This window comes from Dromiciops gliroides, chromosome 2 (assembly GCF_019393635.1).
Source record: "Dromiciops gliroides isolate mDroGli1 chromosome 2, mDroGli1.pri, whole genome shotgun sequence".
Lineage (NCBI taxonomy): Eukaryota > Metazoa > Chordata > Mammalia > Microbiotheria > Microbiotheriidae > Dromiciops > Dromiciops gliroides.
In genome coordinates, this window is record NC_057862.1 from 375,790,421 (window position 1) to 375,862,509 (window position 72,089).

At 40.6% G+C, this 72,089-nt stretch overlaps 1 protein-coding gene across 1 annotated transcript; it reads right to left on the reverse strand.

Annotated features, from left to right (window-relative positions):
• Positions 1 to 13,201: 13,201 nt before the first annotated feature.
• On the reverse strand, positions 13,202 to 43,889 carry TNFSF15 (TNF superfamily member 15). The gene is made up of 4 exons (XM_043980167.1): positions 43,665 to 43,889; positions 23,907 to 23,949; positions 21,722 to 21,769; positions 13,202 to 13,656 (listed from the first exon to the last, which is right to left on the reverse strand). Exons 1-4 carry the CDS (start codon positions 43,887 to 43,889, stop codon positions 13,202 to 13,204), a joined length of 771 nt encoding a protein of 256 aa, XP_043836102.1.
• Between the last annotated feature and the right edge of the window lie 28,200 nt (positions 43,890 to 72,089).

A 72,089-nucleotide genomic window follows, 5' to 3' on the forward strand; every position in this document is an offset into this window, starting at 1 on the left:
GTCTTGATTGGGAAATCCAAGAAAAAAATCACAGTGAGTCATATTTCCAGTCCAGGTCAGCACAGAGAGGCAGATGGAGAAATCTGTGGATGGTGGAGATGAAGTCTAGCTAGCAGTGTGCAACATGGAGCATTTCCACCATGGAGGAATTGAAAGATGACTGAGGCTGTATCCAGGAGAAAAAGAGGTCCCAGGTCCAAATAGGGTGCCCTGATCTTGTGCCCTAGGAACTGGGGTAGGAACTGGCAGTTCTGTTGTTCCCCACCCAGTTCCAAGTCACAGATCCAGGGCAGACTGAAGAGGCTACCAGCGCCTAAGGGTGGCATTCAAGGATGAAGAGTGATTGAGGTTCCTAGGCTGTGTATAAAAGAACATGTTCAGAAGCCACACTAACTGTGTGGCTCTGATTCCAGGAGTAGAGGAAGATCTTAGGTGAAGAATCTAGGTCATTCTGAAGCCTGTAGTTAAATAACCAGAGCAGAAGTCTGAAAACAAAGGAGAGCCTACAGCTCTAAATTCTGAGCTTACACAGTTTTACAACTGGCTGATCAGTGGTCAAATTGAGTAGAATTCTATTGGTGTGTTTCTTATATCCAAACCCAGATTAGGAATTTGCAGAGCTCACCCTAGGAGGGCAGTGAGAAGACTTTGCCCCAGATCAGATCCCTTTGGGAGAACTAAAAGTTTTCATGTTCCTAGCCTGAACTGTCCCTGAGAGTCTGGAATAACATAACACCCAGTATTTCAAGAAATCAGCAGAAGGACCCAAAAGGACCCAAATTCAGCATCGATATTCCATCCAGAAGTATACAAAGCTGGGCCTTAGTGTAAATTCCAAAGTTAGAAAGTAGATTGGAAGAAGAGTAAACAAACAAAAAGAAATAAAGAGAATCTCATCATAAAGAGCTATTGAAATGACAGGGATGCTCCAGACACAAACCTAGAAGATAATGTCTACAAAATATCTAAAAGCAAAGCTTCAAAGAAAAATATAGCTAGAAATATTAGAGGAAGTGAAGCAAGAGTTTTTAAAAAGAGCTAAAAATGATTTTTTTTTTTTTTGCGGGGCAATGGGGGTAAAGTGACTTGCCCAGGGTCACACAGCTAGTAAGTGTCAAGTATCTGAGACCGGATTTGAACTCAGGTACTCCTGAATTCAGGGCCAGTGCTTTATCCACTGCGCCACCTAGCCACCCCCTAAAAAATGATTTGAAAAATCAAATGAGAAGAATAGAAGAAAAAATAGAAAAGAAGTGAGAGCTATGGAAGAAAGAATTGGAAAGAAAGTTAATAGCTTAGAGCAAGAGGTACTTAATCTTACCCCAGAAACAAACTCCATGTAAATTAGAGTGGACTAAATTAAAGCTAATACTTATACAAGATAACAAGAAATATTAATATATTAACTATTAACTAAAATATTAAAAGCCTGGAAAATAGAAGAAAGTGTAAGATATCTCATAGTAAAAATAACTGACATGGAAAATGGAGTGAGGGTTAAAAAATTAAGAAACATTACACTACTTAAAAGCCATGACCAAAAAAGAGTTTAGACAGTTCAAGAAATCATTAACAAAAACTGTCCAGATATCTTAAAACCAGAGTGCAAAATGAAAATATAAAAAATCCACTGGCCATGTCCTGAAAAACAAAAACAAAAACAAAAAGAATGCTCCTGGAGAACATTATAACCAAAATCCAGCGCTGCCAGATTAAGGAAAAAATTTACTCCAAGCAGCTAGAAAGAAATAATTCAAATATCAAGGTGTCATAGACCTGCTCATATGTGATTTAGATACCATTATAAAGTAGTGGAAAGATTGACATATGATCTTCCAAAGGGTAAAGGATATAGGCTTACAACAAAAAATAACTTTTCTAGGAAAAACTGAATATAATAATATAGGGGAAAAATGGAGTTTAAATAAAATAGAGGATTTCTAAGCATTCCTGATGAAAAGACCAGAGCTTTATAGAAACTGTAAAGTATAAACATAGGAATTAAGAGAAAGATAAAAACAGTAAACATTCTTTTCCTAAAATAAAGACAGATCAAAATAATTGAAGAAATATGAATTGCTCATAGATAGGCTGAGCCGATATAATAAAAGTGATAACTCTACTGAATAACTCTAATGAACTTCATCATTCACTTATTCAGTTCCATATCAATCAAATTACCAAATGATTATTTTATAGAACTAGAACAATAATAACAGAATTCTTCTGGAAGAAAAAAAGGTCAAGAATATCACGACATTAATGGGGAAAAAAAAGTGTTAAGGAAGGTGACTTAATAGTTCTAGGTCTCAAACTATACTCCAAATTAGTAATCATTAAAACAATTTGGTACTGGATAAGAAATTGAGAGTTTAATTAGTTGATTAGATTAGGCATATAACACACAGAAGCAAAAACCCCCACAGTAACTGAGTGTTCGATAAGGACAATAATCACAACTATTAAAGCAAAACCCCACTATTGATAAAGACTGAAAAGTTTGCTGGCAGAAATTTGATGTACACAAACATCTCCCACCTAATACCAAGACAAGCTCCAAATGAGTATGTGATTTAGACATAAAGGATAATATCATAAATAAATTAGAGAAGTAAGGAAGAAATTACCTATCAGATCTATAGAGGAAGAATTTATGGTCAATTGTGGGAATTTATTGTGATTTGGGGATCCTGCCTTTGGCCAGAGATTAAAAAGCCTTAGGCCCTCAGGGTATTTCTCTGTGTGAGATGGCGCCCCTCCCCCTCCACTTCAGTGGCAGAGCTGAGAAGCCCTGTGGGTCTTGGAGCCTTAGGGGGCGTCCTCCCTTCTCCCTAAGGGGATCTGCCCAGGAGATCCCAGGCTTGCCCCTGGTTCAGCCCTGAGGAGGCCCCGGGTGCACAGAGGGGGGTAGGGGGGGAGGGGGGAGCGGCGTCATAGCCTCTCAAGACCAAGACCCCTGGCTTCAGCCCTAGGGCGGCTAAGCAATTAGCTTGATGTGTATGGGGGCTTGGCCCTGGGGTTCCCAAGGAGAGGCCTTTTATATACAGGGGCAGTTACATGGTCAGGGGGCCGCTAGAAGGTTGGTCTGTACAGAGGAGGCTAAGGAGGTGCAGAGAGGACTAAGGAAATGGTACAGAGAGGAGGGACGCCAGAGAAACGGTATGGAAAGAGAGGGGGCTTGCAGTTAGACAGTGAGGAGGACGCCAAAGAGACGCTGAGAGGTTGTATTTTACTTTTGTAGCTTTTATCCCTAAGTTTATTCACCTAAATAAAATCTTTGCTGTTAAAGAAGCTGTTTGCTTATCAATTTGGGAGAAGCAGCTGTGGGAATTTTTAAATGGCCCTAACAGATTGGTTTAGGCAATTAATAGCAGTCAGATAGCCAGCCAGTCAAAAATCCACAGATTAGGCCCAGTTAGTTAAAATATTTTTACATTTGAATGGTGGGGCAGCTAGGTGGTGCAGTGGATAAAGCACTGGCCCTGGATTCAGGAGTACCTGAGTTCAAATCCAGCCTCAGACACTTGACATTTACTATCTGTGTGACCCTGGGCAAGTCACTTAGCCCCCATTGCTCCACAAACAAACAAAAAAACCCAAACATTTGAATGGTGACCCAGATGGGACTTATGACCTAGATATAATTTTTCATATAGCCCACAGTTATAAAATTTACAGATTAGGTTAAATTAGGTTTTTTTTTACTCACAACCAAGAGAGGATCATAGAATATAAAGAGGATAATTTTGATTATATAAAATTAAATTTTTGGTACAAATAAAACCAATGCAGCCAAAGTAAGAAGTAAGTAAATGAAAAAAAAATCTTAGTAGCAAATTGCTCTGATAAAGCAAAATCCCCATTTCCATAGTATATAGGGAACTGACTCAAATTTATAAGAATAAGAGCCATTCCTCAAATGATGAATGGTCAAAGGATGTGAACAGAAAGTTTTCAGAGGAAGAAATCCAAGTTATTACTATCCATATGAAAATTTCACTAAATCATTAAATTAGAGAAATGCACATCAAAACAATGGGATTCTCTTTATTTCTTTTTGTTTGTTTATTCTTCTTCCAATCTACTCTTATGTTCTACCTCCTACTTAGCATATTGGGAAAGTTGTACAAAAACATCTCTTGCATGTGACTTCTTCTCTCCTCTTACACTGGTGTCACCTTGGTGCAGGCCTTTATCACCTCAGGCCTGGACTATTGCAATAGTCTTCTGGTTGGTCTATCTGTCACAAGACTTTCCCCAGCCCAGTCCATCAAATTGATCTTCCTAAAATGCTGGTCTGACCATATTACTCTCCTCCACCCCCACTCAATAAACTCCAGTGCCTTCCTATTAATGCCAAGATCAAATATAAAATTCTCTGTCATTCAAAATCCTGGGGCAGCTAGGTGGCACAGTGGATAAAGCACCAGCCCTGGATTCAGGAGGACTTGAGTTCAAATCCAGCCTCAAACACTTGACACTTAACTAGCTATGTGACCCTGGGCAAGTCACTTAACCCTCATTGCTCTGCAAAAACAAAAACAACCCCCCCCCACCCCCCACCCCCAAATCCTTCCTAACTTCCACTTCCCTACCCTGACCTTTCCAGTACTTTTACACTTTACATTTCCCCACATATTCTTTGATCCAGTGACACTGGCCTCTTTGTTGTTCCTCTCCCATGATACTCCATCTCCCAACCCTGGACATTTTCATGGACAGTCTCCCATTCATGAAACGCTTTCCCTCCTCATCCTTGACTTCTGGCTTCCTCGTCTTCCTTGAAGTTCCAGCCAAAATTTCACCTTCTGTAGGAAGTCTTTGCCAATCCCTTTTAATTCTAGTGCCACCCCTCTGTTGATTATTTCCAATTTATCTCATGTATAGTTTGTACAAAGCTATTTGCATGCTGCTCCTCCATTAGAATGTGAGCTCCTCAAGGACAGAGACTCTCTTTTGCCTTTCTTTGTATGCTCAACACTTAGTATAGCGTCTGGCACATAGTAGGGATGTAATAAATGTTTACTTACTGACAAAAAAAGAAAATGACAAATGGTAAAGGGGCTGTGGGAAAACAGGCACATAAATTATCTTGAAAACATTGTAAAATTTATTTTATTCTGAACTTGAGAAATAAAACAAGCATTTTCATAACAGTAGAATAGATGAAAAGGTGATTTATACATGAAACTGCAAAACTATCATGTACAACTTGATATTTCTTTTAAATAGATACTAAAGTTATGTCATTTTTTTTGAAAGTGAAGCTGTGCCAAGCAGCTAGGTGGCACAGTGGATAGAGCATACAAGTGTGAGGGAGAAGAATGAATGAATGAATGAGTGAAAAAAATATTTACTAAGTGTATACCATGTTCTAAAGTGCTGGGAGTAAAGGAAAGGGTTGAAGAAAAGGAAAGAGAAAACAAACACAAAAAAACAAAGAAGACAATCTTGGCTATTAAGAAGCTTCCATTCTAATAAAGAAGATAACATAGGGGGTGGTGGCCAGGAAGGGTGTTTTGGTCTGGGAGGTGAAAGGGATGGTGAACAAAGTTGTAGGACAATTGATTGATTTGTCTTTTTCAGGAATAGTGTTGATTTTTATTAGACAATTATTCTAAGAATAAAGGTTAGAAATGTGGGGGTGAGGGATGTGGAGGTGGCATGGTGAGAAGATGGCTAGAGAACATCTTGGTGAATCTGGGACCTTCTAATTATGGACTCTCACCAAATAGGGGTACATGACCTCAGAACGGGAGATAGAATGGGGTTGGAGAGGTGCCAAAGAGACCTCACCATACAGCAATGATAGAACAGATAGATCCCATCTACTATGGGAATAAGTCCAACAAGATTTCTGTGTGTTGGGAAGTACCAGAGAAAATGCCACAAGGAAAGATGTGAAAATCCCTGATTTGTTAACTCCCGGGCTGTAATAAGAGAATTCTCCTGAGGGGTGGAAAGCCAAGGCAATATGTGGACAAGGGGATGTGCCAATATGGAGATGTACCAAACAAAACACTGAAGAGGGAGCCTGGGCCACTGCATGGAGTAGATACTAGGAAACTGGCTGACTGATGAACTGGCAGATGACTGGTATTTAAACTCTGAAATCACTTCCTTTGATCCAAGGAGTTCATACTAAGAAGCACGAATTTTTAGATAAAATGAATCATGAAGATTTCCCTTGTGCCCTTGGCTCATAATAGATATACTCTGGGATATTACATGTCCCAGCATTAGCTAACTTTTACAAAAATCCTAAACCACATGGAATGATTGTGCTGGAATCCTTTGGTCATTTTAAACAAATCTCATGATTTTCCAAACTTGGGTTTCCTTTTCTTAATTATGGAGAGGAAGATAGATGGGAAATGGGAGAATGAGTAGTTGGGTGGGCCTGGGGATGGTGTTAAAGAAAGGCAGAAATGGGAAATCTACATAGGATTTTTGCATTAATAAGGAAAAACTATTCATTTATGTAGGAAAGACAGTGTGGTGTAGCACAAATGGTCCTGGATTTGGAATTAAAAGTTCCAGATTCAAGTCATTTTGACACTAGCTGTATGACCTTGGCCATAACAGATGATTTAGAGTTTAAAGCATCCTTATAGACCATTTAATGTCGTTGAGCCTCTGTTTTGTATAATCTCAAAATTGGAAGGGACCCTGGAATCCTATAGTCCAACCTCTTGTTAGGTAGGGAAGGTAATTAGTACAGTATTTTTTAGTTTTGGTATCTCCAGCATGTAGTACAATGCCTTTCAGTTGGTTGGAATGGGATTAAGGTTTATTAAATAGAACTGACAAGTGTTTAGTTTTTGCTTGAAGACTTCTAGCAATGGGGAACCCATTATCTCCTAAAACAGCTTATTCTTTTATACAGTTGTAATTGTTTTCAGAAAGTTTTTCCTTACCTCAAACCAAATTCTGACTCTTTTCAACTTCCACTGAGTTCTGTCCTGTCCTCTGGGGCTAAGAACCCTCTCCACCCCCCCCCTGCCCCTCCCAAGTTTAGAGCCTCTTCCACAGCTTTTCAAATACTTGAAGATGACTATCCTATTTCTCCTAAGCTTTCTCTTCACTAGGCTAAACATTCCGAGGTCCATCAAGTGATCTTAGAAAGACATATTCTCCAGCCTTCTCATCATTTTGGTTATTTCACCCTTCCTTACCCCATGCTCACATTGGAGCTTCATAGGATCATTCAGTCTCAGAGTTGGAAGAAATATAAAAGCTCAATGATCTTCATTAAAACCATCCAATAAATTACCAAGACAACCTAACTTTCATTCCTTCTCAGTTTCTCTTTCAATCTTATTTTCAACTGTGAACTTAATGCCAATCTGATAGGTGTGGGGTAGTGTCTTGGAGTTGCTTTAATTTGCATTTCTCAGATTATTAATGATTTGGAGTATTTTTTACCTGGTTGTTGAGAGCTCATGTCTATTCTTTTGAAAACTGACTTTATTTTCTTTGATATACTATTTCCTGGTAGAAGTGAAGAGGAAAGTAGAGATGTTTAGCTGCTGATTCCTAGTTATTTTTTCTTATCAGGGCCATTAGTCTAATTCTCTCCTTTGTTTGTCTGGGTTGATGTAGCTTTTGATGTCATATAATTAATCTTTTGAGATTTAATATCATCATTGCTAACCAGTTCTCATATTGCATAAAGACTCTACAGATCCACAGACAGAAGAAAACATTACTAAAAAGGAAATAGTTTTTGTGTTTCAATGCCATTTACAAAAATTCATATTATCTATTAAACACAATATTACATTTATTTTAATTAGCATTAATACAATAGTGCACAAAGATGTGGAAACAATACCAGTGAGGTACAATTCCATCAATATATAAAATGCATTTTACATTGGGGATGTGACGTTTTAACATAAAACATAAAACCAATGAAAACACATGGAATTTATCATCAAAACTATCAGATCTCATGTATTACCTTAATCTTTATACATTTTGCGACAAAAAAAAAATAGGAATAGCTGTATTTTCGGTGACTTTAATCGATTCCATAGGTAGAATGGGAAAGTCACTAGGTTATGAGTCAGGAGACATCTTCATTTCAGCTCTGCTGTCAATCAGCTATCTGATGTTGGCCAAATCACTTCTGTTCTCATCCTCTTTTTCCTTATCTGTAGGTAGGGTTTTGTGAGACTAAAATGATCCCTGAGACTCCAATTCACTCATTTCATGTTCTAGGGCCCCTCTTTAGCTCTAATATTCTGTATCACAGAATTCTGGGAGTCTACCTGTTAAGGTCCCTCCTAGCTCTGACATTCTAGGAATCTGAATAGGGAGGAGATTTAGATCACTAGATTACACTGTTTTGAATCCTTGTGAGCTGAAAATGGGTAGAATAATGTCTGGGCAACATAGATGAGGATAAGTTTTTTGTTTTGTCTTGGTAACCCCAGAACCAGTAAAGTGAATTCCCCCTACAACCAAGAAGTAAAAAGCAACTTGAACTAAAGTCAAGTCAGGAAGCCTGGACTAGTGGATAGAGGCAGCCTCATGGTTAGGAAGGCCAAAATTCAAGTCCGGCTTCTGACTTACACTGCTTGTGTGACCATCAGTAAGTTATTTAACCTCTTCATTCCCCTGACAATTTTCCAAGATTAGAAAGTATAGATAAGTTAGATAAGTTGCTGTTTTTTTTTTAAAGTAATCAGGGTTAAGCGACTTGCCTTGCCTAGGGTTACATAGCTCTTGAGTGTCCGAGGCAGGTTTTGAACTCAGGTCCTCTTGACTCCAAGGCCAGTGCTCTATCTATTTCACCATCTAGCTGGCCGGGAGTTGCTGATATCTTTTGGTGGAAAGAAGTTCCTTTATCTGATGTTGCCAACACATACAAAATTACAAGTTTGAACCACAACATCTGAAACTTAAGTTTCTAAATATTGTTTGACATATATATATATATATATGGATGTGCATAACCATACTTGTATATATTTTCATGTGTATCTAAATGGCTGTATAGAGAGCTCTGTTCATTAGTAGCAGAGTCAAATTCATTCCCTAAATCTGTGCCCTGAGTATATCCCTTTTATTTAATCTCCTATCCTATGATTTATTCTTTTTTAATTTTTAAAAAATTTTATTTTTGCAGGGCAATGAGGGTTAAGTGACTTGCTCAGGGTCACACAACTAGTAAGTGCCAAGTGTCTGAGGCCAGATTTGAACTCAGGTCCTCCTGAATCCAGGGCCAGTGCTTTATCCACTGTGCGGCAGCACAGTGATTTATTCTTGTAAGTACATTATTTTTTGCAGGTTAATTTCTGACATAAATGTTACATGTCTCCCATAACTGGAACTCTCTCCTTCCTCACCTCTGCCTCTTGGCTTCCCTGGCTTCCTTGGCTTCCTTCAAGTCTCAGATAGTCTCACCTTCTACAAGAAGCCAGTACCAGTCCTCCTTAACCACAGTGTCTTCTCTTTGAGATTATCTCCAGTTTATTCTGTATATATCTTGTTTTTTCAGCGTTATTTTCATGTTGTCTTACCCAGTAAACTGTGAGAACCTGGAGAAGAGACAATTTTTTGCCTTTCTTTTTATTTACAGCACTTAGCACAGTGCTTGGCACATAGTTGATGCTTGATAAATGCTTGTTGACTTGAGTAGAAAAGAAACCAACTTCTGGTTACCTGCAAAATGTCTTCTGTACCAAACTAAAACAACAGAGCACTCATCATTTCTGTTTACATACAACACAAACACATTTATGCACTTACATAGTAGTTATGTTAAATACCTGAGCTAAGCTAGATGCCAAAAAAGCCACATGGGGTTCCATTTTTCTATGAAAAATAGATGAGGAAGGATAACAAATAACTTAAACTTATATCCAGGGCAAACACAAATTAATTGTAAGGGTTTTCAGAGCCTCATTTCCTGATGTGTGGTAGGAAAGTCCTACTATTGTAAACATCCATGTCCAGACAAGATTTTTTTTTTCTTAGCCTGATCCATTCAGTGAAACCTGATGTAGAAGAGCAAATGTATGTAAGGGCCCATGCTTTGTAGTACTCTTTTGTGAAGCTTTTCCCATCAGATTTTGGGAAGATTCTCTCACCTCAAGAAGGTATTCTTAGGCAACCTTCCATATTCAACCAAGAGTGAGAGCAGGAAGCAGTGTAAGAGAATCAGGGTCTCACAGGATTTAAGGTTGGAAGAAACCATTGAAATCATTTAGTCCAGGGGTTCTTAATCAATCAATCTCTCTCTCTCTCTCTCTCTCTCTCTCTCTCTCTCTCTCTCTCTCTCTCTCTCTCTCTGTATCATGGACTCCTTTGTCAGTCTAGTGAAGACTATGGACTTCTCAGAATTATGTTTTTAAACAATCAAAGAAAATGCTCAATTCCAGTTAGAGGTCAGTAAAAATCAAAATGTATTATTTTTCCTATCCAAGTTCATGAAGCCCTTGAAATCTCAGGTCTATGGGTCCAAGTGAAGAACTCCTGATCTAGTCTGTCTGTATTATTTTATAAAAGCAGGTCCATGGAGGGGATAGTGTTTATAATACAGGAAGGACATTTAACTTACTAGCTTCACACAAAGGAGTCCAAATATACATCTTTCCCTTTAACCAGATCTTCTTGGTTGGTGTTAGTCCTGCCAACCCCTCCCACAGCTCAGTTCAGCAAATTCCTTCTATGTTGGCACTTATCCACGAGAGACTGCCAAGGCAGCATGGTATACCAAAAAGAACAGGATGTTATGGTAAGGATGGGGAATTAGAGGGGACACATGTAAAAAGTAAGTATTCCCCATTTGTGGTTCTGTGGTGCAGTGGAAGGTACATTGACTCTGGATGGGAAAATCTGAGTTCAAATGCTGCCCCTGCCACTGCCACTTATTCCCTGGGTTACCTCAAATAAGAAACTTTTACCACTTTTTCTTTAGGTTTTTCTAACTGTAAGATGAAGGCATTTGACTATGTGACCTTTAAGATTCTCTCCAGATCAAATTCTTCAATTCTTTTATCTTTCCTTCAAGAGAAATTCTTTCATTACCAAGGGTTCCTAATCCTAATAAGGAGCCTTGGTGAAGATGATAAACCCTCCCCTTCCCCAACCCACTTTGTCCCCTCTTACAAAGACAATAAACTAAATACAAATTTATGCTCTCCAAATCCAGAAAAAAACAACTATGGAATCTAAACAAAGAAAGAAACCAAGCCAAATCCAGACCCAGCTTCCATTTTGACTTTCTTCAGGTTTGGTGATTGGCCATACATTTTCTGAGTACAAGTCTGTCTTCTATGAACTTCCAGGTAATGAAAGCTAGCTGAAGTGGGAACAAGGTGGGCACTGGTGTTTCTGCAATGAGCTTTTTGAAGATGTTTAATGTTCCCCAAATCTTTGAGTGAAGTAAGAAGTTGCCATCTTGAGTAACAGGCCTTGATGTCATTTCTTTAGTTTCTAGAACTGGTGGAAGTTATGGACTTAGTGAGTTGATATTTTGGGCATCGAAGTCCTGAAGTCCTGATCAGCCATAGCAAGTTCTCTTTCCTGTGCTCAGAAGGGGCTTCTTCATATGGTGCTTGCTCTTTATTGCATGTCCACCTTTTGATTTATTTGTTATTATGTGCATGCATGTCATGATGGAAAAAAAAAAAAACACCTTTGGGTGCATTCCACATCTGGCATGAGAAAAGTTCTTCTTGGTAGTGTTCCTGATGAATGTTATCTTGCTTTTCAAAAGGAGGTGAATGGAGATTAAGGAAATCTCAAAATTCAATTGAGAAAATTTTGTGATTGCTGAAGGTAAGCCAACCCAAACCTTGAGAAAATGCATGGTGATTCACACAATTGAGCTGAAGGAAATAACTTGAATGAACAATGATAAATCTATAGCATAATATCAAGAAAAATCATTTCCTCAAAGATCAGAGGCTCATAGAATTTAGGGCTGAAGGGATCCTAGGAACTTAAACCATAGAGTTAGAACTAAAAGGGACCTTATAGGCCAATCAATTCATTTACAGATAAGGAAACAGGCACAGAGCTGTTAAGTGACTTGCTTGGGGTCACAGTAAGTATCTGAAGTGGGATTTGAACCTGCATCTTCCTGGCTGTAAACCTTTTATGCTTTATGTCAAACCTCTTAGTCCAACCCCTTTACTATACCAATGAGGAATTTGAGGTTGAGAGAGGTGATAGAGAGGGTACACATAAAACCATCCCTCTTTTTTTTTGCAGGGCAATGGGGGTTAAGTGACTTGCCCAGGGACACACAGTTAGTAAGTGTCAAGTGTCTGAAGCCAGATTTGAACTCAGGTCCTCCTGAATCCAGGGCCAGTGCTTTATCCACTGCACCACCTAGCCACCCCCCAAACCATCTCTCTTAATGAACTCTCCTCCTGTTCAGCTAAGTGGCAACATCTAGAGTTAGGAAGACCTGAATTCAAATCTGTCTTCTAACATTAGGTAGGTAATGCTGGGCAAGTCACTTAACCTCTGTTTATCTGTTTTCTCAACTGTAAATTGGGTGTAATAATAGCATCTCCATTCCAGGGTTCTTGTGAGGATCAAATGAGATCCTATTTGTATAGTGCCTGGCACATAGTAGGTGCTATAAAAGTACTTATTTCCTTCCCTCAGGGACTATTCAAGTAGTAATCCTTCTGATTTTCTATTAGTATATTGGGTAACTTTGAGTGGGCCATTTTCCTTCTTTGGACCTGTTTCCCCACCTAAAACATCAAGGGGTTGAATTAGACAATTTATAGAATAGCTCCTTCTAGCTCTGATTTTCTATATTCTAACATTTTGTTATCTAAGGCCCCTTCCAGCCCTGACATTCTGCACATTAAGTTTCCTTCTGTCTTCCAAGGTTTCTTCGATTGCTTACATTCTGTTTTAAGGTTACTTCTAGGTTAGACATTCTATACCCTACAGTCTCTTCAGCTTCTGAGGTTCTGTGCTCTATGATACTTTCTCTTGCTATCTTGCTTAGAATTCTCATCTTCTAGGCACATTACAAAGTATTTTTCCTAGCTCAGAACTTCCCACCTAAACTACAGACATAGTGGAATTTCTCTCCCCTTCTCCCCTCCGACCCTACCTCACTTCATGAAATTTTCTGTGTTTAAGTACATACAAATGATTAAAATTAGGGATTGGAAATAATAAATGAAAACAGAGTATCCTTCCACAGTGACAGGGTCCTTTGCCCTTATAACAGGAAAGCCCCAAAGAATGTTTTGTCTTCCTTGGTATAATCCACAAGAGAGATGTCACTGACATTCACCATCAGTTTATCCCCCTCTTGCATAGGAAAAACAGCCCCCAGGTAAATTGGAGTAAACCAGGTTCTGCCTATTTCACAGATTGACTTGGTTCCTGTTAAAAGCTGTGTTGGCTCTGGGTATCTATCAGTGACTCTGGTGATGACCTGGCTTATGTAGTCGGGCTTGGTGGACCGATTCTTCTGGTTGATTTTACCACACTCCGGTGTGCTGCCCCGGAAAGTGACTTGGGAATAAACAAAGTAGTCTCCTGACTCTGGGATCACCAGGAACTTGTTGGTGTAGTTCATTTGGTTTTTGATGAAAGCAGAGCCAAGTTTATGTTCCCACTGGAGAGCCGGCCAGGAATCTTTCATGGGAGTGATAGACTTCTGTCGAATAGCTAGAGAAAAACACAAAAAAGGTAACTTTGCTCACATGGGATCAACAAACCCCTGTAAAAGAAATGACAGGTCATTAAGGACAAAACCTTCTTTTCAATAAAACTTTACTCTTTTTTTTCATTTTTAGTGATATCTTTTGGTTTTATACCACCTTCATTTTCAAATACATCCCTTCCCATTCCACATCTTGGGACTCATCCCTTGAAACAAAGATGAAAAAAGAAAGATGAAGAAAGCTGTCAAACTCAACCACCGCATCCACCATGTCTCAAAGTATTTGCAATATTCCACACCCCAAGTCCCCCAAAACTACAAAGAAGGGAGGGAAGTAGATGTCACCTCTTCTGTAGTGCCAGTTTTGGTTGTTATAATTCAGCTTTTGGAAAACTGCCCTCATTATTATCACCATCCTCATCAGACATGCTAGGTGGTACAGTGGATAGAGCTTTGAGCCTAAAGGCAGGAAAATCTGAGTTCAAATACAGACTCAAATACTTACTAGCTGTGTGACCTGCCTTGGGCACGTTACTTAACTTTTATTTCCCTCAGATTCCTGAAAGGTAAGATGGGAATAATAAAAGCAACTACCTCCCAGGGTTGTTGTATGGATCAAGTGAGATCATATTTGTAAAGCACTTTGCATAAACAGTTATCACTTCCACATTGCAACCTTCCCCATTGTGGTTTCAATATATTGGAGGTCAATATAAGAAAATAAATGGGAAGTTTTTTTGGAGTTTTGCAGAAGCCACAGACAACATATGAAGGCCAATAGTTGACATAGAAAAAGATTTAGAAAAATACATAAAATATATGTATAGTATTGCATAATATCAACCCAATTTTATAATAAGGTACTGTAAATACCTATAAAAGAAAAAGAAAAAATTCAGACTACTCTGGTATGAAGGGAGGGCCAAAAATTTTATGTGGATTTCCCAGATAATGGTGGTACAATACCCCAACCCCTGTGATAAGAAAGGGATAACTGCAGTAGACACTTAATAACTTCTTATTTTCTTCTTTCATCATCAATAGGAAGAGTATATTGAAAGCAATGAACACTTAGGCAGTGTCATTCTTTTTTTTTCTGGGGCAATGAGGGTTAAGTGACTTGCCCAGGGTCACACAGCTAGTGTCAAGTGTCTGAGGCCAGATTTGAACTTAGGTCCTCCTGAATCCAGGGCTGGTGCTTTATCTACTGCACCACTTAGCTGCCCTCGGCAATGTCATTCTTAATGTATGCCTTTTGAACTATAAAATAGACTACAACTGATTTTTAAAATATCCTAATAAAAGCTCATACAATATTAATAAAACATAGGGCTTATTACTGTAAGGCAGCTCAACTATGAAATAATGAATAATTCTAAAACAAAAGGAAGAAGAATATGGATAGGGATTCTCAGAGCACATGATTAACTGGTCCAAAATCTAGAGAAATACTTTTGGAAATGGACAGACAGAAATATTGCTTATTTCATCAAGCAATAGTAAATGCTGATAACTGATACACAGCATTGGATTTGTTGAATGTAATCAGAAGTACTTACCTATGGAGATGATAAAAAAGTTAAAATCTGGGTGTCATCAAAAACCCTTCCCTAGGTGACATGCCTATGAACTCAGTCAAATATATGTTAACCAAGAAGAGTGAAATAACTGACTGAGATATGAGGATATGTTTTTGAAAACAGTATTGCTTATGATGGTAATTTAGGAACATATTTTCACCAGCAGATAATACAGAAAAATTATCCTCAAGGAGCTTGGAATTGGTGATCAATATAGAATATACAAGGGAACAGAAGAAACTGCAACACTTCCTTGCAGGCTGCAAAAATTTAGCACCAACTAAATAATTAGGTGCTAAATGTAATATAAATAATAAAAGAATGCCATTAAGATGCAACCCAGGGGTTCAAATTATATACCAGAAATTTTCTTTCAAGATCCAGCTTGATGACAGATCCCCATGCTACAAATATGAACGTCAAAATATCATTGAGAATTCAATCAATAAACTTACTGGAATTAGGGCATCATTATTGGTGGAGCTATTGCCCACAATCACCTAGATATATCAGTTCATTAAAAATGATTTCCTTAGATACCATCATATAAATACTTGCAATCTTGAAGCTACATAGAATGAAATCTTTGAAAATATAGGGATCCAATAGAAAGAATCAAAATGATGAGGGAAAAGGATGAGATGCCTATCATCCCTTCCTCCCATCTGCTACTGGAATTGCATTAAGGATGCTTTCAGTGAGCCTACCTTCTCATACTTTGATTTCATTGCAAAAGCAGCCATTTTTCCTACTTCTGCAAAAGCCTATAGAATATTTCATAAATCAGTCCTAGGACTTTTTCCACCTGAGATCCATTTAATAAGATGGGAACAAGATAATAATAATATTGAGGACAACAATAACACATTTATATAGTACTTTTTATCAACTAACCTCCTCTGTTGCTCCCATTGTGTCTACCTAATTAGAAGAACTAGGGCAGGTTTAAACCCTGGGTTGGTGGCACAATGGATGGAGTGCTGGTTCTGAAGTCGGGAGGACCTGAGTTCAAACCCAGTCTCAGACATTTACTAGCTGTGTGACCCTGGGCAAGTCACTTAACCGCTTGTCTCAGCCTCTCATTTATGAAATGATCTGGAGAACGAAATGGTAAACCACTTGAGTATGTTTGCCAAGAAAACTCTAGATGGGGTCACAAAGAGTCAGAAATGGCTCAATAAACAATTAAAAATCCAAAAATGACAAATTTGGTTGTATTCTTGGCTTGCTTACTGGGCATGGTGACTAGGGAATTTTTTTTGGTAATCTCATAGACCTTATCTACTGGTCTGATGGAAAGATATTCTGGTGTGGGACATTTTCTGGTGATGTCCATGAAATCAACTAGTGAAGACCTAATGGAGTGGGCCAGAAATTGGAATGCAGCTGCGGGGAAGTGATAAAGTAGCATCATTTTTACTTGGCAGTAGCTTCCAGATACAACTAGAGAACTTTGTTGGGGAGAGGACATAGATTAGTAGCTTCCTCCAGGGGAGTGACCAGGAGTTAAGCCCAGGTAGCACTGAATGGGCATTCCCAGCCACTGATTCTTCTGAAATCTCTGGTGCTGAACAGTAATCTAATGAAAATAATTTATCATCTTTCAAGCCCACTGTTCTCAATTCACTAAGTATTAATTAGGAGTCTAGGAGCTCGTTGTCTCAAACATATTGGACAATCCAGGAACACCTTATCTACAAAACATTGTGGAGAGAGAAGGGAACTCATGAGCTTGTTTATTTTCCAGGTAATTAAAGTTTATCTACAACTTTTTTAAGTGCCAAAACTTGTTTAAAGGTGACTTTAGACATATGGAGAAGAGTAGCAGGTGGGGAACAAAGAATGAGAGGATGTGCAGTATGATGGATAGAGTGCTAGGCAGTGCTGTCAATAGAGTTCCAGGCTGAAGACCTAAGTTCAAAATCAACCTCAGATACCCTTGGACAAGTCACTTAACTGTATTTGCCTTAGTGTCCTTGACTGAAAAATGTAGATGATAATAGCACCTACCTCAGGGTTGTTGTGAGGATCAAATGAACTAATAATCATAAAGCACTTAGCACAGTGCCTGCCACGTGTTATATATATATTAATTATTAATTATCATGATAATTACTATTCCAGAAGAGTTGGCTTTGAATCACTCCTCAAATACCTACTAGCTGTATGACTACAAGCAAGTTATTTAACTCTTTATGTCTTAGTTTTTTAAGTCTGTAAAATGAGAGAGCTAGACTAGACAGTCTCTGAGGTCCTTTCTAGATCTAAGTCTATGAAAACAGTCAATCAATTAGCATTTATTGAGTGCCTACTATGTGCCAGCCACTATATTAAGCATGGGAGAAGAAAGGCAACCTTCCCACTTACCGACCTCCCCAGCCCCATATGAATCTTCCCCACAATGGTCCTACAAGGAGGTGCTACAAGCAGTACCTCCATTTTATGGATGAGGTAAATACCTGTCTGTATTAAATGGCTTACTTCTGATTACACAGCTAGTAAATGTCAGAGCTGGGATGGAAGCCTGGGTCTCCTCCATCTAAGTGCCATACTCTTCCCATGACATCAGTCTGCCTTTTAGTAAATGGAAATCAGCTGTACATCCATAAGAGAGGGGCCGGACTGATAGAGAGGACTTGGAAAGAGCATTAGAAGAATTGGTTGAAGGAAATGGGAATATTCAGCCTTGAGGGCACATGAAGACTTTCTTTAGAGACTAGTAGGGCCATTGTGTGGAAGAAGAAGAGCAAGGAACAAAGGGTAGTAGTTGTAAAGAGGAAGACTTCAGCTCCATTTTTTCCTAAAAATTAGAGCTGTTGGGGAGCAGCTAGATGGTGCAGTGGATAAAGCACCAGCCCTAGATTGAGGAGGACCTGAGTTCAAATATGGCCTCAGACACTTGACACTTACTGGCTGTGTGACCCTGGGCGAGTCACTTAACCCTCATTGCCCCACCCCCCAAAATAGATAGTTAAATAAATGAATGAATGAATAAGCAAATAAATAGATAAATAGAAAAACAGAAAAATAAACGAATGAATGAATAGATTGAAATTACAGCTGTCCAAAAAGGGGATGGGCTACATCAGGGTTTGTTTTCCCTCATTGTAGCTCTACTAACAGAAGCCACATGACCAGAACCACAGACTCACATAACCTCAGAGATAGAGGGCATCTCTTCTACAGGGAATGTGGAGGAATCCCCTTTATGACATCTGGCCTTTGATGCCCAGGAAAAGCAGAAATGTTTTCACTTCCCATAAGTATGTTTCAGTTTTGTAAAAGGCAACCCAGGCTTAGTTGGCAGCTTCATGTACTGACATCTGGAATGAATCTTCCCTAAAATGACTGACTGATTATCCTTCATACAAGAAATTTGAGAGAGCTCTTATTTCATTTGTTTGCTACCTTTCCTTCTGCAGATGCAACCTATCATTTGGTCTTTAGCCAACACACATGCATGCACACACAGAGAGAAACACACAGGTTCATACACAGTATGAGAGATCTTCCTTTATCTCCCAAATAAGTGATCTGTGGATATCCTGCTTCCAACAAAAAGAAGGAATGCATTCTTTTTAGTTACTGTAGGAACCTCATCTTTCTTTGTCCTTGATATTTTGCATCTGCCTCTTGGTTGCTTAGTAAAGTTAATGTTTATAAAGTAATCAGAAATCATTGAAGGAAGGTCAAAGTGCTGAATAAAAATAACTAGCTTCTCGAGATTGCCTTTGATTTGGTTAATGTTTAATGGTGTCTAAGCTACTCCATTTAAATCATTCCTATAGACAGGTGGCAAAGACCATGTATATTCAAATGTGTCTGATTGTGACTCTGAAGGAGTGTTCCCTTTGATAAGGCATTCAGGCAGGATCATTTTTTAAAAAAAGGCCATGGAGAGGCCTTTGGGATATTTTAGTTACAAAATATTCTATAAAAATTAGTTATTTCAGTCTTGAAAAATAAAATTATCCTCAATGAACAAAATTAATTGAGAGGCAATGTGGTGTAGTGGATAAAGATCCTACCTCAGACTCAGAAAAGTCTGAATTCAACTTTGGCCTTTTATCCATACCAGCTCTGTGATTTTCAGCAAGGTACTTAACCTCCGGCAACTCTATCAGAGGCAGCTAGGTGGGACAATGGATAAAGTGCCAGGAATGGAGTCAGGAAGACCTAAGTTCAAATTCAGCTTCCCATACTTCATAGATGTGTGACTCTGGGCAAGTCACTTAACTCTATTTGCTTCCATTTCCTCATCTATAAAACAAACTGGAGAAGGACATGGCAAACTACTCCAGCATCTTTGCCAAGAAAACCCCAGATGGGATCACAGAATCAGACATAATTGAAACAACTCAAGAACAGTCCTTGAAGACAAAGCAAAAAAAAAAAAAAAAGAAATTAATTGGTGAGGAAGTAGATGTTATTGAATGTGCTTTTGCATGTCTAGCTTGGATACAAAACCTTCTCTCGTGTGTTTCTGAGGCAAGTTATTCCTGTTATTTGTGCTCTGTGTCTCAGGAGCTATGTGGGTAGTATGTGGGAAAATAGCTAATTGGTGTAGAAGTAAAGAATTTCCCACTGGTCAATGATGCCTCATTGTGGTGTGGAAGCTGTTGAAGTCTACACTCCTGGTAGATCCTTCCTTCTAAGCAAATCACTTAATCTCTGTTTGCTTCAATTTTCTCAACTGTAAAGTGAGAATAATAACAACACCTACCTTTTAAGGTTATGGGGAGAATTAGATGAGATAATCATTGCAAAGCACTTAGCACACTAGGGGCAGCTAGGTGGTATAGTGGGTAGAGTGCTGGCCTTAGAGTCAGAAGGACCTGTGTTCAAATCTCCTCAAACACTTACTAGCTATGTGACCCTGGGCAAGTCACTTAACCCCAATTGTCTTAAACATCCAGGGCCATCTCCAGTCATCCTGATGTTGATTTTGCCACTGGACCCAGATGGCTCTGGAGGAGAGTGTGAGGTTGGTTGGTGACCTTGCACAGCCCTCCCTCGCTTCATTCCAATTCAGTGCAAGTCATGACATCATCTCTGGATGTCATGGTCCTCTTCAAGAACAAAAGGCAGACAACAATAACAACAACAACAACTTAGCACAGTGCTTGGTGTGTAGTAAGCCCTATATAAACTCTAGCTATGTGATATGTTAGCACTATATGAATGTTAGTTATTATAATTATTATTATATTGAAATAAATAGCACTAAGTTGGTTGTATCCTCATGTCTTAGAAAGAATGAAGGCTCTTAGGGAGATACCCTTCTAAGCCCAGGACAAAATTTGGAGTCCCAAATTGGATGATGCAGTGATAGACAGGGACTGTGTCTATACCAATAATCCTGATTTTTTGTCTGAGAATCAGCTGGTTTTGTAATGTGTGTGTGTGTGTGTGTGTGTGTGTGTGTGTGTGTGTAGCAAGGTGATTTTTGATTTTCCTCCCAGTTCACTAGATGTCTTTATCTACTGTGCACAGAGCCTCGTGCTAGGTACTGAGGAGGAGAAGTAGTGGTGCTAGCCTTTCTGGAATTGTACTTAGTAAAACCAAGGCTATCATTTTACCTTTTTCCTGTACTTTCTTAGAATTGGACAGAAAAACCATAACCTTCAGTCCCTCAGGAATTCCTTCTGCTCTTCTGCATTTGGTAAAAAAATACTAATTTTCTAAAAAACCATGAGAGTTGAAATGTCAAGGGGTTTTTCATGCAACACTTTGGTCCTGTTCACTCACAAGAAAGAAGAACAGGAAATCCCAGATTTGAAAGAGGTTTTTCTTTCTTTCTTTCTTTTTTTTTTTCCTGAAGAGATGTGATTCCCAGTTTGAAACCAAGTACTTTGTATACTAGAACTTTGGAAAATCCTTAACAATGAAATATTGGGGTCATGTGAGGGCAGACGATTTTTTCACCCTAATTTATACCATGTGTGAGGCAGCTTGGTAAAGTGTCATGAGAAGAGCTTTGAAGGCAGCAAACAAGGCTTCCTGTTCTGCCCCTGCCACATGCAGAGGGTTCCTCTGGGGTTCTTTTGCAAAACTGAAACATTGGTGGGAAGTTACAACCTTTTGGCATGCCTTGGCCATAAAAGACCAGATGTTGTGGAGAAGAATTCCCCTCTGAACCCTGTGGAGGGGATGGGTTAGACTAAATATCCTCTTAGCTCCCTTCCCTCCCATTCGTGCTGGTTTGACCCTGGGCAAATCGTGCAACCTCAATGCCCCAGGTAACTCTATGAGACTGTAAGTTGCAAATTTCCAATTATAGAGGCTAGATCCTCACTGAGCAACCCTTTTCACTGATGAGATATCATAGTCCTAAAACCTGACTTCTGCCCCCAAAGCTTCAAAGGAAATCCTGTCATCCCAATCACAGGGACTGTTCAATGCATAGTACCTCAAACTTTCCTCTCTCTGACCATGTACCTCAGTTGATTATTTCCTAGGGAAGGAATTATTGCCAATGAAGAAACGTTACCTGTCAGGTGTGCTCTTGGCTTATCCATATTAGACCTGGGGGACACATCTGCAACAGAAGAGAAAACATGATTTATCTCTGTCCTGGTTTGCTCTATGCTAACAGTGGTAGTTTTTAGCTCTGCCAGGAAGTGTGATGAGAGAAGTGCATTGCATTTTGGAAGGGAGTATTGGGCAGGATTTAATCAAATTCTTTTTCATTATGACTGGGTACAGCAGCTATGTGGTACTGTGGAAAGAGCATGGGGCCTAGACTCATCTTCCTGAGTTCAAATCTGACCTCAGACACCTACTAGCTGTGTGACCCTGGACAAGTTACTTTAACATCTTGGCCTCAGTTTCCTCCTCTGCCAAATGATCTGCAGAAGGAAATGGCAAACCACTCCAGTATCTTTGCCAAGAAAACCACAAATGGGGTCATGAAGAGTCAGGCACAACTGAAAAAAGACTGAACAACATGGTTGGGTGACCTAGGAGTGGTATGCTTGAGGCAATGCTGAAGAATTTCAGTGGTCTATACTTGGCCGATCCTCAGAGGAGTTAATTGTTTTCCTTTGTTATTATTCCTATGCTCCCTTTAATTCTAGGTATTGTGGCATGGATGGTCTAGTCCAGTCCTTTACCTTTTCTAAAAATAAAAATAATGAAAAATAACAAAAACTATTTTGATAACATAATATCAATCTCATTGGTTTCCTCTGTAATTCTATGTATTTTATTTTATGCATTTAAAAGCCCTATTCTGAAGATGGGTTCCTGGGTTTCACCATAATGCCAAGGAGTCCATGACTTTACAAAGGTGAAGCACCCTTGGCTCAGTAGAAACAAGGCCACCATGTGCTCCTTTTACTTTTGGTGACCTCTTGTCTGATTGCTTTAAGAGGCGACTTAACTCATAAACCTCCACCCCTTTCTTCCCACAGGGCCTTCAGGTAAAGCTTAGACATCATAGGTACCTTGGAGATCATTTAGCCTTTTGGTTCTCAAATTTTACACTCTTAAAAATTATTGAGGAACCACCCTCCCCCAAGAACTTTTTTTTATGTGAGTTCCATCTATTAGTATTTACTATGTTGGAAATTAAAATGTCTTAGTATTCTTATGAAAATAGTTTTGACCTTGTGGAGATCTTGAAAGGGTCTCAGAGACCACACTTTATCTTCTTTTTTGGTGAGGCAGTTGGGGTTAAGTGACTTGCTCGGGGTCACACAGCTAGTAAGTGTTAAGTGTCTGAGGTCGCATTTGAACTCAGGTCCTCCTGAATCCAGGGCTGGTGCTCTATCCACTGCTCCACCTAGCTGCCCCTTTATCTCTTTTTTTTTTTTTTTTTGAGGCAACTGGGGTTAAGTGACTTGCCCAGGGTCACACAGCTAGTAAGTGTTAAGTGTCTGAGCTGAGGTCAGATTTGAACTCAGGTCCTCTGGATTCCAGGGCCCGTTCTCTATCCACTGCACCACCTAGCTGCCCCTGAGACCACACTTTAAAAACCACTTATCTAGTTAATAGAGTCATAGATTTAAATCTGGAAGGGACCTTAGAGACCATCTAGCACAACCCTCTAGTATTATAGATGAAGAGCCTAAGGTCCAGAGAGAGGTTAAGTGATTTGCCTAAGGTCAAATAGGTAGTAAGTAGCAGGGCTTTAACTTGAATCCAGGACCTGTGACTCCTAAAGTCCATGGCTTTTTGTATCACCTTGCTTCCTAGACCAAATTGCCTTATAGATAAACAGAATGAGGTTCAGAAAGCCTTATGGACTTGCCTGTGGTGACAATGAATGGCAGAATTGGGAGTCAGACTTAGGTCTTCTGACACCTACTCCGATGCTCTTTCCACTATATTAGGCTTCCTTTTTTATTTTTTTGCAAAGGCCTACCTCTCACTTCCTTGCCTCAGCCTTCCATATCCAGCAGTGCCCTGGCTATGCCTGCCCTGGGAATAGAGCAGGGCATTTATTTGGTGCAGACCTAGGGTTAACTTGAAACAAAGGCACTTTGAGCAAGAAGTCCACCAGAATCCACTCAACAAGCAAACATTTTCATTGGTCTTAATACCCGAGATAGGAATTTGATAGCTAAGGTTTTTTTTTTCCTCTGTGTATGCCCCATATTTGAGCAAGTGCCTTGGAGCCACTACTCTCATTTTTTTAAGCATAAGAAAAGAAAAAAGAAGATAAACAGACTTACACGCTCGTGGATATAACCGGTCAGATTCCTTTGCCTTCAGAAACTGTTGGAAAATACAGATGTGGTTAAAGCTATTCTCTGCGACAAAGAAATGCTGCCACTGTTGTGCTTGATTACAATGGGGCAAGGGCAATTACATCTAAGTGGTTGTTTCTGGTTAGCCCTGAGTGCTGAAATCTTCCTCATCTGCAAAATTGTAGATAACTCTAAACTTCCTCTTTAAATGATTTACCTGTATTTCTTAGTGCCTTAACTTTCTGACTGAAGTCACATCTGCAGGTGTCCTTAGTTGTAAGCTTGGCTTTCTTCCTCTTATTTAGATCGAGAATTCCTCTGACTCTTTAAAACACTGATCCACTACCCTTTTGGTAATGAAGCTAAATTTATTTTTATTTATAGCTGTAAGTGTATGTTGTTAGACAGTTAGGTGGCACAATAGATAGGGCATGAGGCTTGGCATCAGAAAGACTTGAGTACAAATCCTTCCTTAGACACTTATTAGCTGTGTGACCCAGAGTGAGTTTCTGTCTGCCTCAGTTTTCATCCATAAAATAGAGATAATAATAGCTTTTGCTTTTAATTTAACTTTTGGAATTCATATCTTCCTGACTGTGGGCACAGTGCTCTATCTGATCTACCACCTAGCTACCTTATCCCACCAACTTAAATTGAAGAAGAAATTAAGCAGTGCATCTTTATTTATTTATTTTTTTGGCAGGAAAATGAGGGTTAAGTGACTTGCTCGAGTTACACAGGGGGTAGTAAGTGTCAAGTGTCTGAGGTTGGATTTGAACTCAGGTACCAGGGCCAGTGCTTTATCCACTGTACCACCTAGCTGCCCCCCATCTTTACATTTGTAAAGACATGATATTCTCCATAGCTAACACACTGGTGCTTCCTTATAATAATAAGGGACAGACTCATTTAGCAGTGGCAGCAGCTTAAGTCAAGGTTTCAGAACTGACTATTGGGGCAAATCACTTGACCTCTCTTTATCTCTTTTCCCTGTCTGTTAAACAACTCCCTAAAACACTTTTATATCGTGCTTTAGGGTTGACAAAAGTGCCTTTTTCCCAGTCATTTTGTGAAGTACATAGTGCAAGTATTATTTCCATTTTATTCATGGAGAAAATGAGGCTCAGAAAAGGGAGCTGACTTGCCCTTGGTATAGTAAGAATTGGATCTAGCATTTGAACCTGGATCTCATGATTCCAAATAAGTGATAATGCCAACTGCTCCTAAATGCTATAGATATTTTATGAGAAATATGAGCTCATGTCAACTTCTTATGGGAAAAAATTATCACAAATTTAGCATTACATAATTTATCATCACCATCTGCTTTTATAATGCAACTTTTTTCCTTCTGTCCTTGATGCCAGTCTACTCATAAATTCTCCCTCACTAATGAGCTCTGTGCAGACAGGGCACACCTCTTCTTTTCCTTTCTATCTCTTCTAGTATCTTATACAATGCTCTGCACAAAACAGAATTCATAGAAGCTGGAAGGGACCTCAGAGGCCATATAGTTTAATCCATTCATTTTAATGATGAAGAAAGAGTTAAGTGGCTTCCTCATGGTCTCAGGTAATAAGTAGTAGGCACCTTAATCAATGTGTTTTTAATTTTCATCCATTGGTGAGGAGGCAGGTGCATTGTTAACTAGAACTCTCTCAGTTCCTCACAGCCTGTATACCTAATGGACTCATGTACTGGGTGAACCAGGGTCATGTCTGAGACACCCGCAGATTTCAGTCCTGCTTCTATTTGACTGTTGTTGAAGAACTGAATATGCTGGAAGGTTTCTAAGCTTGTAAACAAAGGGTTTCTTTTTGATTTTATTGATGACTTTTGTTCTTGTATCACAGTTGTTTCCAAATACATCTCATTTCCCCCCAACCCCAACCCAGAATTGAGCCCTCCCTCATCACAAAGTAAAGAGTGAGCTAAACCCATCTTTCTTTTTCCTACTTAGATTTTGCTTTGGATGTGGCACACTTTAGATGACAGGTGTTGCTGTTTTCCTTCAAACACCACTATACATTCCTCAGCTTCATTAGATAAATCAGCAATGGCCACCTAGTCCAACCTGTTTTTGAACAAGCATTCCTTCCACACCATAGCCACCAAATGATCGACAAGCCTTGCTCAAGGCTTTCCACCACTTCTGAAGTCAGCCTATCCCACTTCTGCATAGCACTACTTGCTAGGGAATTTTTCCTTACATCAAATCAAAATATGCTTCTTTGCAACTTTTTCTAATTGCTCCTACTTCTGACCTCCAGGCCTAAGCAGAGCAAGATCAATCTCTCTTCTGCGTGATGGCCCCGAATATACTTTAAGACACATATCATGCCCCTGTGCTCAAGTTTTCCCTGGAATAGACATCTCTGGTTTCTTCAATTAATGCTCATGGTGTATGATCTTGCCATACACATACCTTGCCCCTACCTTCTCCTCTACTTATCATTTCGGGAGAGATAGTCATGCAATAATGATAATGATAACAATAATAACAAACTACAACAACCAATATTTATAAAATCCTTTTAGGCTTGCAAAATGCTTTGCATAAAGAATATACATACATACACACATTATTTTACATATACATGTTTATATAGGATTTACATATATATGTAAAATCATAGAGTCATAAGGCCCCTTGTATGTCATTTTGCTTAACCTCTTGCCCTATGTATTTCCTCTGCTAAGTAGCAATCTAGTTTCTGTTTAAATATCTCCAGTGTTGGAAAATGCACTAAATAATAAGTCTGTCCATCCCATTTTTGGACAGCTCTATTTGTTCAGTGTCTAGCAGTGCTTAGATCTAAACTATAGCTTTATGCTTGGGAGTTAAAAATCTCTGGAGTTACATTTATAATTGGGTTTATCTTTGGAAATTTTTTTTGGTTGTTCCACTTATTTCCTCCAGCCTCGTGTTTGTTAATTGGATGGCTCACTGTAATAAAACTCATTCCTTCACATAGAAGTGACTGACCTGTCAGCACCTCCCACCCGCATGGCTATTTTCGCTCTTAGATCTTTCTGGGTAGAGTTAAGCACTGACAATCCCCAGTAGAAAGTGATGCTCCGGTACTCTGCTTTACCTATAGTAGCCACTATCCCAAATCGATCCTGAGGACAAAACAGATGTAGATTCAAAGATACTCATCCATTCAACATTTATTTAATATACATTAGACACCTACCACATGTGCATGGCATGTCCTATCAAGGTCTGTCTATGTGGTCCAGAAAAAGGACAAGCAAACTTCCTTGTTCCACAGAACCACATTGTGGAGCCCAGTAACTTGCAGATTCCATTCATTCTGTTTTGACCATGAAAACAAGCACTCCACATGGCTGCTCCTTTTTCCTCACCCTCACCTTATCTTCTATGTAAAACAATCCTCTCTTTCTTTGAAGCCTAGCTCAGGTGCCACTTACTCTAGGAAGCCTTTTCTGATCCCTGCCCTCCCCAACCCAAAGGAAGATATTGTCTTCACTTACAAATTTCCCTACTTTGCATCTCTCTGTGGTCCTTATCACAATCTATCCTGTATCATAGTTATGTGCTAACTGGCTACCTTTCTATTACTGTGCATGCTCTTTAAGAGGAGGCACCATGCTGGTTTTCAGCTTTGTATTCCTAACCTAGAACACAATGCCTTACACATATGACAGCCTGTGCTGAGTAAAGATTTGTTCAAATTGAGTTGTACTTCCCAGAATGAATCTGCTTTGGATAAAATAACAATGAGATGACATTCAATTCATATTCAAATTTATTAATAAATACTTCCCATAAGAACCCAAAACAAGTTCTAGAATGAATCTTATCAAGTATCAAAGAATGGGTTTGAGAGCTGCTTGTTTAGACAAGGTCTACCCAGCTCTGTTGTGTAGAGCTTTGATAAGGGCATTTCACAAATAGGAGGTCAGTTCAATCAGTCAGTAATCAGTAAGAATTTATTAAGTATCTACCATGAGCCAGGCACTCTGGTAGGTGGTGGGGCTATAAAGACAAAAAGTAAAGTACCTGCTTTTGAGGAGGTTACATTTTGTTGGGGAGACAACATATATATGTATAAATATTAACAGAGAAAAAAATAAAAAATAAACACAAAGTGGCTAGGGAGGGAGGAAACTAACAATTGGAGGGCTTACTCTACTCCTGTAGAGCATAGAAGTTTAGCTAAGTGCTTGAGCAGGAGTAAGGAAGGAGAGCATTCCAAGAATGGGCAACAGCCAGTGCAAGCATGTGGAGGTGGGAGATGGAGCACTCTGTGCGAAGAACAGTGAGAAAGACCATTTGCCCAAGACTGTAGAGTACAGGCAGAAGAGTAAAAGAGAATGAGTCTGGAAAGGGAAATTGGGATCAGGTTGTAAGGGGCTTTAAAATCCAAACAGAGAAGTTTGTGTTTTATTCTAAAAGTATTAGGAAATACCAGAATGTATTGAATAGGGGAGTGACACAGCCAGACTTACACTTAGGGAATGTGTACTCCAAGGGCAGGAACTGTTTTTCATTTTGTTTTATATATCAAATGTCTGAGACTGGATTTGAACTCAGGTCCTTCTTAATCCAGGGCTGGTGCTTTATCCACTGTGCCACATAGCTGCCACTTAGCATTCTAATTCTGTCAATTCCATTCCTAAATTTTGGTCATTTGATGCTTTCTTCTTCCCTCTTCCCTCAACCCCGCAGTACATTTTACCCTCCTTGAGGAGGAATTGCTTTTCATTCATCCCAGTATCTAACACGGTACTTTCCACATAGTGGGCATTTAATAAATGCTCTATGGTTGCGGATTCTCTCTGTTTTCTAGTCCTCTTCATTCTCATCTTGACCCTCCACTCATTCCCAGTTCCCCTTTCTTTTTTTTCCCCTTTAGCCTCATATTCTTAAATAAAAACAAAACAGAACAACATATTGGAAAAAGATCGAGTTTCTGTAGTGTGTTTTCTTTCCTATTTGCCTTGTTCCCTTTTATTTGGAGAGAGAGACAGAGACAGAGAGACAGAGACAGAGAAAGAGAGACAGAGAGACAGAGACAGAGAGACAGAGAAAGAGAGAGAGAGAGAGAGAGAGAGAGAGAGAGAGAGAGTGTGTGTGTGTGTGTGTGTGTGTGTGTGTGTGTGTGTGTATATGTGAGGGGACTAGACATTTATTCCCAGTATATCTTCCTGTAGATCTCTGTTTGACTCATACAATTCCAATGAAGAAGTGGGGAAAAGTCAATCAATCAGTCTTCTAAAAGTTTTTGTCTACTGGGTACTAGGTAGAAAATCCCAACATTGCATATCTCCACATTCTGGTGTAAATTCCTTGAAGGTTAGAGCCTTAACTTCTACTCTGTTACCTAACTGAGGCAGGTAGAGCGTGCAGTGAATAGGATGCTGGGCCTGGAATCAGGAAGCTTTGAGTTCAAATGTGACCTCAGACACTTACTAGCTGTGTGACCTTGGGCAAGTTACTCAAATCTGTTTACCTCAGTTTCCTCATCTGTAAAATGGAGAGAGTAATAACACCTACCTTGCAGGATTGCTGTGAGGATCAAATGACACAATAATTATAAAGCTCTTAGCATAGTACCTGTCAGATAGTAAGCGCTATGGAAATGCTAATTATTATTATTGAATACCATTGAAGAGTTTATATGTCAGGACATCACAAAGATGAAAACAAACACTGTGCCACCGATGATCCTGAATGGTCTGAAATAAGAGTTAACCATAATAGCTAACATTTAGATAGTGTTTACCATTTAGAATTCTTATCCCATTTGTGCTTCACAACAAGACTGGGAGGTAGGGGATGGTGCCTACCATGTGCAAGGCCCTGAGGGAAATATGAAGATATGAAAGAAAGGAACTGTCTTTGCACTCAGAGCTCATATTCTACTGGGGGACAACATGTAGACAGACATACATGATACAGGTGAAGAAGAAAAGGGACATTTCAGGCTTATAAGTAGAATGAAAAGGCCTTAACATTGTAGTGGAATTAAAGAGGCCGAGGCTGCTAAATTAAACAACTGGCTCTTGATTAAGATAAATTGCCTGGTGCCATTATAGGCATGTTTCAAGGTACCAGGAGATGATGATAATCCTTGGGATGTGACCAGATAGAATTAGCCTTTTCTCATAATAATTTACTATTGTTTGCAATCTTTATGATTTGCAACACCTTTATGACACCCAGGAGTCCTCAAGGGTGTATGTTACTGCATTGTCATGATTTAATGTCAGGGATATAACTTTGACTTATTTTCCCTTTCTGTTAGATAAACAATGTTTTTGAGCTGCAATGTATTATGTAAGCTTTGTGGTTTGAGGTAATTGCCTAGAATTCTCTGAGAGCCCCTTGATAGGAGATATAAATCTAAGACTAACCCCTGTTAAATTGGAAAACTTGACTGTAAAGGGGACTCAATGCCAGCTAGCTAATTACTTGATAAAACTAATATATATATATATATATATATATATATGTGTGTGTGTGTGTATAATAATTATAATTATATATATATTAATAATTATTATTATAATAATATTATATATATTTGGAGAGAGACAGAGGCAGAGAGACAAAGAGAGAATGTGTGCGTGTGTGTGTGTGTGTATATATATATATATATATATAATGCATTGCGAATAGATCTGAATCCTAAATGTTATGCTGAGTGACTTAGTTTATTGACTTTTACACAAGGTATCTTAAGGAGAACACTGACAATTAGAGGGATAAGGAAAGGCTTCAACCTTCTTATTTTATAGATAGGGAAAACTGAGATCCATAGGAAGGAAGTGATTTACTCAAGATCACATTTATAATAAGATAACTGAGCCAAGATTGGAACCCAAATCCTTTCACTCCAGTTTCTACTCCCACAATGAGTTCTCGTTCTTTCTCTCTCTCTCTCTCTCTCTCTCTCTCTCTCTCTCTCTCTCTCTTGTGCACATGCCTTTTTCTGTCTCTTGTACTGCCTGCTATGCCCAACAGTAGAGAGTTCTTGAAGAATGAGTATTTGCTTAACATCCAGTGACCCAGAGGCAGAATATTCATTTGCCATTGGTCAGGTTCTGCTTAGCCAAGACTCAGTGATGGTCCAGCAGGCCGCATGCTAGCCCTCTTGCCCCCATTCACTTCATTTCTACAAAGGACAAAGGCAGGTTGAAATCATCATGAAGCAGATCCACAAGATCAGTTTTATTGTCAGGATCAATTAGTTTAGGGAGACAAAACTCAGGCTTTTCCAACTATCCCGAGAGTCATTGCTCTGATTTTAATCTCCTTTTTCATTCTCACTCTGTTCATGCTGACTGCTGCTTAATAATTCAGAATAACCTTGCCCTTGGATGGGCATTAGCATTTTCATTCCTCCCTTCTATCAAACATTCCAGTGCTTAGTACAATACCTGGCATCTAGCAGATGCTTAATAAATGTTTATTAGTTGATTGATCAATTGATCTTAGCTTCTTTGGGTTGGTTATTATCATTAGATTAGCACTGAGATGCAGTTGGCTTGAATTTTCTCAAAGAACATTTTTTCAACTAATTTTAAGTAAGAATGCACTCTATCTTCAATCCTGTCTTCTGTGTTTACTTATTGCTCATTAAAAAGAAAATAGGTTAATGAATTATTAGACTGAGGAATTAAGGACTTTGTCATATCCCTAGTGCTAATCGAAAAAGCCTTGCATATACTTGCATACACTTAATAAATATTTGGTGAGCTGAATTGACAACATAATCAGTGGAAATCAGAGCTGGAAAGGACCCTAGATCTAGTCCAACCCCCATCATCTTACAGAAAAGTGAAATAACTTGGCCAAGATCATTCAGCAAACAAATGGCAGAGCCAGAATTTAAACCCTGGGTCTCTGACTCCATATAGTGGAGTGAAATGAGTTGTGGCTCAGGGATCAGAGGCCCTGGGTTCAAGTTTCACTTCTGAGTTTTACTAATTGTGTAGGCAAATTACTGAAGCTCTGTGGTCTTCAATTTTCTCACCTATAAAGATTAGGGGGTTGGACTAGATGGCTTCTGAGGTCTCTTTGTGCTCTAAATCCTATGAAATACATTGTTTTCCACTATACTACAGGACAAATTGATAAGGACATGAGTTTTTATTACTTCTAATATTCTTCTCCATGTTCATAGAGTCTGGGTTTTAAAAAAATTCTCATTGTTGTTTCATTTTGTTTTTATGTTTGGCATTCGAACAAAGATAAGGTAGAAGAATTTGGTGCTTTGGCTTGAGCTTTGCAATTTAGTTTCCTAAATTCTGTCTGATCTTTCCTGTTTCTTCTCAAGATATATTTAAATCTATCGAAGTCATTAGTTAACTTCTTTCTACCACAAGACATTTAAGTGGTCATTTCAGTTAAGCAATTGTTCATAGACACTTGTGCTCTCTCCAAACACAACTGGGGGAGTCTAGACATGATTTTATTGTATTGTTTGGTCTCACCCTCCAATCACCTGCCATGCCTTGGTATAGAAGATAAACACTTTATTGTTTAGTAAATATTGTTTGTGATTCTGCCTTCATGTGCAGTCTGTGTTGATAGGGGTCAATGAACTGACTGATGTATGTCAGATGTCAGCTTAATAGATCATCTATTCATTGCCTTAAAATTATGAATGTCATATTCCAAGAGGAAATGTTAAATGAACCTTGGTTAATCCTTTGGTTTAAAGCGCTCTCTCTCTCTCTCTCTCTCTTTCCCCTTATCTCTCTTTCTTCCCTTCTCTCTCTCTCTTCCTCTTCCCTTCTCTCTCTCTCCTCCCTCCACCTCCACTGCCTTCTTCAAAGGGTCCAACTTCAATATCTTGGTTATTCTTGATTAGTGATAATATAACTGATTTAACACGAGAGGTTATTTTTTCTTTAGACTAAATAAAGAGACTTAAACCAGAGCTTTTCCATATTATCCTCAAAACCAATTCTTGAGCCTTCCTCAGTGTTCTAGGCAAGTACACAATTACATTAAAGAGATGTGATCAATTATAATGTTAATTAAATTTGATGTAATTCCTGCCTATTAAGGAATTATGGTATTTTGATAGACAGAAACAAGGTGACAATCACATTACTAGACAAACTCAAAACTATTCTTTTTTTTTTTTTTTTTTTTTTTAGTGAGGCAATTGGGGTTAAGTGACTTGCCCAGGGTCACATAGCTAGTAAGTGTTAAGTGTCTGAGGCCGGATTTGAACTCAGGTACTCCTGACTTCAGGGCCGGTGTTCTATCCATTGTGCCACCTAGCTGCCACATCAAAACTATTCTAAAAAACACACTTTTTGATATTCTTTCCTCTGTAATTCCCCTCTAATCATGTACTTTTATTTTTGTGTTTATCACTACTTAGAAATCAGGTTTTTGATAAAAAAAAAGTTTGGTTGTTCTGGTCATTGGATTCTTGATTTCCCTCTAGTGAGATCTTCAAGAGTATGGGAGGAGAGATAGGATAGTCTAGGGAAGAACAAGTGGCCTGAAGATGAGAACTGGACCACATCACTTTGGTCAAGTTAACTTCTCTCATCTTTAAAACTAAGGTGTGAAACTCACTACACCATCGCTCCAAAAAACATCCAAATAATGCCATAGGACAATGCCTAGAGCAGCCAAATCCACAGAAGAATGTACTGAGATAATTTTCTAACCAAGGACAGCTTGGAAGGTTGGAAGGAGGGAGCTGCTGCGCTGAGACAGGAGTGGAGCCCAACCCCACAGTCACCCTGACACAGATTCATTCCTAGGAAGGCCTCACCAGAGAAAGAGACCTCCAGAGCCTCTGAATCAGCTGCAGTGCCAGTGTCATCTGGAACTAAGCTCACAATCTGGTGAGAGGGCTGAGCCCTTGGGTTTTTCACCCCTGTTGGGAACCAGGAGGTAGGCTTGAGTACCAGTGGCCCAGGTTGGGGAGGGGCACAGGCTCATAGAAGCTGACAACCACAACACACAAAGCTGCTTGATTAACAAGTTGGTCTGGGGTCATCTATGGACCAGGGAACAGGCCAGGCAAGTGAAGAACCTGTTCCTCCTTAAATCATACCACCTGGGACCTCCTGAAGCTTGGGATAGTTCAGCCTGGAAACAGTGACCCTCTTTAAGGAGCTAAAAGTCAAGTAAAAGAAATGCAAGATGACTATATAGGAAAAGATGAGGACCATAGAAAGTTTTTTTAGTGACAAGGAAGATCAAGGTGCACCCTCAGAGGAAGATATCAACATCAGGTCCCCTATATCTAAAGCTTCCAAAAAAAATATGAATTGGTCTCAGGCCATAGAGGTGCTCCAAAAGGACTTTGAAGATAAAGTTAGAGAGGTAGAGGAAAAAATGGAAAGAGAAATGAGGGTGATACAGGAAAGACATGAGAAAAAAGTCAACAGCTTGAAAAGCCAAATGGAAAAGCTCTCTGATGAAAATAATTGCCTAAGAATTAGGATTGAACAAATGGAAGTTAGTGACTTTATGAGAAACCCAAACACAATAAAGCAAATCCAAATGAATAAAAAAAATAGAGGGCAATGTGAAATATTTTCTTTGAAAAACTGCTGACCTGGAAAATAGAGCCAGGAGAGATAATTTGAAAATTATTGGTCTACCTGAAAACCATGATCAAGGAAAGAGCTTAGACATCACCTCCGAAGAAATTTTCAGGGAAAACTGCCTTGATATTCCAGAAGCAGAAGGTAAAATAGAAATTGAAAGAATCCACTGATCACCTCCTGAAAAAGATCCCAAAAGGAAAACTCCCAGGAATATTATAGCCAAATTCCAGAGCTCCCAGGTCAAGGAGAAAATATTGCAAGCTCCCAAAAAGAAAGAATTCAAGTACTGTGGAACCCCAGTCAGGATAGCACAAGATCTAGCAAATTCTACATTAAAGGATTGGAGGACATGGCAAAGGAATTAGGATTATAACCAAGAATCACTTACCCAGCAAAACTGAGTATAATCTTTTAGAGGAAAAAATGGGACTTCAATGAAAAAGAGTACTTTCAGGTATTCATTATGAAAAGACCTGAACTGAATGGAAAACTTGACTTTCAAATACAAGACCCTAGAGAACCATAAAAAATTGGAGTTGGGGAGACATACCAGGGGCCATGCAGTGGGTGACTGTCTTGTGTCTGAAGCCAGGTTTTGGCTGGGGTCCCCTGGGTCCAGGGTGGATGCCTTGTCCACTGCCCCATGATGACATCTTTAGGGTAAAATTGAAGGGTGAGAGGAATGCACTAGGGGAGGGAAGAGCAGAGTCAGCATGGCATGAAATCCCACATGAAAGAAACAGGAAAGGGCTTATGGAGTGGGGGAAGAGGTGCGGGAGGAGCAGGGCAGTAAATGAACTTTACACTCATCAGAATAGGCTCAAAGACCTTAATATCATCAGAATTGGCTCAAGGAGGGAATAACATACAAACTCAATTGGGTGGAGTAATCTATCTAACCCTGCAGGAAAATAGGAGGGGAAAGGGATAAAGAGAGGGGGGCAAAAGAAGGGAGGGCAAATTGGGGGAGGGGACAGATAGAAGCAAATCCCTTTTGAAGAGGGATAGGGTGAAAGAAGATAGATAATAGAGTAAGTATCAAAGGGAAGGGAATAGGATGGAGGGAAACAATTAACAATAGTAATTGTGAAAAAGAGAAAAGGAGGAAAAATTGTATAAAAATATTTATCGCAACTATTTGTGGTGGCTAAGAATTGGGAATCAAGGAAATGTCCATCAATTGAGGAATGACCGAAGAAGCTGTGGTGGTATGTGATTGTAGTGGAATGGTCTTATGCTATATGACAAACAGAATGATCCCAGAAAAACCTAGAAAGACTCATATGAACTGATGTATAGTGAAATGAGCAGAACTGGGAGGACATTGTGCATAGTGACAGCAGTATTGTTCAATGAGCAATTGTGAATGACTTAACTACTCTCAGCAATATAATGATCTAAGATAATCCCAAGGGACTAATGATGAAGTATACTATTCACTCCATTAGAAAGAACTGATGAAAAAGAGCACTTGTGGATTGAACATATATAACCTATACCAGATTGGTTGCTGTCTTGTGGAGGGGGGAAGGAAAGGGAGGGAGGGAGAAAAATTTGGAACTCTAAATCTTATGAAAATGAATGTTGAAAACTACCCTTACATGTAACTGGAAAAAATAAAATTAAGGGGTAGGACTACATGATCTCTGACTTCCTTCTAAATCTGTCATTTTATATTGGAAAGTTTCATCCATGTCTACTAACTGTGGATATTTATTTTGATTTGGGGACCCTACCTTTGGGCTGAGATTGGAGGGCCTTGGGCCCTCAGGGTCTCTTCTGTGTGGGAGGTGCTGGTGCCCTTCCTCCTCCTCAGCTTCAGCTGAGCCAAAAAGCCCCGTGGGCAGTACAAGATGCCAGGTCAGACAACTGGGGAAAAAAAGCCCCCAGCTCCCTGTGACCTGAGTGGAGGTATCTGAGAGATGCTGGGCTCTGGCGTAGCCTGTGCTGAGGCACTTGAAGTTGGAGCGCACCCCCCCTCCCCAAACAGCTGCAGCCCTGGCTGGCAGATTAGCTTGGTCTGTGGGGGCGCAGGAAGCCCCGAGATTTGAGTGGAGAGAAGAAAAGGTATATATAGACCTGGGAGTTAGACAGCAAGGGGGTTTGGACAGACGAGACGAGGAGGGAGAAGAGGACTGGAGGCAGAAGATTAGAGGGGGGACTAGATGAACAGTAATGCAGGACTAGGAGCAAGGAGGAAAGGCCCACGGACAAGATTAAGAGAGGCAGACAAGATTAGAGGGGCGGCAAAGGCCGAAGGGCAGACTGATGGAGCAGACAAACAGAGGGTCGGTGAGAGAGAAACACAGGGGTTCAGAGGTGGCAGTAAGGAGAGGAGAGTTAGAAGCAGGGGGATTTACAAAGTGAAAGGGGATCGGAGTTAGAATAAAGGACCTGAGTGCCCTAAGGCAGCTAAGGCCCTTATTGTATTAAAGAAGTTCCAGGCTGCAGCAGGTGGGAAAGAGACGCACTGCAATGCATTCAGGTTGTACATTTTATTTCCCTGTATTCTTAATTTCAATAGTATCTCATAAATAAATAAACTCTGCTTTGATTATTTGGTTAAGAGGCTTCTTAATATTTTGCTTATCATTTTGGGAGTGGAGCAGTGTGGTGGAACTTTATAAACGGCCCACATTAAGTTAATTTATTATTTTTTTTAGGCAATTGGGTTTAAGTGACTTGCCCAGGGTCACACAGCTAGTAAGTATTAAGTGTCCAAGGCTGGATTTGAACTCAGGTCCTCCTGAATCCAGGGCCAGTGTTCTATCCACTGTGCCACCTAGCTGCCCCGCCCCCCCACATTAAGTTAAAAGCAGTCAGATAGCCAAATAGTCAAAAGTCCCCAGATTAGTCACCCCAGTCAGATTAGCCCCCAAAATTAGGCTAGTCAGTCAAAATATTTCCACATATCTTATATTATAAGGTCCCTTCCAAATCTGTTTTATGTACTACTATTCCATAGAATTAGATTCTTTGAAATGCTGCTATAATATGGTGTGTGCATGAGTGCATAAGTGTATGTGTGTGTCCCTATCTCCTCCAAGTTGGAAATGCAGGGACCCAATTCCACTCCAATAGACATGGGAGCTTTGACTTGCTTTGTTTTCCACTTGGGCCTGTTCACTCCTCAGGTAACTTTGAGGGCTTTTTTCCCAATAGCTCATCATATTAATGCCAAAATTAGTGCAGACACCTGATTGGCTTAGCCCAATGAAACTCAGAACCCCCGAGCTCAAGAGATCTTACAGCCTCAGACTCTCTGGTAGCAGGTATTATAGGTATATGCCACTAAAGGTATGTGCTCTAGAGTCTGTATCTAAAGTGTATATTCTTACTCTTCTCCCACCCTGCCCTACCTTTTGGACTGTATCTTGATATAGGGACTTCTCTCTACCATTGTAGATTAGAACCTTTTATTCAATTTAAGAGCTTCCTGGGACACTGTCACACAGTCAGTAGGTATCAGAAGTCTTCCTGACTCCAAGGCCAGGTCTCCATGTTGTGCTTTCTTAGGGCCCCCATGGTTCTATTAACTGGTGCTCTGGCATGCAAGACCATAATCAAGGTGGACAGATACTAAAATGTGAAGAGTGCATGCAGTCCTTGTTTTCTTTTATCTGGTTAGAAACAAAGGCATTTAGCATCTGGTTAGCAAAAACTGTGAGCTAACATTGGAAGTCTATGGATGGCATGCTTCCTGTGCTTTGTCCCCCAAGCTGCTACATCCCAGGAAAGTTCTTTGCTAGTCTGTCTTTACCCTTCTTCCCCCTTTAGAAACAGCTCTTTCTCGTCGCCTGCTGGTCTCCCAAGTAGATGGGTTCTCTGCCTCCTGGGGTTTCTTCCTGTAAAGTCTTATGCTGCAATGTTTTCCCCGACTCTCAAATGAATTTCTCTTTAAAAACTACTTTGACACCATATCTCTCTAGCTCATCACCTTGTGCTGTTTCCTCAGATGCCAGAATTGATAGTTATAGCTCTGATGACATTTTATGTTCTAAGATCCCTTCTAGTTCAAATATTCTATGTTCTAAGTACTTTCTAGCTCTAACATTCTATGTTCTAAGGTCCTTTTTTGTTCTAATGTTCTATATTCAACATTCTATGTTCTAAGGCCCCTTCTAGTTTTAACATTCTGTTCTAAGGTCCTTTTTTGTTCTTATATGCTATGTCCTATGTTCTAAAGTTCTAATTCTAATGGTTTATGTTTGACATTCTATGCTGTAAGATCCCTTATTGTTCTAGCTATTTATGTTCTAAGTCCCTTCTAGTTCTATCATTTTATATTTTAAGGTTCCTTCTCATTCTTCTTACATTCTTAATTTTGCCTTCTAATATTCTCTGATCTGTGTTCTAGCATTTTATGTTCTAAAGTCCCTTCCTTACCTATGACTTATTTTGTTTTGATTCAGTAAGATGACGTGTGATACAATAATTTGCAACACAAAGAGGTCTTAGTTAAAAGGCATTAACAGATCAAACAGTATGAGTTCTGTCACCTCACTAAAAAGCCAATGAACAGACTAAAGATGCTAAGGACTTCTACCTCCCCTTTTTGCTTTCTCCCTGGAATGTCATTGTCTGAATGAGAACATGGTATGTACAGGGAGCAGGCTCTACCCATCAGATCAGGATGTCGGACAGTTGGACATTGTTTTTATCTCATGTGGGTGGTTGGCTAAGATGGGATGTTTTACACCTCTGGACTTAAAGAAAAGGTACAATCAACTTGACTTTTTAATGATGGGGCAGAGAGTGGGGTCAGACTCCATGCAATAAACTTCTGCCAGAGATAAAGCCTGCTGTTCCTTCTTTGATATCCACTTGAGTTTTGTCAGGTCGTCAATTAATTAATCAATAGACATTTATTAAGTATGTACAACGTACCAGGCACTGTGCTAGAGGTTGGAGATAACAAATACAAAAATGAAGCCATGACCGTATACATTCAATTAGAGGAGACAGTTTGTATGTTAGAGGCAACCAGGTGATGCAGTGGATAGAAAACTTGGCCTGGAGTCAGGAAAGCCTGAGTTCAAATCCAGCTTCAGATACTAACTGTGTGACCCAGGGTAAGTCACTTGATTGCCACCGGCCTCAGTTTCCTCAACTTTAAAATAAGGAAAAACACCTACTTCCTAGGGTTGCTGTGAAGATCTAGTGAGATAAGATTTGTAAAGTGCTTAGCATAGTGCCTAATATAGAGTAGGCACTCAATAAGAAGGTCTCCTAACATATAATCTAGTTCTTAACACATAGTCATGCTGCCCCATGAAATGACTTTTACTATTCATTACTTGTTAGTGCCCCAGGCAATTTTCCTAAGACTATGAAATCACAAGTTAGAAATAAAAAAAAATCCATCTTAAAAATTAAGGTGACTGTACTCTTAAATCCCCACCTACGCATAGTGGGGAGAGGTAAAGAAGGAAAGGGCAGGAAGATTTTTTTCCTGTTCATTCATCTAAACTGAAAAAACTTCCTAACACTAGAAGTACCCTGAGTGACCAAGAGATATAATCTAATTGCTCTTTGGCTCTTGAAATCTTAACCTCAGTTTTAAAGTATAGGTTCCCTCATTGGATTCTGCAAATGCTTGAGTTGGCTTGTCTTTGAGCTTGGGGTAAAAATTCGCTTGGAAAAACAAGCCAGACACTAACTTGATAGACATCTATAGCTCTTGCTCACTTGCTGTCTCTGGCAGCACCTCTTTGCTAGAGATGGGAAATGGGACTGTGTAATAGAGTGGAAAGAATACAGGACTGGGAGTTATGTTGTTATTGTTTTAAACCTAAAATAGCAAGTAGAGAGTTACAAAATCATTTGGTGTACAAACTTAGGGTCACAGAGCCAGAGGCGACATTAGAGGTCATAGAGTCCAACACCCTTTCATAAGTGAGGAAAGTGAGGGCCAGAAAATTTAAGTGATTTGCTCAGGGTCACTTAGATACTAAACATCTGGAGCAGGATTCAAAATAAGGCTTTTTGGAGTCCAAGTCTATAGCTTTTTTTTGTTGTTTGTTTTATTTTTGAGGTAGTCAGGGTAAAGTGACTTGCCCAGGGTTACATAGCTAAAAAGTATCTGAGGCCAGATTTGAACTTAGGTCTACCTGGCTCCAGGGCTGTTGCTTTATTCACTGTGCCACCTAGCTGCTCCTTATAGCTTACTTTCTAAATATAAAACAACAATAACACTAACAACAACAACAACAATTTTTCTGTACCTCTTGAACTTGGCAAATTATTTTCCTCCCAATAACCTTGTAAGGCAAAGAGTGCAAAATATTATCTTCATTTTTCATATGATGAAATTGAAGCTCAGAGAGAGGAAGTAGCTATAATTTTGATCAAGCAGTAAATGGTACATTCACATACATAAATATTTATGTATGGATAAAATGATAATAAAAGTGAGCTTGGCATTTAAATCTTGGGTCTGCCACAGATAGTATGACTTTGGGCAGGCTTCTCAACTTCTGTGGGCCTCAATTTCCTTTTCTGTAATGTAGGGGAAATCATCTTTGTACTACTTATCTTTAAGGGTTGTTGTGAGAGAGTTCTTTGTAAACCTTATGGCTCTGTGGAAATTGGAGCTGTGATGATTGTGTGTTTCCATATCAGGTTCTCAGGGAAACAAAGGTCACATATATTTTGCCCATATATAAGGGACAACATTTGGACAGTTGACTTTCTGGCTCAGTCTTTGATGAGATAATAATAATAGTTTGTGTTTAAATAGCAAACTGCATTTGATCTTTGCAACAATCCAGGACAATGCAGGGATTGCTATTTCCATTTTATGGATGAGGAAACGGAGATATAGAGAAATGAAATTATTTGCCAAACTTTACAAAGCAAGGGAGGGATAGGATGGGTTCCAACTTAGTCCTTTTAACTCTTAGGTTTAGTGCTTGTTCAAAGCATAAATGATTTCTTTTGATTGTAGTGACTGACTGAAGGCAACTGGGTGTTGCAGTGAATAGAGTGTTGGTCTTGGAATCAGGAAGACCTAATTTCAAATATGGCCTAACTGTATGATCCTGAGCAAGTCACTTAACTTCTCCCAGCCTCAGTCTCCTCATATGTAAAGTGGGGATGGATAATAATATCACCTACCTCATGGGTAGTTAGGTGGCACAGTGGAGAGAGTGCTGGATTTGAACTCAGGAAGACTCACTTTCCTGAGTTCAAATCTGGCCTCAGACTATGTGACTAGCTATGTGACCCTGGGCAAGTCACTTAACCCTGTTCATCATCTGTAAAATAAGCTGGAGAAGAACATGGCAAAACACTACAATATCTTTGCCAAAAAAAAGCCCTAATGGGGCCACAGAGTCAGATATGACTGAAATTGACTGAACGATAACAGCAACCTCACACAGTTGTAGGGAAAATCAAATGAATTAGATTTTTCCTAAACACTAATTCTTGATATGACCTTGCCCTCTCTGGACCTCAGGTTCTTCTTCTCTAAGAATGAACTAAATAGTCCTCAAGGTCCCTTCTAGCTCAACCTTCTATTGGTGTCTGCTTCACATTTCATGTGGCAGGGTCTCTTTTAAGTTTCAATGGGTAAACAGTAGAGGGAAGACTCTCTTGCCAATAACAACAACAACAACAATATAATAATAATAACTGCTGACATTAAACTACTAAACCTTAAAACTACACAAAAGCTTTTGGGATACCCTGTATGTTTAAAGGTTTATAAATACACTTAATTAAATATTCATGGCCCCCGATGAGGTGAATGCTATAGGCATTATGATCTATTTTTTACAGGATGCACTGAATGTCTTTTTGTGCAGTGTTTGAGGGGGAAGGTTAATATTTATCTATAATATTGCTTCCGGATACAGATATGGGTCTTATAATGAAAGGATTTTTTTCCCTTCCCATTTCAGAAACTGACCCGCCATATATAGGCTCCACTGGTTTATCCCAGGTTTGATTCTGGTTCTAACAGTGTTATGATGAATGTGAATGGGGATGTTGGCTTTCTGTCTAGATGCCTTTTCCCTGCTCCTACTAACTGGGCTGTTGCAGTCACAAATAAATGATACTTTTGCCCTCCATTTCTCGGCTTTGAAGTCTTAGAGGATTAGCTAGAACTGACAAATTTTCAAAACAGAAAATTCAGTGGGATGCAGCACAGTAGACCAAGGGACCTGGGTTTGAATCTCTGTTCTGTCATCACAATGTGACTAAAGAAGTCTTATATACCCTTTTTCTGGACTTCGATTTCATCATATACAATAATAATAATTGACTTTTACATGGGGTTTTAAAGTTTGTAGTGCCTTTTGCATAAATTTTCTTAGTTGAATCCCAAAGCAATCCCATGAGGGGCACTATCATAAGAGTGATTTACCCTATTTTTCACCTGAGGAAACTGAGGAAAGTGGAGGTTAAATTATCTGCCCAGATTACACAGGCAGTAAAGGGCGAAAGAGGATTCCAGAGAATTGGACCAGATGATATCCCATCCATCTCTAAATTCTTTGAACCTTATTGTTTCTTACCAAGATTTTACTACTTTTGACAGTTATAAGATCAGTTATCTCATCTCTAGAACATGCAGACTTCATTTTTTCTGTCAAAAGATTTTTTTTCTTTTCAAGATCAAAATTTCTGAAATATCAATATTTTTTCTGGATTTGGTAGATAATTTTGCTATTTACAAGTCTAAATTTAGATTACTCTCTCCCCCTCCCCCTAGGTTGGGTTTTAGGGAAACCAGAAAGAATGACAGAGTGAGAGAAATGAGTTAGTTTTTGGACACAGAGAGATAAGCTCATAGAGTATCAAATATAGAAGGGACTTGGAGAACATTGTAAAGGAATGGATTCTCCAGATTGTTGAAGGACTTGATATTATTCCCCCTCCAACCCCCATGGATAGAAGGTAAAGGAGCAAAAAAAAAAATTCATAATCTTTTGAGACGCTTCAGAAACCAGAAACTCTCCTGCACCCTCTTTCCTTTCATGAGCTAACCAAAAAAGCCAGAGGTGGTGGGCATGCTGAGGGCCATCTGGTGGCCTTGGTGGCCACCTCTCCACCATATTACAACTCTTGATGTCTCCGCCAGGGTCACAGGTAGCAAATTGACCTCTCCCTGGCTTTGACTGTACCGAACCAGAGCACTGACTCTCTATCCAACACTACTATCAAAGGCTTTGATTGCCTTACCTGACCCGTTGCACACATTTCTTGTTGGGATCTGAAGTTGTCTACAAGCAGACAGACCACGAGTGCAGCAAGAATGAAAGCCAAGAGCAGGCAGTAAGTGACAGCTGGGCTCATTTTCCTAAGGTCTCTTCTGGTGCTTTGATTGGTCCTGTGGTTATCACCTCCTTCCTCTAACATTCCCATGCCTGTTTCTGGTTCCAGGGCTGGGCCTTCTCCCCTTGGCATGTCTTCCCCCTACAGCAGCCTCCACTCTGAAACTTCTGGCTTCTCCCTCTTCCAGAAACCCCCATTATATACCAACAACTTGTGAAAGTGGATGAATGAATCTCCTTACTCCTCCCCCTTTTCTTCCCTCCCCTTTTCCCACTTCCCTCCTCCCCTTTGACTGCACACTTACACACATACACACACACACACACATGCACACATACACACACACCCTGCTGGGGAATGTACCGCCTACAACAGAAACCAAGGTTTGGTTTAAAAAAAAAAAAAAGCCTTTCCAAGCATATTTGTAAGTGAAGAACTTGCCTGTGTGTGCTGCTTCCTTTATAGTTTATAGAAGGAAGTTAGGAAAGTCCCTGAGGGAAGAGAAAGAGGATCATTTAAACCCAGGAGGCTGGTCAACTGGAAAGCGACCAGCTTGTGGCAGCCCTTGCTTGAGTTGATTACCCTGTTGCTCTGGGTGAGCAAGAGAAGAGAACCTGTCACTTGTGGAAGTAAAAGGAGAGGAAATGACTCTTCTCATGAGGAAAGTGAAGTTGCCCAGAGAAGGTGAGAGAGGTCCTGGAAAGAGAAGAATGACCTAATCCAAGTATTATACAATTTAGAGCTAGAAAACACTTTGGAGATTGCCTGGTTCATTGAATCCCAGAGGAGCTAAGTGACTAGACCAAAGTCACAGAACTGAAAAAGAGAAGACAGGATTTGAACCCAGGTCTTCCAACTCTAACTTCACAGCTGCTCAGTTATTCAAAACAGTTGAGAGAGAGAATTTCCTGCCCCCATTATCTGCCATCTCTACAGAGGGATGGCTGCCATGATAAAGTATAAACTTCTTAAGGGCAGGGATGGTTTCTTTTTTGTCTTTGCACCCCATAGTGCCTAGAACAGTGCCTGGTACATAATAGGTACTTGATTAAATGCTTGTTGGTTGTTTGGGTGAAGCACAAGTGTGTGGAGAAAGGCATTTAATCTCAAATCACATTCCTGCAATAATGCTACTGTAGCCCACCCCAAAGCCCATTGGTATGGGCTCTCTCCTTATTGGGAGAAGGTTAATGTTCCTTGACTATATGAGGGGTAGGTCAGGGTTGGTGAGGGCCAGAGAGAGAAGAATTCTCCTCTCTTTTTTGGATTCTTGGAGTCTCTTTAGACTCTTTGGGTTCAGCAGTTGCTTTGGGGGCTTCCAGAGAAGATGGAAGATGCCAATCACATTTCATGTTTCAAGGAAAAGACTGTGAAAAGACATGAAAGGAACAAGTGGTCTCCACCATGTCTCTATACTCAGTTTATTACTCTAGAGACTTTAGGGAACTTGGGTGAAATCTAGGACTCTCACTTTCTCCTGCTCTTGACAACTGCCCTTCAGACAGGTGCAGGTATTGATTGCTACCAATAAGGAGAGGGTTCTATGCCAGTGGGTTTTGAGACTGGGGTTACAATACCAATGCTTGTATGTCACATTTATATAGCTTTTTGTATTCACACAGCACTTGGTGAAGTGTCTTTGGTCCACTAAGAGAGGCTGTGAAGCATGATGAGAAAAACACTGAATTTGGAGTCAGATCTCATTAGAATCTTGCTCTTGGCCTGGGAAGAGGACTGGGCAAGATTTATCATCTATGTTTCACAGATCACGCACCTGAGGTCTAGATAGGTGAAACAATTTGCCCCCTAACAAGCAGCAGGACCCAAACTGGAACCTGGGTCTTTTTTTCTCAAGTCTTTAGTTCTACTTGCCTACAGGCAAGAAAGAATATGTAGGTAGTGCCTTAATATTGTGCCTTTAGAAATACCCAAACTCAACAATTCTGCTTAAGCAGAATCACTCCACAAGGGCAGGTAAAGGAACAAGGAGAACAAGTACTTATTAAATGCTTATGATATGCCAACACTTTATAGATATTATCTCATTTGATTATCCCAACAACCTAGGGAGGTAGGCTATTATCTTCAGTTTACAGTTACAGAAACTAAGGCAAAAAAATTGTGACTTGCCCAGAGTCACATAGCTGCAAAGTACCTGAGACTGGATTTGAACTCAGGTCTTCCTGACTCCAGGCTCAGCATTCTATTCAGTATGATTTAAAGTTGGGGAGGCAATATGGTACAGTGAAAAAATACTGGCTCTGGAATCAGAGGTCCTGGGCTCAAATTGTGCCTCTTTTGCTGACTTTCTGTGTGACTTTGGGCAAGTCACTTCATGTGCCTGGGTCTCATTTTTCCACATCTGCAAAATGATGAGATTTAGGAGGACTTAATGGTTTCTAAAGTCCCTCCTGGCTTTGATCTATCTGACAAAGTTGTATTTAGAAAGTTGGGCTCTAGGGGACAGCTAGGTGGTGCAGTGGATAAAGCACCAGCCCTGGATTCAGGAGTACCTGAGTTCAAATCCGGCCTCAGACACTTGACACTTACTAGCTGTGTGACCCTGGGCAAGTCATGTAACCCTCATTGCCTCAACAAAAAAAAAAAAGAAAGAAAAAAAGAAAGTTGAGGGGTCAAGCATAAGTTACTAAGCACCTGCTATGTGCAAGGAAGGAATTCTGTGAGGTGATAGGCAGGTAGAGGTTATGCAAGACCTAGGCCCTGCACTCAGTGGAGCTCATGATAGATGAAACTCAAGATTGTGAATCAAGCACTTAACATTTTTTGGTATTTCTTTTTTTTATGATCCTGGTTTCCACTAAAGCCTTTCCCTCTCTCCTCTTCCTATTCCAGTATCTCATCGTGGTGAGAAGGTGAGACTGGATTCTTGATGATTATGCTAGCCATCAGTTAATAAACGTTCATTAAGTACCTATGTGCCAGGCACTGTGCTAAGCAATAAAGATGCAAATATGAACATAGTCCCTACCCTCAAGGACTTTATAATCTAAAGGGGAAGACAACCTTCTTAAATGGAGGTTTGAGTTTGTGGCAAATATATTAATTGTATTCAATTGAAAGCATTTTCTTCCCTCTCTTCTTAATCCTTTACAATTTGGCTTCCAACTCCATCATTTCATTAGAACTATTCTCTCCAAAGTTACCAGTGATCTGGGGCAGCTAGGTGGCACAGTGGATAAAGCACCAGCCCTGGATTCAGGAGTACCTGAGTTCAAATCTAGCCTCAGACACTTGACACTTACTAGCTGTGTGACCCTGGACAAGTCACTTAACCCCATTGCCCTGCCAAAAAAAAAAAGTTACCAATGATCTCTTAGTTGCTAAATTCAATGGCCTTTTCTCAGTCATTCTCCTTGGCCTCTCTGCAGCCTTTGACACTGCTGATCTCTCTCTCCCCTCCCCCCCATACTTTCTTCTTCTTGGGTTTTTGGGATACCTCTCTGTCCTGGTTCTCCTCCCATTTATCTGGCTCCTTCTCTGTCTCCTTTGCTGGATCTTCATCTAGATCATACTCTCTAACCATAGATGTCTCACATCTATGTCCTGGTAACTCTTCTCTTCTCCCTCTATACTACTTCACTTCGTGATCTCATCAGTTCCCATAGATTTGATTGTTACCTCTAGCCTGATGATTCTCATATATACCTAACCTAACTTCTTTGACCTCCAATCTCACATCTCCAACTGCCCTTTCAGAGATCTTGAACTGGATTTCCCACCCAACTGTTATCCTAGATTCCTCATTATTTCTCACCCCCACATCCTATCTGTTGGCAAGGCCTATTTATTTCACCTTTACAACATTGAATATACTCTTTTCTCGTCTCTGACACTGCTATCCCTCTGGTGCAAGCCCTTATCCCCTCATGCTTGGACAATAGGCTTTTTTGGGGTCTGCTTGCCTCAAGTTTCTCCCCACTCCAAACCATTCTCCATTCGATAACCAAAGTGATTTTCCTCAAGTGCAGTCTGGACATGTCACTTTCTGACTCAATAAATTCAAGTGGTTCCCTATCTCCTCCAGGAGCAAATACAAAATGCTCTGTTCAACATTCAAAGCCTTTCATAACCTAGCCCTTCCTACCTTTCCAGTTTTCTTTTATCTTGCTTCCCCCCTTCCTCCCCACCTACTCTTCAATCTAGTAAGATTGCTGGCCTTGCTGTTCTATGGATGAAATACTCTGTCTCCTGGCTTCAGGTATCTTCTCTGTCTGTCCACTAGGTCTGGAATGGTCTCCTTCCTCACCTCTGCCTCTGGCTTTCCTGGCTTCTTGTAAGTCAACTAAAATCCCATCTTCTACAGGGATCCTTTCCCAACCAAGTGCCTTCCCTCTTTTATTTGCTTCCTATTTATGCTGTGCATGGCTTGTTTGTAAATATTTGTTTGCTTATTTAAGTCTCCCCCATTAGACTGCAAGCTCCTTGATTCTCTCTCTTGATTCTTTTTGTATTCTCAGAGTTTAGCATAGTACCTGGCACATAATAAATGTGTTTTGATTATTGACTAGAAAGAGAAGGGAAAGGTACCTGGCATGGGAATGTGATGGAAAGGTCAAATAAGTCCAAATAGAAGGTGGTCAGGTGGAAAATGGGGAGATGGCTATCCTGGGTTCACTTCTTAAATGGAGGTTTAAGAGTTTGTGACAAAAAAAACAAACAAAAAACCCCAACCAAACAAAAAAACAAAACCCAAACCAAACCAACCCAAACCAAAGTGGGCAGCTAGGTGGCCCAGTGGATAAAGCACTGGCCCTGGATTCAGGAGGACCCTAGTTGAAAGCTGGCCTCAGACACTTAACACTTACTAGCTGTGTGACCCTGGGCAAGTCACTTAACCCCCATTGCCTCTCAAAAAAACCAAAAAACCCCAAGAGTTTGTAACAAAAATATTAATTATATTAAATTGAATTATAAATAAACAAATGAGTGAATGAAGAAAGAAGGAAGGAAGGAAGGAAAAGAAGAAAGGAAAGAAAGAAAAGAAGAAAGGAAGGAAAGAAAGAAGGAGAGGAGGAAAGAAAGAAGACAGATGGAGAGAAATCATAGCTCTGTCCTATAGTCAGAGGGGCAGACATTATTGATGTATGGTTACAAAGGCTGATTCAATCTTGTAGGAGAATGAGATTTTCCTATGATAAGGTTCCTGGGGGCGTGGTGGAGGGGTCAAAATGAGTAGAAAGTGGGATATGGGGAGAAAATGAGAGCCCAGGGCTCTGCAGGTATCACTGGCTGATGACCTATGGAGAAGGGATGGCATGGATGCATCTATCTATCTATCTATCTATCTATCTATCTATCTATCTATCTATCTATCTATCTATCTATCTATCTATCTAATCTATCTATCATCTATCTATCTATCTTTTTGTTATTTATTTGGTTTTTTTTTTTTAGCATCTAAGTTATTTTTATTAGTGAGACTTTTAAAAATGGGGTTGGGTTGCAGTTGGCAGGCCTGCTGCCCCTACTGATAATAAAGCTCCAGGTTCATTCCATCATGGATCTCATCCAGGGAAACATGGTTCTTGAAGATTGTGTACCATTTCTTAAGGACAATCTTGTTCCAGTGGGTGCCCGTCTGAGCCACAATCAGTTTCTTCAGGTCTCCTACCATGTCATCCATGTTGCATTTCACACAGACCTTTTTGCCCAGCCGGTTGTTACACACAACCTCAATTGTGGCTCCCTTTGCTTCCAGACGCAGCGCCTGCCTCTATTTATTTGTTTTTGCAGGGCAATGAGGGTTAAGTGACTTGCTCAGGGTCACACAGCTACTAAGTGTCAAGTGTCTGAGGCCAGATTTGAACTCAGGTCTTCCTGAATCCAGGGCCGGTGCTTTATCCACTGCACCACTTAGCTGCCCCGGGGCATTTATTTATTTCTTTGTTTGTTTGTTTGTTTATTTATTTTTAGTGAGGCAATTGGGGTTAAGTGACTTGCCCAGGGTCACATAGCTAATAAGTGTTAAGTGTCTGAGGCTGGATTTGAACTCAGGTACTCTCGACTCCAGGGCCGATGCTCTATCCACTGCGGTACCTAGCTGCCCCAGTGGCATTTATTTATTTATTTATTTGGTTTGTTTTTGGTGAGGCAATTGGGGTTAAGTGACTTGCCCAGGGTTACACAGCTAGTAAGTGTTAAGTGTCTGAGGCCGGATTTGAACTCAGGTACTCCTGACTCCAGGGCCGGTGCTCTATCCACTGCGCCACCTAGCTGCCCCGGCATTTATCTTTAAGGTATAACTAAACTACCCATGGAGACCAGTTATGAAAGCAGTCTTGTCATTCCCTGATCATCCCATCTTCATCTTGTCCTACTTCCTGTTAATGTCACTTTTGCAGTTAATGAATGCTTTCTTCAAACCTTTTCATGCTTTTATATCTTATCTCCTCAGTTATACTTTAAGCTCAGTGAAGATTAGGGAGTTTCTCTCTTGTTTGACAGCAGTGTCTTGCAATATGTCTTGTACCTAGTAGGTCCTTAGTGAAGGCTCATTAATTAGTAGAGATTCACTTTCCGAGCTTCTTCTAGTTAGGCAGTAAAGGAGGGAACCTTTTACTTGGAAAGTCATGGAAAAGAGTACTAGAAAGGACTGAGTTTGATTTCTGGCTCTGACACTTGGTGACCTTGGACAACTTCATTTTTCTAGGCCTTGGTTTTTTTTTTTTAATCTGTAAAGAGAAGGGGTTGGACTTTGTGACCTCTAATTTCCTTTCTGTATCTAGACTTAAAGTGTGATCCATGATATCTAAGGTCCTGCCCAGCTGTACATCTGATTATTTAGCAGGGAATTCTCCATCTGTTGCACTATTGAAATCAGGTGGTGCGGCAGATAGAGCAATGGGCCTGGAATCAGGAAGATTAATTTTCCTGAATTCAAATCTGGACTCAGACACTTACTAGCTGTGTGACCATGGGGCAAGTCTCTTAACCCTGTTTGCCTCAGTTTCCTCATCTGTAAAATGAGCTGGAGAAGGAAATAGCAAATCACTGTGGTATGTTTGCCAAGAAAACCCCAAATGGGGTCATGAAGAGCTGGATATGACTTAAAATGTCTGAACAAAACGATTAAAATCATAGAACCTTGTACACAGTAGGTGTCTAATAAATGTTATCACGAATCATTTGTTGGAGAACAAGATAATAAAATGGTTGAAGACAGGAACTGTGTTTCCTCTCATATTCTCTCAGTGATTAGTTCAAGTCTAGGCAAATAGTTGGGACTTTGTAAATGTTCTTCAAAGAGAGTCAGTGTCATGAAGTAGGACAAACACTAGATCTGGAGCCAGGAGACCTGAGTTTAAATCTCAGCCCTTCACTCAACCAGCCATGTCACTTTAAGTAAGTCTCTGTACCTTTGGGGCATTATTTTATTGATCTGTAAAATTAGGGAGTTAGACTTAATCATCCCTAAGGCTCTCTTATAGCTCTAAATTCTTTGATTAGGGAAAATTATGATTATGGTAATGGGCAGCTAGGTGGCCCAGTGGTTAGAGTGTTAGATCTGGAGTCAGGAAGACTTGAGTTCAAATCCAGCCTCAGATACTTACAAGCTGTGTGATCCCGGGCAAGTCACTTAACTCTGTGTGCCTTAATTTCCTCATCTATCAAATGAGGTGGAGAAGGAAATAGCAAATCACTTCAGTATTTTTTGCCATGAAAACCCCATATGGGGTGATGAAGAGTTGGACACAACTGAAAAACCAACTCAACAAGAACAACTGAAATGATTCAGGTAAAAGCCACACCTGAAATCTTTCTTTCTTTTTTTTTTTTGTGAGGCAATTGGGGTTAAGTGACTTGCCCAGGGTCACGCAGCTAGTAAGTGTTAAGTGTCTAAGGCCGGATTTGAACTCAGGTACTCCTGAATCCAGGGCCAGTGCTCTACCCACTGCGCCACCTAGCTGCCTGACACCTGAAATCTTAAAGAGGTCAAGGGTTGGTGTGCAAATTCTTTATAACCTTTTGCAAGTTCTTCTTTTCTCAGCTGGACTGCACAATGAGGGGACTTTGCAGGGGCAGTGCCCAGGTCAAGCAATATCATCTAGAACATGGGTTCTTAACCTTTTTTGTTTCCTGGACTCTTTGATAGTCTTTTTTTTTTGTTTTTTTGTTGAGGCAATTGGGGTTAAGTGACTTGCCTAGGGTCCCACAGCTAGTAATTGTTAAGTGTCTGAGGCTGGATTTGAACTCAGGTCCTCCTGAATCCTGGTCCAGTGCTCTATCCACTGCGCCACCTAGCTGCTCCTCTTTGGTAGTCTTTTAAAGCTTGTGGTCTCTTTTTAAGAATAATGTCTTTAAAAGCACAACATAAAATGTGTAAGATTACAAAGGGAGGCAATTATATTGAGATACAGTTATCAAAATGTAAAAATAAACCAAAACCTTCAAATTAAAATACCTAAAAATCAGATTATGAACCCTTGATCTAGATGTGGGATAGCTAGGTACAGTGGACAAAGCCCTGGAGTCAAAGAAGCCCAAGTTCAAATCTAGCCTTGGATACTTGCTGTGTGACATTGGGTGAGTCATTTGACTTCTGATTGGCTCGGTTTTCCCATTTGTACTGAGGAAGTATGAGTTGCAGAGTAGAAATGAACCTGTAGGAAGATGCATTTCTTTTTCGTTTTTTGTTTTTTGCAGGGCAATTAGGGTTAAGTGACTTGCCCAGGGTCACACAGCTAGTAAGTGTGTCAAGTGTCTGAGGCCGGATTTGAACTCAGGTCCTCCTGAATCCAGGCCGGTGCTTTATCCACTGCACCACCTAGCTGCCCCAGAAGATGCATTTCTAAGGACAACGCTGAATTCCAGTTGAGGAGACAAGAAGAAACAATCCCATGCGGTGACACGCTCCAGGGTGCAATGTGTCAGATGAGCATGGATGTTTTGGTTGAAAGAGCTCCCTGGCAAAGAGGGAGGAACCTGGGTGACACCATAGCTGATCCATGGTGTTTACATTTGGAAAGTCAGAAACACATCCCGGATAGGGAGTAAGAATTGGCTGACTGTACCCCAGGTGATGATTGAAGTTACAGGATGAGGCTCCAGCTGAATTAGTTTGAAATCTGATATTTAGAAGCATAACTACTTGGTGAATGAAGGCCCGCTGCTGTGGGCCCCTGGAGTAACTCAGAAATGGAAGAGTGGTCTGGCATGAGCAAGCGGTGTTTCAGTTGGGAAGTCTAGTGTGCAGCAGGGACATAGCAGGGTGAGGAGACACTAGTACTGCAAGAAGTTCCAGTGGGAAATTGTGTCTAAGGCTTGCAGTGAGTGAAGGGGCTGACATGAGAGAGGGATGTCCAGGGTAAAAAGTTCTCATGGACAAGTGTATATTCCAGGGTGAGGTAGCCCCAGCCACAGATGGCATTCCTGGAATGTGACTACAATTGTGGGACACTATTCACTTTCCACTGATGTCTAGAAAGTCAAAAAAAGTGTCCGGAGGGGAATGAACCTTGCCAGGCTGGACACCTCATCAAAATGGAGGCTGATGGGGAAAATCACCAATGGAACAAGGAAACTGAGATGGCAGATGCATATGAGAGGTGGAGAAGACTGTGGTTCTGCGTGGATATTCCAAGACAAGGTGGCCCCAAGTGCTGGGAGAAAGTCCAGTAATGAGGTCCACAGATGAGATCCACAGATGAGGTATGGTGTAAACATGCAGGAAGACAGATCAAATACCACTTCTTACAAAAGAGTTGTAATCCCTGTGTTCCAGCAGAGTTATCTATGGCTGAACCTTTAAATCTTAAGGATGAGATCATGATGCTGAAAAGTGGTTTTGACACATAAGCTGTGTGACCCTGGGTAAGTCAAGTCACTGCAATTTTTTGACGTTGAGTTTCTTTATCCAGTGGTCAGAAAACATGCCCTAAGCACCTATGATGCGATAAGCCCTTGAGGTAAGAAGATAAAAAACAATACAAAAAAATCGACATTTACAGGGGCAGTATAATACAGCATAGGCTGTGAATGGGAGGCAAAGAGAGACCTGGAGAAAGGGGACAGCTGTAGGAAGCACTTTGGGTTGGAGCTGAGGGGAGTTGGAAAAGGCTTCTGGGAGGAGAAGGCACCTGCATTGAGCCTTGAAAGAAGAGGAGGATTCTGAAAGGCAGAGATGGACATGAGAAAGGAGTGCATTTCCTTAAATGGGGGTATCCTTTGCAACTGCACGGAGGCAGAAGGAGTCTATAGATGGTCAACACAATTAGAGTGCATTGGTGAAATCACTTCACCTGTCTGGGTCTCAGTTTCCCTATCAGTAAAATAAGGGTGTTGGACTTGGTTCTTTCTAATATCTCTTCCAGCTCTAAATATTTTTTCTGTGGTGAAACCCATAACTGAAATTTTAGAGGAAGACTAGGGAACAATTTGCAGGGTTTTGTATAACCTCATCCTGTGTTTTCTTTCCCAGTTGGCCTGAATTTTAGGGGCTCTCCCAAGGGCAGCATCTAGGTTGTGGAGTGCTTAGAAATGCCCCATGTTAGCTTATTTAGAAATTTCTTTCTTTCTTTCTTTCTTTCTTTCTTTCTTTCTTTCTTTCTTTCTTTCTTTCTTGCTTTATTTCTTTCTTTCTTTCTTTCTTGCTTCCTTCCTTCCTTCCTTCCTTCCTTCCTTCCTTCCTTCCTTCCTTCCTTCCTTCCTTCCTTCCTTCCTTCCTTCCTTCCTTCCTTCCTTCCTTCCTTCCTTCCTTCCTTCCTTCCTTCCTTCCTTCCTTCCTCTCCCCCTTCCCTCCTCTCCCCTCCTCTCCCCTCCCCTCCCCTCCCCTCCCCTCCTCTCCCCTCCCCTCCTCTCCCCTCCCCTCCTCTCCCCTCCCCTCCTCTCCCCTCCCCTCCTCTCCCCTCCCCTCCTCTCCCCCTCCCCTCCCCTCCTCTCCCCTCCCCTCCTCTCCCCTCCCCTCCTCTCCCCTCCCCTCCTCTCCCCTCCCCTCCTCTCTCCCCTCCCCTCCTCTCCCCTCCTCTCCTCTCCTCTCCTCTCCTCTCCTCTCCTCTCCTCTCCTCTCCTCTCCTCTCCTCTCCTCTCCTCTCCTCTCCTCTCCTCTCCTCTCCTCTCCTCTCCTCTCCTCTCCTCTCCTCTCCTCTCCTCTCCTCTCCTCTCCTCTCCTCTCCTCTCCTCTCCTCTCCTTTCTTTTCCTTCCTTTTTTTTTTGAGGCAATCAGAGTTAAGTGACTTGCTTAAGATCACCAGCTAGTAAGTGTCAAGTATCTGAAGTCAAATTTGAACTTGGATCCTCCTGATTCCAGGGCCAGTGCTCTATCCACTATGCCACCTAGCTGCCCATGTTCTATTTTCATTTTACATTGAAGTGTTTATAGAAGTCGCTACTTTAAAAATGGCAGCTATGTCAAGGGGATGTGCCTTAATTGGGTCAGTTATTTCAGCATAATGCAGTGGAAATAGCCTGGGGCTGAGAAGTTAATAAACTCACATTCTGGTTAAGTCACTAACTCATTCTGTGACTTTGGGTAAGTCAGTTCCTTTCTCCAGATCCCTGTTTCCTCTACTAGAGCAGAGGGTTTGGCTTGAATGACCTTGAGGGGTCCTCCCAGCTTTAACCTTCAGTGTTCTAAGATTGTGTGCTCTGCTGCCTCTTTTAGGGATCTTATTTTATATCGCAGACCTTCTCAGGTCTAAGTTCTCTTCCGGCATTGACATTTTAATGTTCTATGGTGTAACTAACATTCTTTAAATCCTCTTCCAGTGCTTACGTTGGTTCCCGTCTGGGACTACATATTGGGCTGGGTGGCCTCCGGTATCTTCCAGATTTCTACAGGAACTTACTTGCTGATGTAGCATTTTGGCAGGCAGTGCCCTGGCAATCCCAAATTACTATGTGCAAATCATGTGGTTCGACTTGATGGGAGACTGGAATAAGTGACTGGCACTGAGAACTTAGGGCATGACTTATTTAGAACACCTGGTCTTCCTGCAGTTAATAGGTGGCAAGCTGGGATGGTTGATTACACTAAATTCTCTCCTCTACACTCTTTCCCAGATGGGGGACAGTGAGGAGACAAAGGATCTTATTTCAGGAATATTATTGTGGAGTCTAACCATTGTTAACTCCTCTGTATCTTCAGTGCTGAGCTTAGTGCCCATTGTCTTTCTTTGTGGTCCAGTCTAGTTCTCAGTGCCCAGAAGAGAGTCTTGCATATGACAGGTGCTTAATAGATGTGTGTTTTTATTTTTTGTTTTTTTTTTTTTGGTGAGGCAATTAGGGTTAAGTGACTTGCCCAGGGTCACATAGTAAGTGTTAAGTGTCTGAGGTCAGATTTGAACTCGGGTCCTCCTGAATCCAGGGCCGGTGCTCTATCCACTGTGCCACCTAGCTGCCCCTTAATAGATGTTTATTGAATGAATGAATGAATGAGTGAATGAATGAAGTAGCATTTTAATAATTATTATCCAGGCTGTAATGTCCATAAAAGGATAATAGTACGTGGCATGTTAAGATTTGGAAAGCACTTTACAAGTACTTATGTTATCTTCACAATAACCCTGGGAGGTAGGGGCAGTTGCTGTCCTCATTTTATAGATGGGGAAACTGAGGCAGGTAGAGGTTAAGTGACTTGCCCAGGGTTACACAGATTTGAACTCAGGACTTGCTGGCTCCAGGTCCAGCACTCTATCCACACAACCAGTTCTATTTAACAGACAACTGAAATTTACTTTTTTAAAAGTCAAAACTTATTTTCCCCATTTCAGATGGAAATATTTCTCAAATATATCACACAATTCCTCCCCGACACCCCACCTTAGACAGAAGATACCATTCATAATTGAAATGTTTCCTCCAAGACTAATGATCATCATTAGGGATGGGCAATAGGGACTGGACCTGTGCTTTCATTGTTATAGGGAATTCTCAGAGGGAGGTAGATGGTAGAATAGTGGGAGCCCTAAAATTAGAGGGAGGACCAATTGAGTTCAAATCTTGCCTCATATGTTTATTAGCTGTGTGACCTAGGGCAAGTCACTTAACTTCTCTCTGCCTCAGGATCCTTATCTTAAAAACAGGGAAATAATAACAACTACTTCCCAGAGTTGTTGTGTGGATCAAATATAATAATGTTTTTAATTACTTGTAAGGAAGGTGTTTTTCCACCAATGTAGACTGGCACCTGCTGTGTAGCTTACAGTCTTTAAGAGCTTTCTAGATTACTGAGATTTGAAGTAACTTTCCTGAGGTTACATGGAGAGTATGTGAGAGTACATGGTTACATGGAGAGTATGGAGAGGTCCCACTTGATTGAACCCAGGTCTAGCTGGCTCTGAGGCCTACTCTCTATCCACTCTTGTTGTTATGACTCATTGTTGTCATAATGGATTGACTTGCAGGAACACCCTCAGGATCTCTAGGGATGGTATAGAAGTTCAGAATAGGAAAAAAATCATTTTAGACAGGAGAGGTCAGGCTCACTAAGTAAATAAAAAGGAGAGTGGGTTTGGATTTGAGCCTTTAGAGATGAGTAGAATTTTCAGAGGTGGAATTAGGAGAAGGGGAGAGAAAAAAAGGGGATATTTAATTCAATTTAGGGGGAGGGCAGGGCAATGAGGGTTAAGTGACTTGCCCAGGGTCACACAGCCAGTAAGTGTCAAGTGTCTTCCCCTATTTAATTCAATTTAGCACACATTTATTTGCAAGGCTCTGGAAACAGACAAAAAGGAAACATTTCCTGCTCTTAAGGTGTTTGCATTCTACTGGAAGAAAGCCAGTAGATTTTATGAGCAAATGCACGGAGGTAGGAAAATAGAGGTCCTGTTGGGAGAAAGGTACAAGATGTGAAATAGAGAAGTCTGGCTGAAGTAGTGGTTTGTGAAGGGAAAAACTGGAGGATCTGATGGCGGGGATTTTGTTTGTTGACACAAGTTCAGTCAGAGTTTTCTTAGTCAGTTCCCTCCCATCCCCAGACTATAAAGCCTGATCATCCTGAGTAAAGTACATTAAGTATTATGGGAAATATCAAGTTCATAGAATAGTAGGAGCCTAGATTTCCAGCTAGAAGGTACTGAAGAGGCCATTTGGTCCAATTCCCTTATTTAAAGAAAATATTTTCAGTTCAAAATACTTTCTCTTCCTCCGTCTCCACTGAGAAGTTGAGAAATAGGATACTCATTATACATATGAAGTCATGGGAAACATATTTCTGTATAAGCCTTGTTGTGGGGAAAAATAAGCAAGGAAAATAAAGGAGTTAAAAATATGCTTCATTTTACACTCGCAGTTTATCAGTTCTCTCTCTGGTTAGCGTTTTTCATCATGAATCCAACCCCCTCATTTTACAGCTGAGGAAAACAAGTCAGGTGTAGGTTAAACCACTTGCTCAAGAGTAAATATGGGGGGGGGGGGCACGGCCACGGGACAGCTAGGTGGTGAAGTGGATAAAGCACCAGCCCTGGATTCAGGAAAACCTGAGTTCAAATCTGGCCTCAGACACTTGACACTTACTAGCTGTGTGACCCTGGGCAAATCACTTAACCCCTGTTGCCCCGCAAAAAAAAGAAAAAAAGAAAGAAAGAAATGGGGCTTTAAACCCAACTTTTCTGATACTAGAGCCATTGTTTTTTCTGATATACTATGCTGTTTCCACCCCATCTTTTTGGTTTTATCTGTTTAGAGCCCAAATTATGGGAGGAAGCTAATAGTACTCAGGACAGGAGTGACAGAGGAGTACACCCCAATGGTGATCAGGGAAAATTGTTTTAGAATTCTAAAAGGATTGGATGAGAGAAGACTGAAGAAATGCAGTGGGCATAGAGAAATGCTGATGCTTTTTGTATATTTATTTTGTAACTTGCTACTTTAAAGAAGTTATTAGTTGACTAGATTAGTTTTGTTGTTGCTATTACTGATGCTTTTCTAGCACTTTTTTTTTTTTTTTTTGCAGGGCAATGAGGATTAAGTGACTTGCCCAGGGTCACACAGCTAGTAAGTGTCAAGTGTCTGAGGCTGGCTTTGAACTCAGGTCCTCCTGAATCCAGGGCCAGTTCTCTATCCAATGCGCCACCTAGCTGCCCCCCTTTCTAGCGCTTTTAAGTAGATCATCAACAAATGAGGATAGCATTGTCTCCTTGCCCTTGACTATCTCCTTAAGTTTGGTTTCTTGTCTTTCTTTGGCCTGTATTTCTATGTCAAACAGTAGTGTGACTATGGGCATCCTTGCTTCACCTCTGATCTTAGTGGAAAGCTTCTAGTCTTTCTCCATTACAAATGTTAGGTTTCAATTTTAGAGAAATGTTTTTTTTTTAATCATGTAAAATAAATGTGCTTCCATTCCTATGCCTTTAAAAATAATTTTTAACATAGAGAAGAATCACATTTTGTCAAAGGTGTTTTATGCTGTAATCACATTTTATTGCTATAATTGTGTTAGTAATGTCATTTATTTTGCTAATTTCCTAAAGTTAAGCCATTCTTGCATTACTGGTATAAATCTAGTTTGGTCACAATGAATATTTTTGGATATATTGCTGTAGTCTCTTTGTTAATAAATTCTTTAAATGTTTGTATCTATGATTACTAGTGAAATAAGTTTATCGTTCAATTTACTTTTTCTTTCTATGGTTTGGTACGAGTGTTGCATTTGTCTCAGAAAAATTCTTACAGAATGATAGAAAGACATCACGATAAGGTAGATAACATGCTATACTTATATACAGGAAGAACAGAGTTCAAATCCTCCCTCAGATATTTGGTAGATGTTTGACCCTGGACTTAACCTCTCTGTATCTCATTTTTCTCATCTGTAAATTGAGGGGGTTGGCTTCCATGGTCTCTAGGGACCATTCCGGCTCTAAATCTTTTATCTTTTTTTCCTCTCTATTCTTGAGAGAGTTTGGAAAGCCTAGGGATTAATAGCTCCTTAAACATTTTATAGAATTTACTTGTAAATCCATTTTGTTTAGGAGATATGAGCTGCCCTACCCCACACCTTTGTTCATTAATGGCTTGCTTAGTTTCTCTTTCTTAGAGTGTGCTGGTGAGGTTTCTATAGTATGTTATTGTCTCTATTTTCTGTTTCCTATACATTACTTAAAAAAGTAAAGATAATACTTTAGAAAGAGACGTTCTATTGAAAATAACTACAAAAAATGTTAGTTGTCTATCAAGACACAGTAAGAATTTATATACATATGGCTACAGAACAATATTTACTGAAGTGTAGGTTGACCTAAATAACTGAAGAGATCCAATATTCACGTCTGGTTCATATCAATATAATTAAAATGATACCCAAATTTTTCTGAAGAGATAGTACTATACCAACATTGTCAGATCTCAAATTATATTACATAATAATAGCAGAATTATTATTAGGTAAGGAACAAAACCAAAAGCAAAAAAGAAGTCAGTGGAATTGATTATCTTACATTCCTTCTGCATCCCACCTGCCCCTGCCCCTACTGGTTCTGGTTAGATGAGTTGAGAAATACTTCTTGCTTCCAATTGCCACTTTCAGACTCTCCCTCTACTTTATTGCAGTTCTATTACTTTGCAACTTCTTCTCCTTTGAGGTTCACACTATTCCACTTTGTTACCCAATCTAGATATTTGTGACCCTTATTTATCAGACCATTCTTTCTTTTTAATGATTTCAGCATCCAGCCTATATTTGTACTTTCCATCCCAATTTCTGCCTTCATGCAAGGGGACTTGCACATACCATATCTATAAAATACTCAAACTGGCCAATTCCTCAGTCTATTCAATTCCCAAGACCCTACTTCTCCATTCCACCTCTGCTACACATAGAGAATGTCATGTCTTTGACTTTGTCATCACCAACAAGGATTCTATTTCTTGTTCATGAGCTTTGAAATTCCTTTCTCTGATTCTAACTTTTGTCATTTTATCTTTCTTTCTGTCTTATGACCCCTAAACTTGTTCTTTAATCTCACAGTGACTTACAATCAATTCTTTCACCCTACAGTTCTTTCTTATGCCTTCATTGCTGGCTAGGTCGTAACGCTCTTCCCTTCCCTCTCTTGACTCCTTGGTGAATCAGTTCAACTCTACACTATCCTTCACACTCAAATCCCTTGACTCCTTATGTTGTTGTTCCGATCTTGCCAAATTCTAATCTTGGATTATTCCTACCATCTGCTGCCTTTTCTTCTGTTTGGGGTTACTGTAATCACAAAACTTGCCGATTGAGTCACCTAAAATGTTATGTTATCTAACCTCAACAGTGCTCTCACTATAGCAAACCAATCCTTTTATACCTCCCTAATCAAATTGCTTTCTCACTTACCACAGTAACTATTCTAAACCCTTTTACTCTTTCTGGAACCTCTTATGACATCCCTCCCCCCAGACCCTGTTAATTGAGGACATCACTTTGTACTTTATGTAAAAAAGTTGAGGTGATTCATCGATATCTCCCTTATCTTCCCTTTCTCATCTCACGTGACTTGGATCTCCCCACTTCAGTCTTCGTGGACAATGATGAAGTGACCAGTATTTTTTTTATAAGATTTTTTTTTTTTTTAGTGAGGCAATTGGGGTTAAGTGACTTGCCCAGGGTCACACAGCTAGTAAGTGTTAAGTGTCTGAGGCCAGATTTGAACTCAGGTCCTCCTGACTCCAGGGCCGGTGCTCTATCCACTGTGCCACCTAGCTGCCCCAAGATTTTGTTTAAAAAAGAAGTTTGTATTGATGTAATTTGTTTGTTTATATCTCCATAATTTCCTACAGGATACCCCCTCCCTATCCAAGAGAGTCATCCCATATAACTAACGATGTTTTAAGACAAAAAAAAAGAAAGAAAGAAAAAAGAAGAGGAAAAATCAGGATAATTGATCTTTGCATACAGTGTCTGAATATATGTATAGTGTACCACACTGGTGGACCTCACATGTCTACAAATTGGTAGAGTGGATGTGTCTTCTTGTATCTCTTCTTTCAAACCTATTCTTGTTCTTTGTAATTTTGCAGCATTAACTTTTGATTTTTTGCGTGATTGTTCTTTAGTTTTTGTATGTATTTTCTTTGTCCTGCTTACTTCACTCTGTATCATTTCATGTAGATCTTTTCATGCTTCACTGTATTTATCATATTCAACATTTCTTACAGCACAGTAATATCCATTGCATTCATGTACCATAATTTATTTAGCCAGTCCTCAATTGATAGGCATCTCTTTCCCCTCTCCCCCCAATATTTTGCTATCCCAAAAAATACTGCTACAGATATTTTGGTGTATATGTATACTTTCTTTTTATCAACAGATGGCTCATATTCATGCCAAGACAAACAAACCATTGCTGCACTCTCAGTCTCATCCATCCTGTCCCATCCATCTCCAGCAGATTGCCCCCATTATCATCCTCACTCTCTAATCTTCAATCTCTCCTCTTTTACTACCTCTTTCCCTGTTGCCTACAAACATAGACCATCTACCCCATCCTTAAAAACAAAACCCTCATGCGATACTACCACCTCTGCCAACTGTCACCCTATACTTCCCCTTCCCTTCATCGTGAGAATTTCTTTCATCCTAAGAAACTTATCTTGAGAAAGTCATTTGTACTTGCTGCCTTTACTTTTTATCTTTTCTCTTGGGTCCAAGTTCTCTGCTAGTCTGCCTTCTGACCTCCTCATTCAACTGAAATTGCTGTCTCCCAGGTTACCAAGTGATCTCTTAGTTGCCAAATCTAGTGGCCTTTTCTCAGTTGTGACCCTTCTTGATCTCCCTGTAGTCATTGACAACATGGATCTCCCTTTTCTCTTGAATATTTTCTCCTTTCTAGGTTTTTGTGACACTGCTCTCCTGATTTTTTCTCCTACCAGTCTGACCACTCCTGCTTAGTCTCCTTTGCTTGCTCTTTATCTAGGTCATGCCCATTAACTGTGAATTTCCCCAAGTTTGTTCTGTGCCTGCTTGTCTTTTTGCTCCAGACTGTGGTGAGGCGATTTCTTTGGCCTTCATGATTTCAATTATCTTTATGCAGATAATTCCTACATCCCTATATCAAGCCCTAGTCTCTCTCCTGAGCTCCAGTTTCTCATTCTCAACTGTCTTTTGGGCATCTCTAGATGTTTCACAGGCATCTGGAACTCAACATACAAAAAACTGAACTCATTTTTCCCTTTTGAAGGCACCACTGTCTGCCCAGGCAGTCAGGCTCACTACTTTGGTGTCATTCTTAACTCCTCTCTGGAGCTAACTCCTCATATCTAATATGTTGGTAAGTTTTGTCATTTCTACCTTTACAAAATCTCTCATATACACTTCCTTCTTTCCAATAATAGCTGCTACTCTGGAGCAGGCCCTCATCACCTTATACCTGGATTATTGCAATAGCTGAATTGATTTTCCTGACTCGAGTTTCTCTCCACTCTAATCCATTTAGTTGACAAAAGTGATGTTGGTAAAATGCCGGCTTCACCATATCACTCCTCTTCCCTCTCAGCTCTCCCTTTCCCTCCCCTCCCTAGCCCCAAACACACATTCAATAAGCTTTAGTTGTCTCTGTATTACCCCTAGGATCAAATATCAAATCCTCTGTTTGCATTTAAAGCTCTTCACACCTTAGCATTTTCCTTTCTTTCTAGTCTTCTTATAGCTTAGTACTCTTTCTTACCTTACCATCCAGCAATATTGACCTTCTTGTAGTTCCTTGAACTTGATTCCCTGTGTCCCTACACTGTACCTTATTTCCGGAATGCTCTTCCTCTTCACCTCTGCCTTCCAACTTCCTTCAAGACAGCTCAAATCCTGCCTTTCCCCAGTTTCCTCCCCTGCTACTGTCTTCCCTCTGAGATTACCTTCCATTTGTCCTCTATATACAATTATCCCCTTGTTCTCTCCTGTAGTAGGATGGAAGCTACTTCAGGTCTGGGATTGTGTTTTTGCCTTTCTTTCTATCTCTAGTGTTTAGCACAGTGCCAGGCACATTGAACGTATGTAATAAATGCTTGTTGACTAACTGAAGCACAATATATTTATCAGCTATGGGTTTATTTTCCTGATTATGTTTTTATTTTTTTCCCTTCCTGGACCTCATAGTATAAAGGAAAGGGCACAGGATTGGGACTTAATAAACCTAGTTCTGGTCCGTCCTAATTTTACATTAACTTGCTGCGTGATGTTAGACAACTACCTCTTTCTGGAGCTCTCTTCTTAAAATGAAGTGGAGGCAGGGAAAGGTGCAGAAAAGGAGGTAGCTAGATTATTTCCTCCCAACTTCTATGATCTAAAGAACATGTCCTTAAGCTCCAAGAGAGCAGAAATCTTATCTTTTTAAACTTCCCCCCCTTCCATTAGTGCCTAGGACAGTACCTATGAGCTTAATGTTTACTGAGTCTGTGAACAAGCATTTGTTAAGTGCTTACTCTGTTCCAGGTACTATACTAAGTGCTAAGAATACAAAGAAGGGCAAAAACACTCCCTGTCCTCAAGAAATTGACAATCTAATGAGGGAGATAGCAGGCAATTAATTTGGTAAAAACAAAACAAATACAGGATAAATTGGAGATAATCTCAAGGGAAGGCAGTAGTCTTTAAGAGGGACCAACAAAGGCTTCAGGAGAACATGACACTTGAAGGAATCTGGGATTTAAAGGAAGCCAGGGAAACCCAGGAGGCAGAGATGAGTAAGGGGAATATTCCAGGCATGGGGGACAGCCATTAAAAATGCTCAATTGGGAGGCAGAGCTAAGATGGTGGAGAGAATCCAGTAAGCTGCAAGAGCTCTCCCAAATTTCCCTTAAAAACAACATTAAATCAAGCCTCTAAACAGATTCTGAAACTACAGAACCTACAAAAAGAAAGAGGATCACAATCTTTTAAATGGAGATAATTTAAAAGACTTCAGGAAAGGTCAGTCTCACTCGGTCAGGGGAGGAGTGCTGAGGTTGGCACAGCACGGAGGGGGTCGGGGCAAGTCAGCAGGAAGCAACTGAGGCCCCTTGATCCTGGCTCAGTGGGCTAATGGTGCAGCGAGGCAGTGGTGAGATCCACCAGCACCAGCTGAGAGGGCAGGCTGCCAGCTGGGGGCCACCCACAGGATGGGTTTGACCAGGCCTGTGTATCCCAGAGTGAGCTGGAAACAAGCCCAGGGTGGGGAGAAATCCGCAAGCCACAGAGGCCTCAGAGCAGAAAGCCAGCGACACAGCCCCTATCTCCCAACACAAAAAGGCTGAAACAGTGACCCTGGTGCCTGAGAAGTGGACCTCAACCTTAAAAAAAAATAATAATAATAAGTTACAATATGAGCAAGAAACAAAAAAGAGCTCTCACCATTGAGAGCTTCTGTATCGACAGGGAAGAGACAAACACAAACTCAGACAGATGAGGACAATACTCTCAAATTGCCTACATATGAAGCCTCAAGAGGGAAGATGAATTGGTCTCAAGAATGAAAAGCCTTCTTGGAAGAGCTCAAAAAAGGATTTTAAAAATCAATTGAGAGAAGTAGAAGAAAAAATGAAAGCAACGCAAGAAAATTATGAAAAAAGAATCAGCAGCTTAGAAAAGGAAGCACAAAAGAACAGCAGCTTGGAAAAAGAAGCACCAAGAATCAGCAGCCTGGAAAAGGAAGCACAAAGATTGACTGAAGAAAACAATTCCTTAAAAAACTCATTTAGCCAAATAGAAAAGGAGGTGCATAATCTGACTAAAGAAAACAGTGCCTTAAAAATTTGAATTGGACAGTTGGAAGCTAAGGATTCCATGAGACACCAGGAATCAGTCAAACGAAATCAAAAGAATGAAAAAATAGAAGAAAATGTGAAATACCTCATTGGAAAGACAACTGACCTGGAAAACAGATCCAGGAGAGACAATTTGAGAATCACTGGACTGCCTGAAAGTCATGATCAGAAAAAGAGTCTAGACACCACATTCCAGGAAATTATTAAGGAGAACTTCCTTGATTTTATAGAATCAGAAGATAAAATCATCATTGAAAGAATCCACTGATCACCTCCTGAAAGAGACCCCAAAAGGAAAATTCCAAGGAAAAAATGCTCAATTGTATTCAGGATGTGAAGTATCTTGCTCAAGAACTTCAAGGAGGCCAGTGTCACTGGAAGAGAATCTGTGGATGGGGCAATCATGAGCCTGAGTGGTCAGGAGAGAGTTCTGAGTTTTTGGTTTAAGAGAAGAAACGTTAATGGGTAGTGCAACAGCTATAGCAGCTCTGCTGTTTTGGCAGCTGTCAAGCTGACCCAGACTGGGGCCAGCCTGGAGGGTAGCAGCATTGGTGATCCAAGAGAAAGAGACTGAGCATTGCAGGAGTGGCTTCTATGGCCAAGCCTCTGCTAATGAAGAAAGACTCTTGGAATTGGGGATTCGTTGGGAACATACTGCTGGTTCTGGCAATCATCTTTTCTTGGGGATCAATACAAGGACACTAAAAAGTTTAACACCTTCCACTAAGCTTGTTGTTGGCAGACACTTTCTACATGATTTTCTCTATTTCTTTAAGCTATTTCTAGTTCTTGATTATAATATAAAAACTATCATAATTACTTTCTTTGTGAGGCATGTCTATATATTAATTGCATGTAAAGGGAAGGAATGGAGGATATCAGTGACTAGCTGTGACTACACCTCATTAGAACAGGATGAGGGTTTGCACCTTGATCTAAAAGTCTGCATGTCATCCTGACTTGGGGTCTCTGAGCTGAAGGTGAGAGAGAATCTTGTGGCTATGTTTATTAATAACTTTAATAAGCTTTTAAATAGGAGATTATTGACATGAATTGGGACTATTGCCCTCTGCTAAAACCAAGTAAAAGTGTCTTTTAAAAAAAAAAATCTTTTGGACAAGCCTGGGGCTGTTGGGTCACTCCTTCCTTTTTCTCCCCCTTACCTTTCTGTAAGAGTGGAATCTAGGGCAGTGATTAGCTAGTAGGAACTGCCTCTCAGAGTTAAAATAGGCATGGACAGAACTGGCTGGAAATTCCCAAATTCTAAAGGTGGGAGGGAAAGTCCTCACATATCCAACCCCTGTTTCACACCAACCCCTGATAGTTATATATACAAATATCAGAATTGTACAGTGGTTCAGTTTGGGGGGGATTATTAATGCTTGTGAAACATTAACTTCATGCAAATGGATCAGGAAGGAAATAGTGTTTGAGGTCCCAGAATGTTCAGGAAGCAAGATTTTTCCATCCAGTAGCATGACTTCATTGGATTCCTTGGTGAAGGCCCAGTGTGGCTGAATGGTGGAAATGAAGCAGAAAACTTTGCATGCCAATTTTCTGGCAAAGCTCAGTGTTATTAAAGCCTTAGGTTAATCCTTTCACATTTAGGAGTGTGATTTAGGAGTAAGGCCATCTGGGAAATCATAATTAGAATCAGAAGCTTTGGGTTGGAGTCTTAGCTGGGGCTACTTTCTAAATAAATTATTTTGGGCAAATCATTTAACCCTGTTGACTCTTAATTTCCCCCCCTATAAAAAGGGAATTCAATTTAGTTCAATGAATTTAACTAAATGTCAACTGAGCAAAGAGTTTTGTGCATGGTATTTGGGAGACAAAACCTTTAGCTAAGACAAGGTGCTTGCTTACAGGGAGATCACAGTCAGCTTTACCTCCCCATGGGGAGGTCATAAGGAGGCAAAGAGAAAGAGAGAAAAATGTTGGTTCTGCCTGGAAAACTTCAAAATTGGAACAAAAACGCAAAGTCTATATTGATAATCAACTTTGATCATTCGATTTTCTGTGTCCCCTGCCAGAGCTTCTATTTTTAAATTACATTACACATGCTAGCTTGATGGTCTTGGGTCTGGTCAGCTCTCTGCTCTTGTGCAGGTGATGAGAGGGGAAAGAGCAAAAAGAACCTAGATTTTCCAGTGTTGTGTGTAGAAGCTTTTCATGCAAATAACTTTGGTTCAAAAGGAAACTATTGGGAAGTCCTCTATTTTTTGGCAGAGTTAGAACTCCCCTTTTTTTCACTTTTACTTACTGTTTCCTTATTCAGTTTTAGTCTCATTTTACATCAAGAGATTTTAATCTTTTTTTTTTTTTTGCATGTGTCATAGACCCCTTTTGCAGATTGGTGAAGGCAGACTCTATAGATCCCTTCTCAAAATCATGTTTTCTTGCCTCCTTTTATAATTGAAGGAAATTCTAGATTTCAGTTAAAGGTTAGTTAAAAACAAAAGGGGGATGTGATTTTTTTTTTTTCCTAATCTAAAGTCATAGACACTCTGAAACCTGTCCATGAAACTTTTTGGGTTTCTGTGGACCTTAGGTTAAGAAATTCTGCTCTAAATAGACTGCTGGGGAATAACCATACCCTTTGGATCCTTCCTCTAATAAAAAGACTAAGTACCCTGGGAATTTTCTAGCTAACTGAATATCACAATCATCTCGGTTATTTAGTTCTTTCATTCACTAATCCATTAATGTATCTACTAACCAAACATTTGTTATGTGCACAGCACTATATTAAATACCAGAGACGCAAGTTTTTTTTTTCTTTTATTTTGTGGGGTAATGAGGATTAAGTGACTTGCCCAGGGTCACACAGCTAGTAAGTGTCAAATGTCTGAGGCAGGATTTGAACTCAGGTCCTCCTGAATCCAGGGCTGGTGCTTTATCCACTGCACCACCTAGCTGCCCTAGGAGACACAGTTTTAATAGGACATAGTCTACCCTCATGGAGCTTATAGTCTAGTTGGAGTTAAGACACACACCCAAGCTGATAACGATCATATGCAATATTACATGATAGATATTTTTGATACAAAACAAATTAGAAAGAATAATAGTTCACATTTTTAGAGCATTTACATAGTTTGTATGTTGTCTCCCATTAGAATGTGAACTCCTTGAGGGCAGGAACATTTTTCCCCCTTTTGTTGGTTAAACCACAGTGAATGCTTGTCATTAACTTTACTTTAAAATCGTCTCCAATGAATCATCTTGGCTTGAAAGTGACCTTGGGCTCTTAAAGGCCCTGCCAGTGCAATGTAAGCTCTGACAGATCCTCCCAAGTTGGCAAGTCTTCAATTATGGACCTAGTCTTATGGAAATCCAACCTTAGTAAGTGGAGAGAAACTCATCAGTAGGGGCCTACAGCGAATTGTGACCATGAAACAAAGACCCAGAGGTGTCTGTATTGGTGAAAGGCTCTCCCAATTTGATGAAGTCACAGATCCTTGAAGCTGATCCATAGACTCACAGGTCTAGACTTGTAAAGGACTTCTAAAACAACCCTTCCTTTCTTCATGATTTTTTAGCATCCATTTTTACATTTATTATTATCGTATTCATTATTTCATTTCACCTTAATAATAGCCTTGTAAAATGGCCAGTCTCAGTCTTATCATCCTTCTCTCACACATGAGGAAACCAAATTGGGGGCATGTCAAAAGACTTACCTGAGCTCACTGAGCTCAGGTTTCTTGGGTACTACCTTGTCTAAAGTATATCAGAATTGATTTCTTCTGTGGTAGAAGGTTCCCATGAGCTATTATGTGTAGGCATTAAAGTTAGCCTCAGGCTCCCCAAGGGGAACTGTCCCTCCCCCTCTGCTTCAGCTGCCAGGCTGAGAAGTCCCGTAGGAGCCAGGTCCTTGTGTTGAGGGTGCAGAGTGCCCCAGAAGTTCTCTGGGGCACACTGAGGAATCTTGTCCTTGAGAGGCTAAACCAGAGGACAGATATGCCTAGAGAGATAAGTGGAACCCAAATCAGACTGAGCTAGCTTCAGATCTCCACCCTTAATTCTGGTCTCCCTTACCCCTGGGGAGATAAATTTGGGTGTGGCTGTGGCCTTTGTGTCCCGAAATGAGATCCATTAGCCACCCCTCACCAAATTCCTCCAGTCACTACCAGTGGGGGATGGTCCTCCCTCACTAAAGGAACTTTCCACAGACAGATGCTCCACCCCCATCAGTCCCCTATAAAAGTACCTGCCGGTCTCCTGCTTGAGGAGATTGGTACCTCTGAGTCACATGCTTTGTGCCTATCTCCCCATGAGAAGTCCAAGGATTTCTGTCATGGTTTCCCCCCCCCCCTTCCCTTCCCTTGCTCCTAAATAAACTACCACCTTATTCTAACTACTTTTGTGTGCAAGAGGGTGTAATTCTTTATTTTTTTATTTTTATTTTTTTTATTTTTTTAGTGAGGCAATTGGGGTTAAGTGACTTGCCCAGGGTCACACAGCTAGTAAGTGTTAAGTGTCTGAGGCCGGATTTGAACTCGGGTACTCCTGACTCCAGGGCTGGTGCTCTATCCGCTGCGCCACCTAGCTGCCCCCGAGGGTGTAATTCTTTAAAGAGGAATTCCTAAGAACCCCTACCCCTAACCCAAACCTGAACCCTATTTCCCCCATATCATTTGGCACCCGAATGTTTGTAGGGACACAGGAATTTCCTCTTTCCTCTTAGCACACAAAACTGGGGGGTGGGAACCTCCCTTCTGGGTTTCCTTTCTCCCTCTCCCACCTGACTCAACCTCCCATTCGAGTCACAGAGAGGTAGAGAGAGGATCAGCTTTCACACGCGACAGTGGAGGGCAGCCTGGTTCTCCCTCGCCAAAAGCTCAACCAGACGCCTGGACCACGCTTGGCACACAAAACCTGGAGGTAGGGCCCTACCTTCTGGGTTTCTCTTCTCCCTCTCCCACCAGACTCAACCTCCCATTGAGTCACAGAGAGTTAGAGACGGTCGGTGTGTGTGCGACAGCGGAGGGCAGCCTAGGACTCCTATATGTCCGAACCACACTCGGACCCTCAGACTACACGTTTCTGGGTAAGAACTCTTATGCTTATGTGTATATCCCTTGGCAGTGCTCTGCTCTTGGTTCAGACCATTTTCCTTAGACAGTAGTTATGGGACAGAAAGGGAGTGTTCTGAAAAATTCACCTCTGGGGTGCATCCTAAGAGATTGGACTAAACTAGAACTTAAAAATTTGAGAAAGAGATGCATGATACATTTTTGTGACAATTTATGGCCACATTATCCGCTAGGAACTGAAGGAAACTGGCCTGTACACGGCACCCTTAATTATAATACCATTTTGCAATTGGACAAGTTTTGTAAGTGTGAAGGGAGATGGACAGAGATTCCATACATATCGGCCTTTATGATTTTAATCCAGAAGTCAAAAGAACAGAGTAGGATATGGCCAGCAAAGCCAGCTGAATCTCAGAAGGCTCAGGATGACCCTAAAAGGTCTTCTTCCTCACAGGGGGTTCAGGTATCAGATGATTTCTTAGACAATGCCCTATTAATGGGGAATCATTACAAGTCTAAGGAACAGGTTGACTCGTCTGATATGCCTTCCTCCCCTATTACTCCATCCCCGCAGGCCACACCACCCTCTTCTCCTCCCGGTTTCCCCTTTACTCCCTGCTCCCCACCCCCTCCTCTTTATCCCTCCCTTCCCGAACTTCTCAGCTGACTCTTGGAAGGGGCTTCAGTACCCTTTTCCATATTTTCTCCCCTCTATCCAGTTTGTTCACTACTCTCCTGTCTCCCCTACCTGGTATGCCATTTGTTCCACCTCTACCCACGATGGCCACCCCTCCCCCATCCATCACCCCCTTCGCTCCTCTCCCTCCATGTGACCCTTCACCCTCTGATCAAGACTACCCCTCTGCTCCTCTCCCTCCACCCGATTCCCCACACGTGGCTATTTCCATTCCTTCAGCGACTACAGCAGTCCTACTCAGCCCTCTAGCCTGGCCAGGCCTCAGGAAATCTGCATACCACTTCCACCCACTCCTGTATCCCCACCAGCCCCCCTGCTCTCCTTACCGGAAATCCCCATGGGGGATTCCACAACTAGGGTCCATATTCCTTTTTCGATGGGCGATTTGTATCAGATTAAGGAGAAAGCACTTGGGTCCTTAGGATTCCTCTGTAAAGAATTACACTCTCGCACAAGACCTAATTAGTAATAAAAGAACAGGTTTATTGGGGTACAAGAGAAACTGGCCAGGAGGAAGGTTTTGCATGAACAAAACACTTTCCTCCCCGACTAGCTTGCGGAGCGCCATTTTATAGGGTTTAGATGGGGTGGGTAAGAGTCTCTTATTGGGTGAGGGGCGGGGGGTCCTCCTGCGTTGCGCTAGAGTAGGAGGAATCCCTCCTGAGCGATCTGGTGGTGGGTGTCAACTCTGTCCTGATGGGTCTAAGCAGTCTGCTGATGGGCGGTTCCAGGTGGTCTTCTCCTGGATTACCTCATCCAGGTGCTCAGGAGGACTGGAATGTAGTGGGGTAGTCCTAGAGCATGCTCAGTTCGATCTGGTGCCACTTATCTCATTTGGGTGTGTGTCTGAGTCCTTGATTGAGTTCAAGGAGAGGCCTACTTGATTTCAAGGGAAAACCCCTGAGGTTTCAAGGAAAA

Bases quoted from the DNA above. Each gene is read 5' to 3' on its own strand.
- TNFSF15 (XM_043980167.1), bottom strand. From the start codon at position 43,889: ATGCCAAGGGGAGAAGGCCCAGCCCTGGAACCAGAAACAGGCATGGGA. The intron at 23,950-43,664 runs GTAAGGCAATCA...ATTTTCCAACAG, and splicing joins AAATGTGTGCAACGGGTCAG to TTTCTGAAGGCAAAGGAATC. The intron at 13,657-21,721 runs GTAACGTTTCTT...GTTTTTCTCTAG, and splicing joins GCCAAGAGCACACCTGACAG to CTATTCGACAGAAGTCTATC.